The sequence below is a fragment of the Tribolium castaneum genome, chromosome 8 (genome assembly GCF_031307605.1).
Source record: "Tribolium castaneum strain GA2 chromosome 8, icTriCast1.1, whole genome shotgun sequence".
Taxonomy (NCBI): Eukaryota; Metazoa; Arthropoda; class Insecta; order Coleoptera; family Tenebrionidae; genus Tribolium; species Tribolium castaneum.
Window position 1 is genome coordinate 3,221,287 of NC_087401.1, and position 72,089 is coordinate 3,293,375.

At 25.4% G+C, this 72,089-nt stretch overlaps 1 long non-coding RNA gene across 1 annotated transcript; it reads right to left on the reverse strand.

Annotated features, from left to right (window-relative positions):
* Positions 1–33,999: 33,999 nt before the first annotated feature.
* Positions 34,000–36,067, reverse strand: LOC135266947 (uncharacterized). The gene is made up of 4 exons (XR_010335166.1): positions 34,859–36,067; positions 34,746–34,810; positions 34,396–34,677; positions 34,000–34,344 (listed from the first exon to the last, which is right to left on the reverse strand). It is a non-coding gene; the product is annotated as an uncharacterized LOC135266947 (long non-coding RNA).
* Positions 36,068–72,089: the final 36,022 nt, after the last annotated feature.

Sequence of the window (72,089 nt, forward strand, 5' to 3'; positions counted from 1 at the left end):
AGTTTTTTTGTTTTTTGCTTATATCTCGAAAACAGTTACTCCTATCAATTTTTACTTTTTCACCAAAATTAAAGGTGATAAAATTTCCTACAAAATAGTTATTTGCACTTTTCATGTAGAACTAACCATAAGCGAGATATAAGTTTGAAAATAATTAATAATTAAAAAAAAGTGTTTTAACAGAAAATGTCTTGTGATTTAAAATACACTTAATTTATTGGGTTCAATACTTTATTAGATGAAAAAGGAGGTGACATAAAAGTCACTAAAGTCTTCAGAGTCGTTTTTAAATGCTGCATTTTTGTCTTCGTCTCAAACATTGAAAACTGAATTATATTTTTGTTCAGTAACAGTTACAGTTTTCTTATTGGTTTTTTGCTTATATCTCGAAAACAGTTACTCCTATCAAATTTTATCTTTCTTTCAAAATTAAAGCTGATAAAATTTCCAACAAAATATTTATTTACATTTTTCTTGTAGGACCAAGCATAAACGAGTTATAGAGTTGGATATAAATAATATTTAACAAAAATTTGCTTTAAAATAAAATGCTTGAAAAACCGGAATTAAACTAAATTAATTGTGTCTAACACTTTAGTAGAGGAAAAAGGAGAAGACATAAAAGTCACTAAATGTTTCAGAGTCGTCTTTAGTCGTCATATTAATAACAATAACATTAATAATAATAATACTAATAGTACTAAATTTGCTTATATGCAAACGCTTAATTAAGGTAACAGTTTTTTGGTTTCTTGCTTATATCTCGAAAACAGTTACTCCTATCAATTTTTATCTTTTTTTCAAAATTAAAGCTGATAAAATTTCCTACAAAATAGTTATTTGCATTTTTTTGTAGGACCAACCATAAGCGAGTTATAGAGTTGGATATAAATAATCTTTAACAAAAATTTGCTTTAAAATAAAATGTTTGAAAAACCGAAATTAAACTAAATTAATTAAGACTAACACTTTAGTAGAGGAAAAAGGAGAAGACATAAAAGTCACCAAAGTCTTGAGAGTCGTTTTTAGTAGTCATATTAATAACAATAACATTAATAATAATAATAATACTAATATTACTAAATTTGCTTATATGCAAGCGCTTAATTAAGGTAACAGTTTCTTGCTTATATCTCGAAAACAGTTACTCTTATCAATTTTTATCTTTTTACTAAAATTAAAGCTGATAAAATTTCCTACAAAATAGTTATTTGCATTTTTTATGTAGAACTAACCATAAGCGAGATATAAGTTTGAAAATAATTAATATTTAAAAAAAAAGTGCTTTAACAGAAAATGTCTTGTGATTTAAAATACACTTAATTTAATGGGTTCAATACTTTATTAGAAGAAAAAGGAAGTGACATAAAAGTCACCAAAGTCTTCAGAGTTGTTTTTAGTACTAAATTTGCTTATATGCAAGCCCTTAATTAAGGTAACAGTTTTTTGGTTTCTTGCTTATATCTCGAAAACAGTCACTCCTATCAATTTTTATCTTTTCACTAATATTAAAGCTGATAAAATTTCCTACAAAATAGTTATTTGCATTTTTCATGTAGGACTAACCATAAGCGAGATATAAGTTTGAAAATAATTAATATTTAAAAAAAATGTACTTTAACAGAAAATGTCTTGTGATTTAAAATACACTTAATTTATTGGGTCCAATACTTTATTAGAAAAAAAAGGAGGTGACAGAAAGATCACTGAAGTCTTCAGAGTCGATTTTAAATGATGCATTTTCGTCTTTGTCTCAAACATTGAAAACTGAATTACATTTTTGTTCAGTAACAGTTACAGTTTTCTTATCGGTTTTTTGCTTATATCTCGAGAACAGTTACTCCTATCAATTTTTATCTTTCTTTCAAAATTAAAGCTGATAAAATTTTCTACAAAATAGTTATTCGCATTTTTTTTGTAGGACCAACCATAAGCGAGTTATAGAGTTGGATATAAATAATCTTTAACAAAAATTTGCTTTAAAATAAAATGTTTGAAAAACCGAAATTAAACTAAATTAATTGTGTCTAACACTTTAGTAGAGGAAAAAGAAGAAGACATAAAAGTCACCAAAGTCTTCAGAGCTGTTTTTAGTACTAAATTTGCTTATATGCAAGGCCTTAATTAAGGTAACAGTTTTCTGGTTTCTTGCTTATATCTCGAAAACAGTTACTCCTATCAATTTTTATCTTTTTACTAAAATTAAAGCTGATAAAATTTCCTACAAAATAGTTATCTGCATTTTTCATGTAGGAGTAACCATAAGCGAGATATAAGTTTGATAATAATTAATATTTAAAAAGAAAGTGCTTTAACAGAAAATGCCTTGTGATTTAAAATACAATAAAAATATTTACTATCCAAAAGTTATAATCGGTTTTTAATAATAATAATAATAATAATAATAATAATAGTAATAAAAGTAATAATAATAATAATAATAATAATAATAATACTTATAATAATGAATTTCTTTCTAAATTAAAGCTTAGTTTTTCTAAGGAAAAATGAAGCTTATTTTGTGTTATCTGAGCGTTTTCTCATTTCTATGCAAGAGATCATCTGTGATCTGTGTTTTTAGGCAAGAAATTGTCTAAAATTAAAAACTCATTTTAAAACTGGTATAAAAACATTTACTATACAAAAGTTATAGTCGGTTTTTAATAATAATAATATTACTAATAATTTTAATATTAATTTCGGTTTTTCAAACATTTTGTTTTATATCAAATTTTTGTTAAAGATTATTTATATCCATCTCTATAACTCGCTTATGGTTGGTCCTACAAAAAAAATGCAAAAAACTATTTTGTAAAAAATTTTATCAGCTTTAATTTTGAAGGAAAGATAAAAATTGATAGGAGTACTAAACAAAAATGTAATTCAGTATTTAATGTTTGAGACGAAGACGAAAATGCAGCATTTACTGTCACCTCCTTTTTCTTCTAATTAAGTATTGGACCCAATAAATTAAGTGTATTTTAAATCACAAGACATTTTCTGTTAAAGCACATTTTTTTTAATTATTAATCATTTTCAAACTTATATCTTGCTTATGGTTAGTTCTACATGAAAAATGCAAATAACGATTTTGAAGGAAATTTTATCAGCTTTAATTTTGGTAAAAAGGTAAAAATTGATAGGAGTTACTGTATTCGAGATATAAGCAAGAAACTGTTACCTTAATTAAGCGCTTGCATATAAGCAAATTTAGTAATATTAGTATTATTATTATTAATGTTATTGTTATTAATATGACGACTAAAAACGACTCTCAAGACTTTGGTGACTTTTATGTCTTCTCCTTTTTCCTCTACTAAAGTGTTAGTCTTAATTTAGTTTAATTTCGGTTTTTCAAACATTTTGTTTTATATCAAATTTTTGTTAAAGATTATTTATATCCATCTCTATAACTCGCTTATGGTTGGTCCTACAAAAAAAATGCAAAAAACTATTTTGTAAAAAATTTTATCAGCTTTAATTTTGAAGGAAAGATAAAAATTGATAGGAGTACTAAACAAAAATGTAATTCAGTATTTAATGTTTGAGACGAAGACGAAAATGCAGCATTTACTGTCACCTCCTTTTTCTTCTAATTAAGTATTGGACCCAATAAATTAAGTGTATTTTAAATCACAAGACATTTTCTGTTAAAGCACATTTTTTTTAATTATTAATCATTTTCAAACTTATATCTTGCTTATGGTTAGTTCTACATGAAAAATGCAAATAACGATTTTGAAGGAAATTTTATCAGCTTTAATTTTGGTAAAAAGGTAAAAATTGATAGGAGTTACTGTATTCGAGATATAAGCAAGAAACTGTTACCTTAATTAAGCGCTTGCATATAAGCAAATTTAGTAATATTAGTATTATTATTATTAATGTTATTGTTATTAATATGACGACTAAAAACGACTCTCAAGACTTTGGTGACTTTTATGTCTTCTCCTTTTTCCTCTACTAAAGTGTTAGTCTTAATTAATTTAGTTTAATTTCGGTTTTTCAATCATTTTATTTATTTTTATTTTTATAGGAGTAACTGTTTTCGAGATATAAGCAAAAAACCAATAAGAAAACTGTAACTGTTACTGAACTAAAATGTAATTCAGTTTTCAATGTTTGAGACAAAGACGAAAATGCAGCATTTAAAATCGACTCTGAAGACTTCAGTGACTTTTATGCCTCCTCCTTTTTCTTCTAATAAAGTATTGGACCCATTAAATTAAGTGTATTTTAAATCACAAGACATTATCTGTTAAAGCACTTTTTTTTTAAATATTAATTATTTTCAAACTTATATCTCGCTTATGGTTAGTCCTACATGAAAAATGCAAATTACTATTTTGTAGGAAATTTTATCAGCTTTAATTTTAGTAAAAATTTAAAAATTGATAGGAGTAACTGTTTTCGAGATATAAGCAAGAAACCAAAAAACTGTTACCTTAATTAAGCGCTTGCATATAAGCAAATTTAGTAATATTAGTATTATTATTACTAATGTTATTGTTATTAATATGACGACTAAAAACGACTCTCAAGACTTTGGTGACTTTTATGTCTTCTCCTTTTTCCTCTACTAAAGTGTTAGTCTTAATTTAGTTTAATTTCGGTTTTTCAAACATTTTATTTTAAAGCAAATTTTTGTTAAAGATTATTTATATCCAACTCTATAACTCGCTTATGGTTGGTCCTACAAAAAAACGCAAATAACTATTTTGTAGAAAACTTTATCAGCTTTAATTTTGAAAAAAAGATAAAAATTGATAGGAGTAACTGTTTTCGAGATATAAGCAAGAAACCAAAAAACTGTTACCTTAATTAAGCGTTTGCATGTAAGCAAATTTAGTACTATTAGTATTATTATTATTAATGTTATTGTTATTAATATGACGACTAAAGACGACTCTGAAACATTTAGTGACTTTTATGTCTTCTCCCTTTTCCTCTACTAATGTGTTAGACACAATTAATTTAGTTAATTCCGGTTTTTCAAGCATTTTATTTTTAAGCAAATTTTTGTTAAATATTATTTATATCCAACTCTATAACTCGTTTATGCTTGGTCCTACAAGAAAAATGTAAATAACTATTTTGTTGGAAATTTTATCAGCTTTAATTTTGAAAGAAAAATAAAATTTGATAGGAGTAACTGTTTTCGAGATATAAGCAAAAAACCAATAAGAAAACTGTAACTGTTACTGAACAAAAATGTAATTCAGTTTTCAATGTTTGAGACGAAGACAAAAATGCAGCATTTAAAAACGACTCTGAAGACTTCAGTGACTTTTATGTCACCTCCTTTTTCTTCTAATAAAGTATTGAACCCAATAAATAAAGTGTATTTTAAATCACAAGACATTTTCTGTTAAAACACTTTTTTTTAATTATTAATTATTTTCAAACTTATATCTCGCTTATGGTTAGTTCTACATGAAAAATGCAAATAACTATTTTGTAGGAAATTTTATCACTTTTAATTTTTGTGAAAAAGTAAAAATTGATAGGAGTAACTGCTTTCGAGATATAAGCAAAAAACAAAAAAACTGTTACCTTAATTAAGCGCTTGCATATAAGCAAATTTAGTACTACTAGTATTGTTATTATAAATGTTATTGTTATTAATATGACGACTAAAGACAACTCTAAGACTATAGTGACTTTTATGTCTCCTCCTTTTTCCTCTACTAAAGTGTTAGACACAATTAATTTAGTTTAATTTCAGTTTTTCAAAAATTTTATTTTAAAGCAAATTTTTGTTAAATATTAAAAACTATAAAATGGCTTAGATTGTCTTAGATTGTCTCCTCCTTTTTCCTCTACTAAAGTGTTAGACACAATTAATTTAGTTTAATTTCAGTTTTTCAAAAATTTTATTTTAAAGCAAATTTTTGTTAAATATTAAAAACTATAAAATGGCTTAGATTGCCTAAAAACACAGATCACACATGATCTTTTGCATAGAAATGAGAAAACGCTCATGTAACACACAAAATAAGCTTTATTTTTCCTTATTAAAAGTATTATTATTATTATTACTTATGTTACTATTACTATTATTATTATTATTATTATTATTATTATTATTATTATTATTATTATTATTACTATTATTTTTATTATTATTATTACTATTATTATTATTATTATTATTATTATTATTAATAATATTATTATTATTAAAAACCGATTATAACTTTTGTATAGTAAATGTTTTTATACCAGTTTTAAAATGAGTTATTAATTTTAGACAATTTCTTGCCTAAAAACACAGATCACAGATGATCTCTTGCATAGAAATGAGAAAACGCTCAGATAACACAAAATAAGCATCATTTTTGCTTAGAAAAACTAAGCTTTAATTTAGAAAGAAATTCATTATTATAAGTATTATTATCATTATTATTATTATTATTATTATTATTATTATTATTATTATTATTATTATTATTATTATCATTATTATTATTATTATTATTATTAACTTTTGTATTGTAAATGTTTTTATACCAGTTTTAAAATGAGTTATTAATTTTATTCAATTTCTTGCCTAAAAACACAGATCACAGATGATCTCTTGCATAGAAATGAGAAAACGCTCATATAACACACAAAATAAGCTTCATTTTTGCTTAGAAAACTAAGCTTACTTTTATTACTATTATTATTATTATTACTATTATTATTATTATTATTATTATTATTATTATTAACTTTTGTATAGTAAATGTTTTTATACCAGTTTTAAAATGAGTTATTAATTTTAGACAATTCCTTGCCTAAAAACACAGATCACAGATGATTTCTTGCATAGAAATGAGAAAACGCTCATATAACTCACAAAATAAGCTTCATTTTTGCTTAGAAAACTAAGCTTACTTTTATTACTATTATTATTTTCATTATTATTATTATTAATATTATTATTATTATTACTATTATTATTATTATTATTATTATTATTATTATTATTATTATTATTATTATTATTATTATTATTATTATTGTTATTATTATTATTATTAAAAACTTATATTAAACAGACAGAAAACGTCGTATTCCGACACAAAAAAACGAATTACGTTATAGACTTGACGAGAACGGCGTATCTCGGACTCTTATAGGACTCTTATAGGCTCAAAAAGTATCAGTTTGGACTAAAACAAATTATTTTTGTTGAGTCTCAGTCTGAATTGTTTATCAGTTCAAACAAAAACGGCTTATTTTAGACGATCTTTTGCTTTGAACAAGAAAACTTACGTCGAACAGACTAAAAACGTATTAATCTGGCATAAAAGAGCAATTTATGTATCACTTTGAATAAAGGCAGCTAATCCTATTCGTTTCATTGCTTAAAATAGACAAAATTGTTAATAAATCTAACAAAAACGCTGTATTCTAGCACAAAATACTAATTACATTATAGTTTCGACGAGAATAGCTTATTTGGAATGATTCTATGCTTCCAAACGAGTAAATTTTTATTAAACAGATGCCAAACATCATGTTTTGTCCTATAAAGACATTTTATATTGCAGTTTGTATTAAAACAAAATATTTTCGTTGATTCTTTGTTAGAAGCAGCAAACCTAACATTAAAGAATCTGAAAACTTTGTATTCGGACACAAACCACCGAATTTTGTGTCAGTTTAGACAAAAACGGTTGATTTTCGACAATATTTTGCTTTGAACAAGAAAACTTATATCAAACTGACTAAAAACGTCTTATTTTAGCACAAAACAAAAGATTTGCGTTATAGTCTTAACGAGAGCTGTTAATTTCAAACGGTTCTATGCTTTGAAACGAGTAAACTTTTACTGTACAGCGGAAAAACATCTTATTTCGCCTTTTAAAAACGATTCATGCCACAATTTGGATAAAAACCAATTATTTTCGTTAATTCATTGTTACAAACATGAAACCTTACATCAAAGTAACTGAAAACCCCTTATTCAGGCACAGAAATTGGAATTACGTTTCAGTCTGGACAAAAACTGCTTACTTTAGACCATCCTTTGTTTTAAATACAAAAACTTACATTAAAAAGATTAAATACGTCTTATTCTGGCTGAAAACTGCAAATTATATATTACTCTAGATAAAAGCAATTTATCCTGATTACTCCTTTCCTTAGAATAGAGTAAACTTGTATAAAACTTAATGAAAACTTTAAATTTCGTCTTAAAGAAATAATTTACGTTATAGTTTTGACCAGCACTGTTTATTTCAAACGATTTTATGATTCGAAACTAATGAACTTTTATGAGGCAGATGCAAAACCACATATTACCATATAAAGCGTTGTTTTAAAGCAAATTATTACCTTTTGCAACAAGAAATTTCACGTCAAAGAAACTGAAAACATCGTATCCATGCACAAATATCGAATTACGTATCAGTTTAGGCAAATACAGCTTATTTTAAACGATTCCTTGCTATAAACAAGAAAAATTTTATCAAACATATTGAAAATGTCTTATTCTCGAAAATAAGAGCAAATTATGTATCAGTTTTAACAAAAGCGGATTACTCTGTTTGATTCTATGCTTAGAGTAGAGTAAACTACTATAAAACGTAATGAAAACTCTATATTCAAGCTCAAAAGAACAAATTACGTTATAGTTTTGACAAAAAAAAATTATTTCGGACGACTACATACTTCGAAGTAAGCAAACTTTAATTGAACAAGTGCAAAAGCTAATACTTTGCTTTAAAATAACGATTTATGTGGTAATATGGTATTTTGCATCTGTCCTATAAAAGTTTACTCGTTTCGCTCCATTGAATCATTCGAAATAAATTATTTTGACACAACAACGAAAATAATTTTTTTGTTTAAACTGTAACATGTCGTTTTTATAAAACGAACTAAAACGTTTGGCATCTGTTTAGTGAAAGTTTTCTCGTTTGGGGGCATAAAATCGTTTGAAATTAACAGTTCTGGTCAAAACTATAAAGTAAATTATTTCTTTGAGACGAAATTTAAATTTTTCATTAAGTTTTATACAAGTTTGCTCTATTCTAAGCAAAGGAGTAATCAGGATAAACTGCTTTTATCCAAAGTAATACATAATTTGCAGTTTTGAGCCAGAATAAGACGTTTTTAATCTTTTTAATGAAAGTTTTCGTGTTCAAAAGAAAGAATCGTCTAAAATAAGCAATTTGTGTCCAGACTGAAACGTAATTTGATTTTCTGGGCCTGAATAAGAGGTTTTCAGTTTCTTTGATGTAAGGTTTCTTGTTTTTAACAATGAATAAACGAAAATCATTGGTTTTAATCCAAACTGTGACATAAATCGTTTTTTAAAGGCGAAATCAGACGTTTTGCCTCTGTTCAGTGAAAGTATACTGGTTTCAAAGCATAGAATCGTTTGAAATTAACAGTTCTCGTCAAGACTATAACGCAAATCTTTAAAGTGATACAAAGAAATAATTTACGTTATAGTTTTGACCAGAACTGTTAATTTCAAACGATTTTATGCCCCCAAACGAGAAAACTTTCACTAAACAGATGCCAAACGTCTTAGTTCGTTTTATAAAAGCGACTTATGTTACAGTTTAAACAAAAACAAATTATTTGTGTTGTTGTTGTGTCAAAATAATTTATTTCTAATGATTCAATGGAGCGAAATGGGTAAACTTTTATAGGACAGATGCAAAATACCATATTACCACATAAATCATTATTTTAAAGCAAAGTATTAGCTTTTGCACATGTTCAATTAAAGTTTGCTTACTTCGAAGTATGTAATCGTCCGAAATATTTTTTTTTGTCAAAACTATAACGTAATTTGTTCTTTTGAGCTTGAATATAGAGTTTTCATTACGTTTTATAGTAGTTTACTCTACTCTAAGCATAGAATCAAACAGAGTAATCCGCTTTTGTTAAAACTGATACATAATTTGCTCTTATTTTCGAGAATAAGACGTTTTCAATATGCTTGATAAAATTTTTCTTGTTTATAGCAAGGAATCGTTTAAAATAAGCTGTATTTGCCTAAACTGATACGTAATTAGATATTTATGTATGGATACCAAGTTTTCAGTTTCTTTGACATGAAATTTCTTGTTGCAAAAGGTAATACTTTGCTTTAAAACAACGCTTTATATGGTAATATGTGGTTTTGCATCTGCCCCATAAAAGTTCTTTAGTTTCGAATCATAATTTCGTTTGAAATAAACAGAGCTGGTCAAAACTATAACGTAAATTATTTCTTTGAGACGAAATTTAAAGTTTTCATTAAGTTTTATACAAGTTTACTCTATTCTAAGTAAAGGAGTAATCAGGATAAATTGCTTTTATTTAGAGTAATATATAATTTGCAGTTTTCAGCCAGAATAAGACGTTTTTAATCTTTTTAATGTAAGTTTTCGTGTTCAAAACAAAGGATCGTCTAAAATAAGCAGTTTTTGTCCAGACTGAAACGTAATTCGAATTTCTGTGCCTAAATAAGGGGTTTTCAGTTTCTTTGATGTAAGGTTTCTTGTTTGTAACAATGAATTAACAAAAATAATTGGTTTTTATCCAAACTGTGGCATGAATCAGCTTTAAGACTATAACGCAAATCTTTTGTTTTGTGCTAAAATAAGACGTTTTTAGTCAGTTTGATATAAGTTTTCTTGTTCAAAGCAAAATATTGTCGAAAATCAACCGTTTTTGTCTAAACTGAAACAAAATTCGGTGGTTTGTGTCCGAATACAAAGTTTTCAGATTCTTTAATGTTAGGTTAGCTGCTTCTAACAAAGAATCAACGAAAATATTTTGTTTTAATACAAACTGCAATATAAAATGTCTTTATAGGACAAAACATGATGTTTGGCATCTGTTTATTAAAAATTTACTCGTTTGGAAGCATAGAATCATTCCAAATAAGCTATTCTCGTCGAAACTATAATGTAATTAGTATTTTGTGCTAGAATACAGCGTTTTTGTTAGATTTATTAACAATTTTGTCTATTTTAAGCAATGAAACGAATAGAATTAGCTGCCTTTATCCAAAGTGATACATAAATTGCTCTTTTATGCCAGATTAATACGTTTTTAGTCTGTTCGATGTAAGTTTTCTTGTTCAAAGCAAAAGATCGTCTAAAGTAAGCCGTTTTTGTTTGAACTGATGAACAATTCAGACTGAGAGTCAACAAAAATAATTTGTTTTAATCCAAACTGATAATTTTTGACCCTATAAGAGTCCTATAAGAGTCCGAGATACGCCGTTGTCGTCAAGTCTATAACGTAATTCGTTTTTTTGTGTCAGAATACGACGTTTTCTGTCTGTTTAATATAAGTTTTTAATAATAATAATAATAATAACAATAATAATAATAATAATAATAATAATAATAATAATAATAATAATAATAATAATAATAATAAAAATAATAATAGAAATAAAAGTAAGCTTAGTTTTCTAAGCAAAAATGAAGCTTATTTGTGTGTTATATGAGCGGTTTCTCATTTCTATGCTAGAAATTGTCTAAAATTAATAACTCATTTTAAAACTGCTATAAAAACATTTACTATACAAAAGTTAATAATAATAATAATAATAATAATAATAATAATAATAATAATAATAATAATAGTAATAATAATAATAATAATAATAATAATAATAATAACAATAATAATAATAATAATAATAATAATACTTATAATAATAAATTTCTTTCTAAATTAAAGCTTAGTTTTTCTAAGCAAAAATGATGCTTATTTTGTGTTATCTGAGCGTTTTCTCATTTCTATGCAAGAGATCATCTGTGATCTGTGTTTTTAGGCAAGAAATTGAATAAAATTAATAACTCATTTTAAAAATGGTGTAAAAACATTTACTATACAAAAGTTAATAATAATAATAATAATAATAATAATAATAATAATAATAGTAATAAAAGAAACAATAATAATAATAATAATAATAATAATGATAATAACACTTATAATAATAAATTTCTTTCTAAATTAAAGCTTAGTTTTTCTAAGCAAAAATGATGCTTATTTTGTGTTATCTGAGCGTTTTCTCATTTCTATGCAAGAGATCATCTGTGATCTGTGTTTTTAGGAAAGAAATTGTCTAAAATTAATAACTCATTTTATAACTGGTATAAAAACTTTTACTATACAAAAGTTATAATCGGTTTTTAATAATAATAATAATAATAATAATAATAATAATAATAATAATAATAGTAATAATAATAATAATAATAGTAATAATAATAATAATAATAATAATAATAGTAATAGTAACAAAAGTAATAATAATAATAATACTTTTAAAAAGGAAAAATGGAGCTTATTTTGTGTGTTACATGAGCGTTTTCTCATTTTTATGCAAAAGATCATGTGTGATCTGTGTTTTTAGGCAATCTAAGCCATTTTATAGATTTTAATATTTATCAAAAATTTGCTTTAAAATAAAATGTTTGAAAAACCGAAATTAAACTAAATTAATTGTGTCTAACACTTTAGTAGAGGAAAAAGGAGGAGACATAAAAGTCACTAAAGTCTTAAAGTTGTCTTTAGTCGTCATATTAATAACAATAACATTTATAATAACAATACTAGTAGTACTAAATTTGCTTATATGCAAGCGCTTAATTAAGGTAACAGTTTTTTTGTTTATTGCATATATCTCGAAAACAGTTACTCCTATCAATTTTTACTTTTTCACCAAAATTAAAGGTGATAAAATTTCCTACAAAATAGTTATTTGCATTTTTCATGTAGAACTAACCATAAGCGAGATATAAGTTTGAAAATAATTATTAATTAAAAAAAAGTGTTTTAACAGAAAATGTCTTGTGATTTAAAATACACTTAATTTGTTGGGTCCAATACTTTATTAGAAGAAAAAGGAGGTGACATAAAAGTCACTGAAGTCTTCAGAGTCGTTTTTAAATGCTGCATTTTTGTCTTCGTCTCAAACATTGAAAACTGTATTACATTTTTGTTCAGTAACAGTTACAGTTTTCTTATTGGTTTTTTGCTTATATCTCGAAAACAGTTACTCCTATCAAACTTTATCTTTTTTTCAAAATTAAAGCTGATAAAATTTCCAACAAAATAGTTATTTACATTTTTCTTGTAGGACCAAGCATAAACGAGTTATAGAGTTGGATATAAATAATATTTAACAAAAATTTGCTTTAAAATAAAATGCTTGAAAAACCGGAATTAAACTAAATTAATTGTGTCTAACACTTTAGTAGAGGAAAAAGGAGAAGACATAAAAGTCACTAAATGTTTCAGAGTCGTCTTTAGTCGTCATATTAATAACAATAACATTAATAATAATAATACTAATAGTACTAAATTTGCATATATGCAAACGCTTAATTAAGGTAACAGTTTTTTGGTTTCTTGCTTATATCTCGAAAAGAGTAACTCTTTTCAATTTTTATCTTTTTTTCAAAATTAAAGCTGATAAAATTTCCTACAAAATAGTTATTTGCATTTTTTTGTAGGACCAACCATAAGCGAGTTATAGAGTTGGATATAAATAATATTTAACAAAAATTTGCTTTAAAATAAAATGTTTGAAAAACCGAAATTAAACTAAATTAATTGAGTTTAACACTTTAGTATAGGAAAAAGGAAAAGACATAAAAGTCACCAAAGTCTTCAGAGTCGTTTTTAGTCGTCATATTAATAACAATAACATTAATAATAATAATACTAATAGTACTAAATTTGCTTATATGCAAGCGCTTTATTAAGGTAACAGTTTTTTGGTTTCTTGCTTATATCTCGAAAACAGTTACTCCTATCAATTTTTATCTTTTTACTAAAATTAAAGCTGATAAAATTTCCTACAAAATAGTTATTTGCATTTTTCATGTAAGACTAACCATAAGCGAGATATATGATTGAAAATAATTAATATTTAAAAAAAAAGTGCTTTAACAGAAAATGTCTTGTGATTTAAAATACACTTAATTTATTGGGTCTAATACTTTATTAGAAGAAAAAGAAAGTGACATAAAAGTCACTGAAATCTTCAGAGTCGTTTTTAAATGCTGCAGTTTCGTCTTCGTCTCAAACATTGAAAACTGAATTATATTTTTGTTCAGTAACAGTCACAGTTTTCTTATTGGTTTTTTGCTTATATCTCGAAAACAGTTAATCCTATTAATTTTTATCTTTTTTTCAAAATTAAAGCTGATAAAATTTCCTACAAAATAGTTATTTGCATTTTTCTTGTAGGACCAACCATAAGCGAGTTATAGAGTTGGATATAAATAATATTTAACAAAAATTTGCTTTAAAATAAAATGTTTGAAAAACCGAAATTAAACTAAATTAATTGAGTCTAACATTTTAGTATAGGAAAAAGGAGAAGACATAAAAGTCACCAAAGTCTTCAGAGTCGTTTTTAGTCGTCATATTAATAACAATAACATTAATAATAATAATACTAATAGTACTAAATTTGCTTATATGCAAGCGCTTTATTAAGGTAACAGTTTTTTGGTTTCTTGCTTATATCTCGAAAACAGTTACTCCTATCAATTTTAATCTTTTTACTAAAATTAAAGCTGATAAAATTTCCTACAAAATAGTTATTTGCATTTTTCATGTAAGACTAACCATAAGCGAGATATATGATTGAAAATAATTAATATTTAAAAAAAAAGTGCTTTAACAGAAAATGTCTTGTGATTTAAAATACACTTAATTTATTGGGTCTAATACTTTATTAGAAGAAAAAGAAAGTGACATAAAAGTCACTGAAATCTTCAGAGTCGTTTTTAAATGCTGCAGTTTCGTCTTCGTCTCAAACATTGAAAACTGAATTATATATTTGTTCAGTAACAGTCACAGTTTTCTTATTGGTTTTTTGCTTATATCTCGAAAACAGTTAATCCTATCAATTTTTATCTTTTTTTCAAAATAAAGCTGATAAAATTTCCTACAAAATAGTTATTTGCATTTTTCTTGTAGGACCAACCATAAGCGAGTTATAAAGTTGGATATAAATAATATTTAACAAAAACTTGCTTAAAAATTAAATGTTTGAAATACTAAAATTAAACTAAATTAATTGTGTCTCACACTTTAGTAGAGAAAAAATAAAAAGACATAAAAGTCACCAAAGTCTTCAGAATCGTTTTTAATCGTCATATTAATAACAATAACATTAATAATAATAATACTAATAGTACTAAATTTGCTTACATGCAAACGCTTAATTCAGGTAACAATTTTTTGGTTTCTTGCTTATATCTCGAAAACAGTTACTCCTATCAATTTTTATCTTTTTACTAAAATTAAAGCTGATAAAATTTCCTACAAAATAGTTAATTGCATTTTTAATGTAGGACTAACCATAAGCGAGATATAAGTTTGAAAATAATTAAAATTTAAAAAAAAGTGCTTCAACAGAAAATGTCTTGTGATTTAAAATACACTTAATTTATTGGGTCCAATACTTTATTAGAAGAAAAAAGAGGTGACAGAAAGGTCACTGAAGTCTTTAGAGTCGTTTGTAAATGCTGCATTTTCGTCTTCGTCTCAAACATTGAAAACTGAAACATTTTTGTTCAGTAACTGTTACAGTTTTCTTATTGGTTTTGTGCTTATATCTCGAAAACAGTTACTCCTATCAATTTTTATCTTTCTTTTAAAATTAAAGCTGATAAAGCTTCCTACAAAATAGTTATTTGCATTTTTCTTGTAGGACCAACCATATGCGAGTTATAGAGTTGGATATAAATAATATTTAACAAAAATTTGCTTTAAAATAAAATGTTTGAAAAACCGAAATTAAACTAAATTAATTGAGTCTAACACTTTAGTATAGGAAAAAGGAGAAGACATAAAAGTTACCAAAGTCTTCAGAGTCGTTTTTAGTCGTCATATTAGTAACAATAACATTAATAATAATAATACTAATAGTACTAAATTTGCTTATATGCAAGCGCTTTATTAAGGTAACAGTTTTTTGGTTTCTTGCTTATATCTCGAAAACAGTTACTCCTATCAATTTTTAACTTTCTACTTGAATTAATGCTGATAAAATTTCCTACAAAATAGTTATTTGCATTTTTCACGTAAGACTAACCATAAGCGAAATATATGATTGAAAATAATTAATATTTAAAAAAAAATTGCTTTAACAGAAAATGTCTTGTGATTTAAAATACACTTAATTTATTGGGTCTAATACTTTATTAGAAGAAAAAGAAAGTGACATAAAAGTCACTGAAGTCTTCAGAGTCGTTTTTAAATGCTGCAGTTTCGTCTTCGTCTCAAACATTGAAAACTGAATTACATTTTTGTTCAGTAACAGTCACAGTTTTCTTATTGGTTTTTTGCTTATATCTCGAAAACAGTTACTCCTATCAATTTTTATCTTTTTTTCAAAATTAAATCTGATAAAATTTCCTACAAAATAGTTATTTGCATTTTCCTTGTAGGACCAACCATAAGCGAGTTATAGAGTTGGATATAAATAATATTTAACAAAAATTTGCTTTAAAATAAAATGTTTGAAAAACTGAAATTAAACTAATTTAATTGTGTCTAACACTTTAGTAGAGGAAAAAGAAGAAGACATAAAAGTCACTAAAGGTTTCAAAGTTGTCTTTAATCGCCATATTAATAACAATAACATTAATAATAATAATACTAGTAGTACTAAATTTGCTTATATGCAAGCGCTTTATTAAGGTAACAGTTTTTTGGTTTCTTGCTTATATCTCGAAAACAGTTACTCCTATCAATTTTTAACTTTCTACTTGAATTAATGCTGATAAAATTTCCTACAAAATAATTATTTGCATTTTTTATGTAGGACTAACCATAAGCGAGATATAAGATTGAAAATAATTAATATTTAAAAAAGAAGTGCTTTAACAGAAAATGTCTTGTGATTTAAAATACACTTAATTTATTAGGTCCAATACTTTATTAGAAAAAAAGGGGGTGACATATAAGTCACTAAAGTCTTTAGAGTCGATTTTAAATGCTGCATTTTCGTCTTCGTCTCAAACATTGAAAACTGAATTACATTTTTGTTCTGAAACGGTAACAGTTTTTACTTTGGTTTTTTGCTTATATCTCGAAAACAGTTACTCCTATCAATTTTTATCTTTCTTTCAAAATTAAAGCTGATAACATTTCCTACAAAATAGTTATTTGCATTTTTCTTGTAGGACCAACCATAAGCGAGTTATAAAGTTGGATATAAATAATATTTAACAAAAACTTCCTTAAAAATAAAATGTTTGAAATACTGAAATTAAACTAAATTAATTGTGTCTAACAGTTTAGAAGAGAAAAAAGAAAAAGACATAAAAACCACCAAAGTCTTCAAAATCGTTTTTAGTCGTCATATTAATAACAATAACATTAATAATAATAATACTAATAGTACTAAATCTGCTTATATGCAAGCGCTTTATTAAGGTAACAGTTTTTTGGTTTCTTGCTTATATCTCGAAAACAGTTACTCCTATGAATTTTTGTTTTTTTTTCAAAATTAAAGCTGATAAAATTTCCTACAAAATAGTTATTTGCATTTTTCTTGTAGGACCAACCATAAGCGAGTTATAGAGTTGGATATAAATAATATTTAACAAAAATTTGCTTTAAAATAAAATGTTTGAAAAACTGAAATTAAACTAATTTAATTGTGTCTAACACTTTAGTAGAGGAAAAAGGAAAAGACATAAAAGTCACTAAAGGTTTCAGAGTTGTCTTTAGTTGTCATATTAATAACAATAACATTAATAATAATAATACTAATAGTACTAAATTTGCTTATATGCAAACGCTTAATTAAGGTAACAGTGTTTTGGTTTCTTGCTTATATCTCGAAAACAGTTACTCCTATCAATTTTTATCTTTTTACTAAAATTCAAGCTGATAAAATTTCCTACAAAATAGTTATTTGCATTTTTCATGTACGACTAACCATAAGCGAGATATAAGTTTGATAATAATTAATATTTAAAAAAAAAGTGCTTTAACAGAAAATGCCTTGTGATTTAAAATACAATAAAAACATTTACTATACAAAAGTTATAATCGGTTTTTAATAATAATAATAATAATAATAATAATAATAATAATAATAATAATAATAATAATAATAATATTAATAATAATAATAGTAATAATAGTAATAAAAGTAATAATAATAATAATAATAATACTTATAATAATGAATTATTTTCTAAATTAAAGCTTAGTTTTTCTAAGGAAAAATGAAGCTTATTTTGTGTTATCTGAGCGTTTTCTCATTTCTATGCAAGAGATCATCTGTGATCTGTTTTTAGGCAAGAAATTGTCTAAAATTAAAAACTCATTTTAAAACTGGTATAAAAACATTTACTATACAAAAGTTATAGTCGGTTTTTAATAATAATAATATTAATAATTATTTTAACATTAATTTAATTTAATTTCGGTTTTTCAAACATTTTATTTTATATCAAATTTTTGTTAAAGATTATTTATATCCAACTCTCTAACACGCTTATGGTTGGTCCTACAAAAAAAATGCAAAAAAACTATTTTGTAAAAAAATTTATCAGCTTCAATTTTGAAGGAAAGATAAAAATTTATAGGAGTAACTGTTTTCGAGATATAAGCAAAAAACCAAAATGAAAACTGTAACAGTTATTAAACAAAAATGTAATTCAGTTTTCAATGTTTGAGACGAAGACGAAAATGCAGCATTTAAAAACGACTCTGAAAACTTCAGTGACTTTTAAGTCACCTCCTTTTTTTTCTAATAAAGTATTGGACTCAATAAATTAAGTGTATTTTAAATCACAAGACATTTTCTGTTAAAGCACTTTTTTTTAAATATTGATTATTTTCAAACTTACATCTCGCTTACGGTTAGTCCTACATGAAAAATGCAAATAACTATTTTGTTGGAAATTTTATCAGCTTTAATTTTAGTAAAAAGATAAAAATTGATAGGAGTAACTGTTTTCGAGATATAAGCAAGAAACCAAAAAACTGTTAACTTAATTAAGCGTTTGCATATAAGCAAATTTAGTACTATTAGTATTATTATTATTAATGTTATTGTTATTAATATGACGATTAAAGAGGACTCTGAAATTTTTAGTGACTTTTATGTCTTCTTCTTTTTCTTCTACTAAAGTGTTAGACACAATTAATTTAGTTTAATTTCAGTATTTCAAACATTTTATTTTAAAGCAAATTTTTGTTAAATATTATTTAAATCCATCTCTATAACTCGCTTATGCTTGGTCCTACAAGAAAAATGCTAATAACTATTTCGTAGGAAATTTTATCAGCTTTAATTCTAGTAAAAAGATAAGAATTGATAGGAGTAACTGTTTTCGAGATATAAGCAAGAAACCAAAAAACTGTTACCTTAATAAAGCGCTTGCATATAAGCAGATTTAGTACTATTAGTATTATTATTATTAATGTTATTGTTATTAATATGACGACTAAAAACGATTCTGAAGACTTTGGTGACTTTTATGTCTTTTCCTTTTTTCTCTACTAAAGTGTTAGACTCAATTAATTTAGTTTACTTTCAGTTTTTCAAACATTTTATTTAAAGCAAATTTTTGTTAAATATTATTTATATCCAACTTTATAACTCGCTTATGGTTGGTCCTACAAGAAAAATGCAAATAACTATTTTGTAGGAAGCTTTATCAGCTTTAATTTTAAAAGAAAGATAAAAATTGATAGGAGTAACTGTTTTCGAGATATAAGCAAAAAACCAATAAGAAAACTGTAACAATTACTGAACAAAAATGTAATTCAGTTTTCAATGTTTGAGACGAAGACGAAAATGCAGCATTTACAAACGACTCTAAAGACTTCAGTGACCTTTCTGTCACCTCTTTTTTCTTCTAATAAAGTATTGGACCCAATAAATTAAGTGTATTTTAAATCACAAGACATTTTCTGTTGAAGCACTTTTTTTTAAATTTTAATTATTTTCAAACTTATATCTCGCTTATGGTTAGTCCTACATTAAAAATGCAATTAACTATTTTGTAGAAAATTTTATCAGCTTTAATTTTAGTAAAAAGATAAAAATTGATAGGAGTAACTGTTTTCGAGATATAAGCAAGAAACCAAAAAATTGTTACCTGAATTAAGCGTTTGCATGTAAGCAAATTTAGTATTATTAGTATTATTATTATTAATGTTATTGTTATTAATATGACGACTAAAAACGATTCTGAAGACTTTGGTGACTTTTATGTCTTTTTCTTTTTTCTCTGCTAAAGTGTTAGACACAATTAATTTAGTTTAATTTCAGTATTTCAAACATTTAATTTTTAAGCAAGTTTTTGTTAAATATTATTTATATCCAACTTTATAACTCGCTTATGGTTGGTCCTACAAGAAAAATGCAAATAACTATTTTGTAGGAAATTTTATCAGCTTTATTTTGAAAAAAAGATAAAAACTGATAGGAGTAATTGTTTTCGAGATATAAGCAAAAAACCAAAGTGAAAACTGTTACCGTTTCAGAACAAAAATGTAATTCAGTTTTCAATGTTTGAGACGAAGACGAAAATGCAGCATTTACAATCGACTCGGAAGACTTCAGTGACTTATATGTCACCCCCTTTTTCTTCTAATAAAGTATTGGACCTAATAAATTAAGTGTATTTTAAATCACAAGACATTTTCTGTTAAAGCACTTTTTTTTTAAATATTAAATATTTTCAAACTTATATCTCGCTTATGGTTAGTCCTACATGAAAAATGCAAATAACTATTTTGTAGGAAATTTTATCAGCTTGAATTTTAGTAAAAAGATAAAAATTGATAGGAGTAACTGTTTTCGAGATATAAGCAAGAAACCAAAACACTGTTACCTTAATTAAGCGTTTGCATATAAGCAAATTTAGTACTATTAGTATTATTATTATTAATGTTATTGTTATTAATATGACAACTAAAGACAACTCTGAAACCTTTAGTGACTTTTATGTCTTTTCCTTTTTCCTCTACTAAAGTGTTAGACACAGTTAAATTAGTTTAATTTCAGTTTTTCAAACATTTTATTTTAAAGCAAATTTTTGTTAAATATTATTTATATCCAACTCTATAACTCGCTTATCGTTGGTCCTACAAGAAAAATGCAAATAACTATTTTGTAGAATATTTTATCAGCTTTAATTTTGAAAGAAAGACAAAAATTTATAGGAGTAACTGTTTTCGAGATATAAGCAAGAAACCAAAAAACTGTTACCTTAATAAAGCGCTTGCATATAAGCAGATTTAGTACTATTAGTATTATTATTATTAATGTTATTGTTATTAATATGACGACTAAAAACGATTCTGAAGACTTTGGTGACTTTTATGTCTTTTTCTTTTTTCTCTACTAAATTGTTAGACACAATTAATTTAGTTTAATTTCAGTATTTCAAACATTTTATTTTTAAGCAAGTTTTTGTTAAATATTATTTATATCCAACTTTATAACTCGCTTATGGTTGGTCCTACAAGAAAAATGCAAATAACTATTTTGTAGGAAATGTTATCAGCTTTAATTTTGAAAGAAAGATAAAAATTGATAGGAGTAACTGTTTTCGAGATATAAGCAAAAAACCAAAGTAAAAACTGTTACCGTTTCAGAACAAAAATGTAATTCAGTTTTCAATGTTTGAGACGAAGACGAAAATGCAGCATTTAAAATCGACTCTGAAGACTTCAGTGACTTATATGTCACCCCCTTTTTTTTTAATAAAGTATTGGACCTAATAAATTAAGTGTATTTTAAATCACAAGACATTTTCTGTTAAAGCACTTCTTTTTTAAATATTAATTATTTTCAATCTTATATCTCGCTTATGGTTAGTCCTACATAAAAAATGCAAATAACTATTTTGTAGGAAATTTTATCAGCTTGAATTTTAGTAAAAATATAAAAATTGATAGGAGTAACTGTTTTCGAGATATGAGCAAGAAACCAAAACACTGTTACCTTAATTAAGCGTTTGCATATAAGCAAATTTAGTACTATTAGTATTATTATTATTAATGTTATTGTTATTAATATGACGATTAAAGACAACTTTGAAACCTTTAGTGACTTTTATGTCTTCTTCTTTTTCCTCTACTAAAGTGTTAGACACAATTAAATTAGTTTAATTTCAGTTTTTCAAACATTTTATTTTAATGCAAATTTTTGTTAAATATTATTTATATCCAACTCTATAACTCGCTTATGGTTGGTCCTACAAGAAAAATGCAAATAACTATTTTGTAGGAAATTTTATCAGCTTTAATTTTGACAGAAAGATAAAAATTGATAGGAGTAACTGTTTTCGAGATATAAGCAAAAAACCAATAAGAAAACTGTGACTGTTACTGAACAAAAATGTAATTCAGTTTTCAATGTTTGAGACGAAGACGAAACTGCAGCATTTAAAAACGACTCTGAAGACTTCAGTGACTTTTATGTCACTTCCTTTTTCTTCTAATAAAGTATTGGACCAAATAAATTAAGTGTATTTTAAATCACAAGACATTTTCTGTTAAAGCACTTTTTTTTTAAATATTAATTATTTTCAATCATATATCTCGCTTATGGTTAGTCCTACATGAAAAATGCAAATAACTATTTTGTAGGAAATTTTATCAGCTTGAATTTTAGTAAAAAAATAAAAATTGATAGGAGTAACTGTTTTCGAGATATAAGCAAGAAACCAAAACACTGTAACCTTAATTAAGCGTTTGCATATAAGCAAATTTAGTACTATTAGTATTATTATTATTAATGTTATTGTTATTAATATGACAACTAAAGACAACTCTAAAACCTTTAGTGACTTTTATGTCTTCTTCTTTTTCCTCTACTAAAGTGTTAGACACAATTAAATCAGTTTAATTTCAGTTTTTCAAACATTTTATTTTAAAGCAAATTTTTGTTAAATATTATTTATATCCAACTCTATAACTCGCTTATGGTTGGTCCTACAAGAAAAATGCAAAAAACTATTTTGTAGGAAATTTTATCAGCTTTAATTTTGAAATAAAGATAAAAATTGATAGGAGTAACTGTTTTCGAGATATAAGCAAAAAACCAATAAGAAAACTGTGACTGTTACTGAACAAAAATGTAATTCAGTTTTCAATGTTTGAGACGAAGACGAAACTGCAGCATTTAAAAACGACTCTGAAGACTTCAGTGACTATTATGTCACTTTCTTTTTCTTCTAATAAAGTATTAGACCCAATAAATTAAGTGTATTTTAAATCACAAGACATTTTCTGTTAAAACACTTTTTTTTTAAATATTAATTATTTTCAATCATATATCTCGCTTATGGTTAGTCTTACGTGAAAAATGCAAATAACTATTTTGTAGGAAATTTTATCAGCATTAATTCAAGTAGAAAGATAAAAATTGATAGGAGTAACTGTTTTCGAGATATAAGCAAGAAACCAAAAAACTGTTACCTTAATAAAGCGCTTGCATATAAGCAAATTTAGTACTATTAGTATTATTATTATTAATGTTATTGTTACTAATATGACGACTAAAAACGACTCTGAAGACTTTGGTGACTTTTATGTCTTCTCCTTTTTCCTATACTAAAGTGTTAGACTCAATTAATTTAGTTTAATTTCGGTTTTTCAAACATTTTATTTTAAAGCAAATTTTTGTTAAATATTATTTATATCCAACTCTATAACTCGCATATGGTTGGTCCTACAAGAAAAATGCAAATAACTATTTTGTAGGAAGCTTTATCAGCTTTAATTTTAAAAAAAAGATAAAAATTGATAGGAGTAACTGTTTTCGAGATATAAGCAAAAAACCAATAAGAAAACTGTAACAGTTACTGAACAAAAATGTAATTCAGTTTTCAATGTTTGAGACGAAGACGAAAATGCAGCATTTACAAACGACTCTAAAGACTTCAGTGACCTTTTTGTCACCTCTTTTTTCTTCTAATAAAGTATTGGACCCAATAAATTAAGTGTATTTTAAATCACAAGACATTTTCTGTTGAAGCACTTTTTTTTAAATTTTAATTATTTTCAAACTTATATCTCGCTTATGGTTAGTCCTACATTAAAAATGCAATTAACTATTTTGTAGGAAATTTTATCAGCTTTAATTTTAGTAAAAAGATAAAAATTGATAGGAGTAACTGTTTTCGAGATATAAGCAAGAAACCAAAAAATTGTTACCTGAATTAAGCGTTTGCATGTAAGCAAATTTAGTACTATTAGTATTATTATTATTAATGTTATTGTTATTAATATGACGATTAAAAACGATTCTGAAGACTTTGGTGACTTTTAAGTCTTTTTCTTTTTTCTCTACTAAACTGTTAGACACAATTAATTTAGTTTAATTTCAGTATTTCAAACATTTAATTTTTAAGCAAGTTTTTGTTAAATATTATTTATATCCAACTTTATAACTCGCTTATGGTTGGTCCTACAAGAAAAATGCAAATAACTATTTTGTTGGAAATTTTATCAGCTTTAATTTTAGTAAAAAGATAAAAATTGATAGGAGTAACTGTTTTCTAGATATAAGCAAGAAACCAAAAAACTGTTAACTTAATTAAGCGTTTGCATATAAGCAAATTTAGTACTATTAGTATTATTATTATTAATGTTATTGTTATTAATATGACGATTAAAGACGACTCTGAAATCTTTAGTGACTTTTATGTCTTCTTCTTTTTCCTCTACTAAAGTGTTAGACACAATTAATTTAGTTAAATTCCGGTTTTTCAAGCATTTTATTTTAAAGCAAATTTTTGTTAAATATTATTTATATCCAACTCTATAACTCGCTTATGCTTGGTCCTACAAGAAAAATGCAAATACCTATTTTGTAGGAAATTTTATCAGCTTTAATTTTAGTAAAAAGATAAAAATTGATAAGAGTAACTGTTTTCGAGATATAAGCAAGAAACCAAAAAACTGTTACCTTAATAAAGCGCTTGCATATAAGCAGACTTAGTACTATTAGTATTATTATTATTAATGTTATTGTTATTAATATGACGACTAAAAACGATTCTGAAGACTTTGGTGACTTTTAAGTCTTTTTCTTTTTTCTCTACTAAAGTGTTAGACACAATTAATTTAGTTTAATTTCAGTATTTCAAACATATTATTTTTAAGCAAGTTTTTGTTAAATATTATTTATATCCAACTTTATAACTCGCTTATGGTTGGTCCTACAAGAGAAATGCTAAAAACTATTTTGTAGGAAATTTTATCAGCTTTAATTTTGAAGAAAAGATAAAAATTTATAGGAGTAACTGTTTTCGAGATATAAGCAAAAAACCAAAGTGAAAATTGTAACCGTTACTGAACAAAAATGTAATTCAGTTTTCAATGTTTGAGACGAAGACGAAAATGCAGCATTTAAAAACGACTCTGAAAACTTCAGTGACTTTTAAGTCACCTTCTTTTTTTTCTAATAAAGTATTGGACCCAATAAATTAAGTGTATTTTAAATCACAAGACATTTTCTGTTAAAGCACATTTTTTTTAAATATTGATTATTTTCAAACTTACATCTCGCTTATGGTTAGTCCTACATAAAAAATGCAAATAACTATTTTGTTGGAAATTTTATCAGCTTTAATTTTAGTAAAAAGATAAAAATTGATAGGAGTAACTGTTTTCTAGATATAAGCAAGAAACCAAAAAACTGTTAACTTAATTAAGCGTTTGCATATAAGCAAATTTAGTACTATTAGTATTATTATTATTAATGTTATTGTTATTAATATGACGATTAAAGACGACTCTGAAATCTTTAGTGACTTTTATGTCTTCTTCTTTTTCCTCTACTAAAGTGTTAGACACAATTAATTTAGTTTAATTTCAGTATTTCAAACATTTTATTTTAAAGCAAATTTTTGTTAAATATTATTTAAATCCATCTCTATAACTCGCTTATGCTTGGTCCTACAAGAAAAATGCAAATAACTATTTTATAGGAAATTTTATCAGCTTTGATTTTAGTAAAAAGATAAAAATTGATAGGAGTAACTGTTTTCGAGATATAAGCAAGAAACCAAAAAACTGTTACCTTAATAAAGCGCTTGCATATAAGCAGATTTAGTACTATTAGTATTATTATTATTAATGTTATTGTTATTAATATGACGATTAAAGACGACTCTGAAATCTTTAGTGACTTTTATGTCTTCTTCTTTTTCCTCTACTAAAGTGTTAGACACAATTAATTTAGTTTAATTTCAGTATTTCAAACATTTTATTTTAAAGCAAATTTTTGTTAAATATTATTTAAATCCATCTCTATAACTCGCTTATGCTTGGTCCTACAAGAGAAATGCTAAAAACTATTTTGTAGGAAATTTTATCAGCTTTAATTTTGAAGAAAAGATAAAAATTTATAGGAGTAACTGTTTTCGAGATATAAGCAAAAAACCAAAGTGAAAATTGTAACCGTTACTGAACAAAAATGTAATTCAGTTTTTAATGTTTGAGACGAAGACGAAAATGCAGCATTTACAAACGACTCTAAAGACTTTAGTGACCTTTTTGTTACCTCTTTTTTCTTCTAATAAAGTATTGGACCCAATAAATTAAGTGTATTTTAAATCACAAGACATTTTCTGTTGAAGCACTTTTTTTTAAATTTTAATTATTTTCAAACTTATATCTCGCTTATGGTTAGTCCTACATTAAAAATGCAATTAACTATTTTGTAGGAAATTTTATCAGCTTTAATTTTAGTAAAAAGATAAAAATTGATAGGAGTAACTGTTTTCGAGATATAAGCAAGAAACCAAAAAATTGTTACCTGAAGTAAGAGTTTGCATGTAAGCAAATTTTGTACTATTAGTATTATTATTATTAATGTTATTGTTATTAATATGACGATTAAAAACGATTCTGAAGACTTTGGTGACTTTTATTTCTTTTTCTTTTTTCTCTACTAAAGTGTTAGACACAATTAATTTAGTTTAATTTTAGTATTTCAAACATTTAATTTTTAAGCAAGTTTTTGTTAAATATTATTTATATCCAACTTTATAACTCGCTTATGGTTGGTCCTACAAGAAAAATGCAAATAATTATTTTGTTGGAAATTTTATCAGCTTTAATTTTAGTAAAAAGATAAAAATTGATAGGAGTAACTGTTTTCTAGATATAAGCAAGAAACCAAAAAACTGTTAACTTAATTAAGCGTTTGCATATAAGCAAATTTAGTACTATTAGTATTATTATTATTAATGTTATTGTTATTAATATGACGATTAAAGACGACTCTGAAATCTTTAGTGACTTTTATGTCTTCTTCTTTTTCCTCTACTAAAGTGTTAGACACAATTAATTTAGTTAAATTCCGGTTTTTCAAGCATTTTATTTTAAAGCAAATTTTTGTTAAATATTATTTATATCCAACTCTATAACTCGCTTATGCTTGGTCCTACAAGAAAAATGCAAATACCTATTTTGTAGGAAATTTTATCAGCTTTAATTTTAGTAAAAAGATAAAAATTGATAGGAGTAACTGTTTTCGAGATATAAGCAAGAAACCAAAAAACTGTTACCTTAATAAAGCGCTTGCATATAAGCAGACTTAGTACTATTAGTATTATTATTATTAATGTTATTGTTATTAATATGACGACTAAAAACGATTCTGAAGACTTTGGTGACTTTTAAGTCTTTTTCTTTTTTCTCTACTAAAGTGTTAGACACAATTAATTTAGTTTAATTTCAGTATTTCAAACATATTATTTTTAAGCAAGTTTTTGTTAAATATTATTTATATCCAACTTTATAACTCGCTTATGGTTGGTCCTACAAGAGAAATGCTAAAAACTATTTTGTAGGAAATTTTATCAGCTTTAATTTTGAAGAAAAGATAAAAATTTATAGGAGTAACTGTTTTCGAGATATAAGCAAAAAACCAAAGTGAAAATTGTAACCGTTACTGAACAAAAATGTAATTCAGTTTTCAATGTTTGAGACGAAGACGAAAATGCAGCATTTAAAAACGACTCTGAAAACTTCAGTGACTTTTAAGTCACCTTCTTTTTTTTCTAATAAAGTATTGGACCCAATAAATTAAGTGTATTTTAAATCACAAGACATTTTCTGTTAAAGCACTTTTTTTTTAAATATTAATTATTTTCAATCATATATCTCGCTTATGGTTAGTCTTACATGAAAAATGCAAATACCTATTTTGTAGGAAATTTTATCAGTTTTAATTTTAGTAAAAAGATAAAAATTGATAGGAGTAACTGTTTTCGAGATATAAGCAAGAAACCAAAAAACTGTTACCTTAATAAAGCGCTTGCATATAAGCAAATTTAGTACTATTAGTATTATTATTATTAATGTTATTGTTATTAATATGACGACTAAAAACGACTCTGAAGACTTTGGTGACTTTTATGTCTTCTCCTTTTTCCTATACTAAAGTGTTAGACTCAATTAATTTAGTTTAATTTCGGTTTTTCAAACATTTTATTTTAAAGCAAATTTTTGTTAAATATTATTTATATCCAACTCTATAACTCGCTTATGGTTGGTCCTACAAGAAAAATGCAAATAACTATTTTGTAGGAAATTTTATCAGCTTTAATTTTAGTAAAAAGATAAAAATTGATAGAAGTAACTGTTTTCCAGATATAAGCAAAAAACCAATAAGAAAACTGTGACTGTTACTGAACAAAAATATAATTCAGTTTTCAATGTTTGAGACGAAGACGAAACTGCAGCATTTAAAAACGACTCTGAAGATTTCAGTGACTTTTATGTCACTTTCTTTTTCTTCTAATAAAGTATTAGACCCAATAAATTAAGTGTATTTTAAATCACAAGACATTTTCTGTTAAAGCACTTTTTTTTTAAATATTAATTATTTTCAATCATATATCTCGCTTATGGTTAGTCTTACATGAAAAATGCAAATAACTATTTTGTAGGAAATTTTATCAGCTTTAATTTTAGTAAAAAGATAAAAATTGACAGGAGTAACTGTTTTCGAGATATAAGCAAGAAACCAAAAAACTGTTACCTTAATAAAGCGCTTGCATATAAGCAAATTTAGTACTATTAGTATTATTATTATTAATGTTATTGGTATTAATATGACGACTAAAAACGACTCTGAAGACTTTGGTGACTTTTATGTCTTTTCCTTTTTCCTATACTAAAGTGTTAGACTCAATTAATTTAGTTTAATTTCTGTTTTTCAAACATTTTATTTTAAAGCAAATTTTTGTTAAATATTATTTATATCCAACTCTATAACTCGCTTATGGTTGGTCCTACAAAAAAATGCAAATAACTATTTTGTAGGAAATTTTATCAGCTTTAATTTTGAAAAAAAGATAAAAATTGAAAGGAGTAACTGTTTTCGAGATATAAGCAAGAAACCAAAAAACTGTTACCTTAATTAAGCGTTTGCATATAAGCAAATTTAGTACTATTAGTATTATTATTATTAATGTTATTGTTATTAATATGACGACTAAAGAGGACTCTGAAACATTTAGTGACTTTTATGTCTTCTCCTTTTTCCTCTACTAAAGTGTTAGACACAATTAATTTAGTTTAATTCCGGTTTTTCAAGCATTTTATTTTAAAGCAAATTTTTGTTAAATATTATTTATATCCAACTCTATAACTCGTTTATGCTTGGTCCTACAAGAAAAATGTAAATAACTATTTTGTTGGAAATTTTATCAGCTTTAATTTTGAAAGAAAAATAAAATTTGATAGGAGTAACTGTTTTCGAGATATAAGCAAAAAACCAATAAGAAAACTGTAACTGTTACTGAACAAAAATGTAATTCAGTTTTCAATGTTTGAGACGAAGTCAAAAATGCAGCATTTAAAAACGACTCTGAAGACTTCAGTGACTTTTATGTCACCTCCTTTTTCTTCTGATAAAGTATTGGACCCAACAAATTAAGTGTATTTTAAATCACAAGACCTTTTCTGTTAAAACACTTTTTTTAATTAATAATTATTTTCAAACTTATATCTCGCTTATGGTTAGTTCTACATGAAAAATGCAAATAACTATTTTGTAGGAAATTTTATCACCTTTAATTTTGGTGAAAAAGTAAAAATTGATAAGAGTAACTGTTTTCGAGATATAGGCAAAAAACAAAAAAACTGTTACCTTAATTAAGCGCTTGCATATAAGCAAATTTAGTACTACTAGTATTGTTATTATAAATGTTATTGTTATTAATATGACGACTAAAGACAACTTTAAGACTTTAGTGACTTTTATGTCTCCTCCTTTTTCCTCTACTAAAGTGTTAGACACAATTAATTTAGTTTAATTTCGGTTTTTCAAACATTTTATTTTAAAGCAAATTTTTGTTAAATATTAAAATCTATAAAATGGCTTAGATTGCCTAAAAACACAGATCACACATGATCTTTTGCATAAAAATGAAAAAACGCTCATGTAACACACAACATAAGCTCCATTTTTCCTTTTTAAAAGTATTATTATTATTATTACTTTTGTTACTATTACTATTATTATTATTATTATTATTATTATTATTATTATTATTGTTATTATTATTATTATTATTATTATTATTATTATTATTAAAAACTTATATTAAACAGACAGAAAACGTCGTATTCTGACACAACTTAAAACACAGATCACACATGATCTTTTGCATAGAAATGAGAAAACGCTCATATAACACAAAATAAGCTTCATTTTGGCTTAGAAAACTAAGCTTACTTTTACTACTACTATTATTATTATTTTTATTATTATTATTATTATTACTATTATTATTATTATTACTATTATTATTATTATTATTATTATTATTATTATTATTATTATTATTATTATTATTATTATTATTATTATTATTATTATTATTATTATTATTATTATTAATATTATTATTATTATTATTATTATTATTAACTTTTGTATAGTAAATGTTTTTATACCAGTTTTAAAATGAGTTATTAATTTTATTCAATTTCTTGCCTAAAAACACAGATCACAGATGATCTCTTGCATAGAAATGAGAAACCGCTCATATAACACACAAAATAAGCTTCATTTTTGCTTAGAAAACTAAGCTTACTTTTATTTCTATTATTATTTTTATTATTATTATTATTATTATTATTATTATTATTATTATTATTATTATTATTATTATTATTATTATTATTATTATTATTATTATTATTATTATTGTTATTATTATTATTATTAAAAACTTATATTAAACAGACAGAAAACGTCGTATTCTGACACAAAAAAACGAATTACGTTATAGACTTGACGAGAACGGCGTATCTCGGACACTTATAGGACTCTTATAGGGTCAAAAATTATCAGTTTGGATTAAAACAAATTATTTTTGTTGACTCTCAGTCTGAATTGTTCATCAGTTTAAACAAAAACGGCTTACTTTAGACGATCTTTTGCTTTGAACAAGAAAACTTACATCGAACAGACTAAAAACGTATTACTCTGGCATAAAAGAGCAATTTATGTATCACTTTGGATAAAGGCAGCTAATCCTATTCGTTTCATTGCTTAAAATAGACAAAATTGTTAATAAATCTAACAAAAACGCTGTATTCTAGCACAAAATACTAATTACATTATAGTTTCGACCAGAATAGCTTATTTGGAATGATTCTATGCTTCCAAACGAGTAAATTTTTAATAAACGGATGCCAAACATCATGTTTTGTCCTATAAAGACATTTTATATTGCAGTTTGTATTAAAACAAAATATTTTTGTTGATTCTTTGTTAGAAGCAGCAAACCTAACATTAAAGAATCTGAAAACTTTGTATTCGGACACAAACCACCGAATTTTGTTTCAGTTTAGACAAAAACGGTTGATTTTCGACAATATTTTGCTTTGAACAAGAAAGCTTATATCAAACTGACTAAAAACGTCTTATTTTAGCACAAAACAAAAGATTTGCGTTATAGTCTTAAAGCTGATTCATGCCACAGTTTGGATAAAAACCAATTATTTTTGTTAATTCATTGTTACAAACAAGAAACCTTACATCAAAGAAACTGAAAACCCCTTATTTAGGCACAGAAATTCGAATTACGTTTCAGTCTGGACAAAAACTGCTTATTTTAGACGATCCTTTGTTTTGAACACGAAAACTTACATTAAAAAGATTAAAAACGTCTTATTCTGGCTGAAAACTGCAAATTATATATTACTCTAGATAAAAGCAACTTATCCTGATTACTCCTTTACTTAGAATAGAGTAAACTTGTATAAAACTTAATGAAATCTTTAAATTTCGTCTCAAAGAAATAATTTACGTTATAGTTTTGACCAGCACTGTTTATTTCAAACGAAATTATGATTCGAAACTAATGAACTTTTATGGGGCAGATGCAAAACCACATATTACCATATAAAGCGTTGTTTTAAAGCAAAGTATTACCTTTTGCAACAAGAAATTTCACGTCAAAGAAACTGAAAACTTCGTATCCATACATAAATATCTAATTACGTATCAGTTTAGGCAAATCGCCTTTATTTCTCAGTCTCGCTCTCCAAATATCAAACTGTTTTGTAATAGATGCAACGTAACTATCACAGCAATTTCAGAAATTAAAAAACTCGTAAATGACATAAAATCATCATTTGATGAGCGTCTTAGCAAACTCGAATCTCTTATTATTAATAATAATACGTCTCAAGCTATAAACCGCGAAGAAATTATCGCCGAATCTGTGGACAGGTCGGCTCGTGCGTGCAATGTTATTATGTACAATGTTAAACCTGTCGCTAATAAACAAGACGTGGATGTGGTAAATGATGTCCTCGAGGTCATTGATCCATCACTTGTGATTGGTCCGGAAAATGTTTTTCGCGTAGGAAAAGCCGTCGGTGATAAACCTCGCTTATTAAAACTGCAATTTAAAACTCAACAAATGGCACGTCTATGCTTGAAGAAAAAATCGTCTTTGCTGCAGCACCCACAATTTGCTCACATTACTATTAGTGATGATAAAACCCCGGATCAACTAAAGCATTTAAACAATTTGCGTGATGAATTAAAGCGAAGACTTGATGTTGGCGAAAAGGACTTGACAATTAAATACGTTAACCACGTACCAAAAATTATTTCACATCAAAAAAACTAAATATTTACCCTTGTTCAATGGCTCTTCTGTATACGAATATCGCATCTTTATCTTCAAAATTTAATGATTTGTTATTAGAAGTAACTGAATTTAGACCTTCTATTATCGCACTCACGGAGACTTGGCTTAATCCGTCTATCTCTGATGATGCTGTACACATTGAAAATTACTCTATTTACAGAGATGATCGCCTATCTCAAAAAGGTGGCGGTGTGTGTTTTTATGTAGATAAAATTAAAATTTCAAAATTTTTTAAAATTACTCAAATTTGCATATCTGTTAAACCTTATAATTCTCTATGGTTAAAATTTGAAGGAAATGAACAAACCTTTGTTATAGCATGTATTTACAGACCACCAACAGGAGCGTCTTTTAACAATCAAGAAAATGATAAAAATCTATTTAATACCATACAATCAACTATTAATCAGTATCCTAACTTAATTATCATGGGAGATTTCAATTTTCCTTGTATAGACTGGTCTGCTAAAAACACAACAGGTCAAACAATCATCGAAAAACAATTTTCTGAATTGCTCTTGGAGAATAATTTGTCACAAATAGTCACTGAACCTACACGATTTAGATCCCAACAACGTCCTTCATTACTTGATTTGGTAATTTTGTCTGACGTTAACCTTGTATCGTCTTTAAACGTTTCGAATCCTGTAGGTACATCTGATCATTCAAAAATCGAAATTGAGTTACAAATTATGATATATTCAGAGCCAAATGCAAGAATTAAAACAACATCAATTGTTGACTACACTCGCATAGACAAAAGTCTCTTGACTTACGACTGGAATGGTTTAGATTCACTAAATGCGGAAGAACATTGGAAACATTTTAAATCGATTTTACAAATTTGCATTACAACAAATTCCAGACTGTTTACAAACCGACTGAGAAAAGATAAACCGTGGATAAATCAACACATGCTTGACAAAATAAAATACAAAGCTAAATTATGGAAAAAATTTAAAAGGCAGCCTACTGAAGATAATTTTTCTGCTTATAAAAGATTTTCTAACCAACTAAAATCTGATTTACAAATGGCCAGGTGTAATTATGAAAATTCTATATTAAATAAACCAAAACTATTTTATTCCCATGTACGTAAATTTATCTCTAGTCGTGTGTCGGTCCCTTTAGTACGAAATGCTTCAGGTCTACTCTGCTCCGATCATACAGAAACTGCAAACACTTTAGCGGACAGTTTTGCTGCTACCTATAATTTAAACATTAATAATAATATACCGTCATTTATGCCTACAAGTACATTTAGTGGGTTGTCTTATATTAATTTTACTCCGGATATGGTAAAAAGCCAACTCTGTGCCATTAAATTAAATACAGCTCCAGGTCCGGATCAGATACCTCCCAAACTCCTGAGAACTTGTGCTGCTTCGTTGTCGGGCCCACTTGCCAAAATGATGACAAAATCATTCTTACAAGGCACTTTGCCCTACGAGTGGTTGCAAGCAACAATCACGCCTTTGTACAAGTCAGGAGATAAACTTGATCCTGCTAACTATAGACCTGTAAGTCTCACGTCGACATGCTGTAAAATTATGGAAAAAGTTATAGTCAAGGAACTATTAACTTACATGAGAAAAAATAATTTAATACCTGAGCATCAGCACGGCTTTTTACCAGGTAGGTCAGTTGTCACAAATTTGCTATCCTGCACAAATCTATGGACAAAAATGTTAGACACTAACCAACCTGTAGACATAATTTACCTTGATTTTAGTAAAGCCTTTGATAAAGTCCCTCACAATCTCTTGTTAGCAAAACTGGAGTCCTATGGTGTAACAGGAAATTTGCTTGATTGGATCCGAGCGTTTCTATCAAATCGAAACTATTGTGTAAAAGTCTGCGGTAAATTTTCGTACTCTAAACCAGTATTAAGTGGGGTCCCACAGGGATCAGTTCTTGGACCAATTTTATTCTTGTTATATACAGCATATTTATTCTTTTCACTGGACAGCTATTCAGCATATGCGGATGATATTAAGTTATTTGCTAACCCACTTGTCACAGACTTGCAAGACCAACTTAATTTAATCTTCCAATGGAGCGAGAAGTGGCAAATACCACTAAATATTGCAAAATGCTGTGTACTTCAGTGTGGCCACAACAACCCAAAGTACCTTTACCATATAAATGGCACACTCCTGAGTGTAAAAACCTCAACCAAAGATCTAGGGGTCATTGTAAATGATAAGTTAGGATGGTCAGAGCAATGTCTAGCATCAGTGGGTCGAGCGCGTAAAATGTTTTATTTGCTAAAGCATGTTTTCCCAAATACTTCAGTCAGTTTTATTTCAAAGGTGTACATCACTTACATAAGGCCGCATTTGGAATTTGCCATTCCAGTCTGGAGACCTTATTTGTTAAAGGATATTGATTTGCTGGAAAGAACTCAGCACCTGGTAACTAGATGGACACACTGTTTAAGACAAGTTTCATATGAACAACGTCTTGAAATACTCAAAATACCAGATCTACGTGCTCGTCAAAACAGGGCAGATGCAATTCAAATTTTTCGGCTTACTCATGGTTTATTTCCTGGAGTAACACGCAATTTCTTGCAAATTCAATATCATGACAGACTTAGAGGTCATTCTTATAAGCTGAAAAAAGAACCATTTAAGACTACCGTTAGAAAGAATTATTTGACAAATCGTGCATTTGATATATGGAATGGCTTGCCTGATAACGTTGTTGCAGCTGTTACTGTTTCTTCCTTCAAGAATCAATATGACACATTACAATAATTAACATTAACCTTTATTAATGAACTAATTTAACTGTAGATTAAAATTGTATTTCATTTTTCATTATTCAATGGTGTTTTATTTAACACGAAACCGTATTTCTTGATATTTTGCTATAAAGGTGTTAACCTCAGCAAAGAATCTATGTTAATAATAATAATAATAATAATAATAATAAATACAGCTTATTTTAAACGATTCCTTGCTATAAACAAGAAAAATTTTATCAAGCATATTGAAAACGTCTTATTCTCGAAAATAAGAACAAATTATGTATCAGTTTTAACAAAAGCGGATTACTCTGTTTGATTCTATGCTTAGAGTAGAGTAAACTACTATAAAACGTAATGAAAACTCTATATTCAAGCTCAAAAAAACAATTTACGTTATAGTTTTGACAAAAAAAATATTTCGGACGATTACATACTTCGAAGTAAGCAAACTTTAATTGAACATGTGCAAAAGCTAATACTTTGCTTTAAAATAATGATTTATGTGGTAATATGGTATTTTGCATCTGTCCTATAAAAGTCTACCCGTTTCGCTCCATTGAATCATTAGAAATAAATTATTTTGACACAACAACAACACAAATAATTTGTTTTTGTTTAAACTGTAACATAAGTCGCTTTTATAAAACGAACTAAGACGTTTGGCATCTGTTTAGTGAAAGTTTTCTCGTTTGGGGGCATAAAATCGTTTGAAATTAACAGTTCTGGTCAAAACTATAACGTAAATTATTTCTTTGTATCACTTTAAAGATTTGCGTTATAGTCTTGACGAGAACTGTTAATTTCAAACGATTCTATGCTTTGAAACCAGTATACTTTCACTGAACAGAGGCAAAACGTCTGATTTCGCCTTTAAAAAACGATTTATGTCACAGTTTGGATTAAAACCAATGATTTTCGTTTATTCATTGTTACAAACAAGAAACCTTACATCAAAGAAACTGAAAACCTCTTATTCAGGCCCAGAAAATCAAATTACGTTTCAGTCTGGACACAAATTGCTTATTTTAGACGATTCTTTCTTTTCAACACGAAAACTTACATTAAAAAGATTAAAAACGTCTTATTCTGGCTCAAAACTGCAAATTATGTATTACTTTGGATAAAAGCAGTTTATCTTGATTACTCCATTGCTTAGAATAGAGCAAACTTGTATAAAACTTAATGAAAACTTTAAATTTCGTCTCAAAGAAATAATTTACGTTATAGTTTTGACCAGAACTGTTAATTTCAAACGATTTTATGCCCCCAAACGAGAAAACTTTCACTAAACAGATGCCAAACGTCTTAGTTCGTTTTATAAAAACGACTTATGTTACAGTTTAAACAAAAAAAAATTATTTTCGTTGTTGTTGTGTCAAAATAATTTATTTCGAATGATTCAATGGAGCGAAACGAGTAAACTTTTATAGGACAGATGCAAAATACCATATTACCACATAAATCGTTATTTTAAAGCAAAGTATTAGCTTTTGCACTTGTTCAGTTAAAGTTTGCTTACTTCGAAGTATGTAGTCGTCCGAAATAATTTTTTTTTGTCAAAACTATAACGTAATTTGTTCTTTTGAGCTTGAATATAGAGTTTTCATTACGTTTTATAGTAGTTTACTCTACTCTAAGCATAGAATCAAACAGAGTAATCCGCTTTTGTTAAAACTGATACATAATTTGCTCTTATTTTCGAGAATAAGACATTTTCAATATGTTTGATAAAATTTTTCTTGTTTATAGCAAGGAATCGTTTAAAATAAGCTGTATTTGCCTAAACTGATACGTAATTCGATATTTGTGCATGGATACGATGTTTTCAGTTTCTTTGACGTGAAATTTCTTGTTGCAAAAGGTAATAATTTGCTTTAAAACAACGCTTTATATTGTAATATGTGGTTTTGCATCTGCCCCATAAAAGTTCATTAGTTTCGAATCATAAAATCGTTTGAAATAAACAGTGCTGGTCAAAACTATAACGTAAATTATTTCTTTGAGACGAAATTTAAAGTTTTTATTAAGTTTTATACAAGTTTACTCTATTCTAAGTAAAGGAGTAATCAGGATAAATTGCTTTTATCTAGAGTAATATATAATTTGCAGTTTTCAGCCAGAATAAGACGTTTTTAATCTTTTTAATGTAAGTTTTTGTATTCAAAACAAAGGATCGTCTAAAGTAAGCAGTTTTTGTTCAGACTGAAACGTAATTCGAATTTCTGTGCCTGAATAAAGGGTTTTCAGTTACTTTGATGTAAGGTTTCATGTTTGTAACAATGAATTAACGAAAATAATTGGTTTTTATCCAAACTGTGGCATGAATCGTTTTTAAAAGGCGAAATAAGATGTTTTTCCTCTGTACAGTGAAAGTTTACTCGTTTCAAAGCATAGAACCGTTTGAAATTAACAGCTCTCGTTAAGACTATTACGCAAATCATTTGTTTTGTGCTAAAATAAAACGTTTTTAGTCAGTTTGATATAAGTTTTCTTGTTCAAAGCAAAATATTGTCGAAAATCAACCGTTTTTGTCTAAACTGATACAAAATTCGGTGGTTTGTGTCCGAATACAAAGTTTTCAGATTCTTTAATGTTAGGTTTGCTGCTTCTAACAAAGAATCAACGAAAATATTTTGTTTTAATACAAACTGCAATATAAAATGTCTTTATAGGACAAAACATGCCTTTATCCGAAGTGATACATAAATTGCTCTTTTATGCCAGATTAATACGTTTTTAATCTGTTCAATGTAAGTTTTCTTGTTCAAAGCAAAAGATCGTCTAAAATAAGCCGTTTTTGTTTGAACTGATAAACAATTCAGACTGAGACTCAACAAAAATAATTTGTTTTAATCCAAACTGATACTTTTTGACCCTATAAGAGTCCTATAAGAGTCCGAGATACGCCGATCTCGTCAAGTCTATAACGTAATTCGTTTTTTTGTGTCAGAATACGACGTTTTCTGTCTGTTTAATATAAGTTTTTAATAATAATAATAATAACAATAATAATAATAATAATAATAATAATAATAATAATAATAATAATAATAATAATAATAATAATAGTAATAATAATAATAATATTAATAATAATAATAATGAACATAATAATAGTAATAAAAGTAAGCTTAGTTTTCTAAGCAAAAATGAAGCTTATTTTGTGTGTTATATGAGCGTTTTCTCATTTCTATGCAAGAAATCATCTGTGATCTGTGTTTTTAGGCAAGAAATTGTCTAAAATTAATAACTCATTTTAAAACTGGTATAAAAACATTTACTATACAAAAGTTATAATCAGTTTTTAATAATAATAAAATTAATAATAATAATAATAATAATAATAATAATAATAATAATAATAGTAATAATAATAATAAAAATTATAGTAATAATAATAATAATAATAATAATAATAATAATAATAATAGTAATAGTAACATAAGTAATAATAATAATAATACTTTTAATAAGGAAAAATGGAGCTTATTTTGTGTGTTACATGAGCGTTTTCTCATTTCTATGCAAAAGATCATGTGTGATCTGTGTTTTTAGGCAATCTAACCCATTTTATAGTTTTTAATATTTCACAAAAATTTGCTTTAAAATAAAATGTTTGAAAAACTGAAATTAAACTAAATTAATTGTGTCTAACACTTTAGTAGAGGAAAAAGGAGGAGACATAAAAGTCACTAAAGTCTTAGAGTTGTCTTTAGTCGTCATATTGATAACAATAACATTTATAATAACAATACTAGTAGTACTAAATTTGCTTATATGCAAGCGCTTACTTAAGGTAACAGTTTTTTTGTTTTTTGCTTATATCTCGAAAACAGTTACGCCTAACAATTTTTACTTTTTCACCAAAATTAAAGGTGATAAAATTTCCTACAAAATAGTTATCTGCATTTTTAATGTAGAACTAACCATAAGCGAGATATAAGTTTGAAAATAATTAATAATTAAAAAAAAGTGTTTTAACAGAAAATGTCTTGTGATTTAAAATACACTTAATTTATTGGGTCCAATACTTTATTAGAAGAAAAAGGAGGTAACATAAAAGTCACTGAAGTCTTCAGAGTCGTTTTTAAATGCTGCATTTTTGTCTTCGTCTCAAACATTGAAAACTGAATTACATTTTTGTTCAGTAACAGTTACAGTTTTCTTATTGGTTTTTTGCTTATATCTCGAAAACAGTTACTCCTATCAAATTTTATCTTTCTTTCAAAATTAAAGCTGATAAAATTTCCAACAAAATAGTTATTTAAATTTTTCTTGTAGGACCAAGCATAAACGAGTTATAGAGTTGGATATAAATAATATTTAACAAAAATTTGCTTTAAAATAAAATGCTTGAAAAACCGGAATTAAACTAAATTAATTGTGTCTAACACTTTAGTAGAGGAAAAAGGAGAAGACATAAAAGTCACTAAATGTTTCAGAGTCGTCTTTAGTCGTCATATTAATAACAATAACATTAATAATAATAATACTAATAGTACTAAATTTGCTTATATGCAAACGCTTAATTAAGGTAACTGTTTTTTGGTTTCTTGCTTATATCTCGAAAACAGTTACTTCTATCAATTTTTATCTTTTTTTCAAAATTAAAGCTGATAAAATTTCCTACAAAATAGTTATTTGCATTTTTTTGTAGGACAAACCATAAGCGAGTTATAGAGTTGGATATAAATAATCTTTAACAAAAATTTGCTTTAAAATAAAATGTTTGAAAAACCGAAATTAAACTAAACTAAGACTAACACTTTAGTAGAGGTAAAAGGAGAAGACATAAAAGTCACCAAAGTCTTGAGAGTCGTTTTTAGTCGTCATATTAATAACAATAACATTAATAATAATAATACTAATATTACTAAATTTGCTTATATGCAAGCGCTTAATTAAGGTAACAGTTTTTTGTTTTCTTGCTTATATCTCGAAAACAGTTACTCCTATCAATTTTTAAATTTTTACTAAAATTAAAGCAAGCTGATAAAATTTTGTACAAAATAGTAATTTGCATTTTTCATGTAGGACTAACCATAAGCGAGATATAAGTTTGAAAATAATTAATATTTAAAAAAAAAGTGCTTTAACAGAAAATGTCTTGTGATTTAAGATACACTTAATTTAATGGGTCCAATACTTTATTAGAAGAAAAAGGAGGAGGCATAAAAGTCACTGAAGTCTTCAGAGTCGTTTTTAAATGCTGCATTTTCGTCTTCGTCTCAAACATTGAAAACTGAATTACATTTTTGTTAAGTAACTGTAACAGTTTTCACTTTGGTTTTTTGCTTATATCTCAAAAACACCAAAATAGTTATTTACATTTTTCTTGTAGGACCAAGCATAAGCAAGTTATAGAGTTGGATATAAATAATATTAAACAAAAATTTGCTTTAAAATAAAATGTTTGAAAAACCGAAATTAAACTAAATTAATTGTGTCTAACACTTTAGTAGAGGAAAAAGGAAGAGACATAAAAGTCACTAAAGTCTTCAGAATCGTCTTTAGTCGTCATATTAATAACAATAACATTAATAATAACCATACTATTAGTACTAAATTTGCTTATATGCAAGCGCTTAATTAAGGTAACAGTTTTTTTGTTGTTTGCTTATATCTCGAAAACAGTTACTCCTATCAGTTTTTACCTTTTCACCAAAATTAAAGCTGATAAAATTTCCTTCAAAATCGTTATTTGCATTTTTCATGTAGAACTAACCATAAGCAAGATATAAGTTTGAAAATAATTAATAATTAAAAAAAATGTGCTTTAACAGAAAATGTTTTGTGATTTAAAATACACTTAATTTATTGGGTCCAATACTTAATTAGAAGAAAAAGGAGGTGACAGTAAATGCTGCATTTTCGTCTTCGTCTCAAACATTAAATACTGAATTACATTTTTGTTTAGTAACTGTTACAGTTTTCACTTTGGTTTTTTGCTTATATCTCGAAAACAGTTACTCCTATCAATTTTTATCTTTCCTTTAAAATTAAAGCTGATAAAATTTTTTACAAAATAGTTTTTTGCATTTTTTTGTAGGACCAACTATAAGCGAGTTATAGAGTTGGATATAAATAATCTTTAACAAAAATTTGATATAAAATAAAATGTTTTAAAAACCGAAATTAAACTAAATTAATATTAAAATAATTATTAATATTATTATTATTAAAAACCGACTATAACTTTTGTATAGTAAATGTTTTTATACCAGTTTTAAAATGAGTTTTTAATTTTAGACAATTTCTTGCCTAAAAACACAGATCACAGATGATCTCTTGCATCGAAATGAGAAAACGCTCAGATAACACAAAATAAGCTTCATTTTTCCTTAGAAAAACTAAGCTTTAATTTAGAAAGAAATTCAATATTATAAGTATTATTATTATTATTATTATTATTATTATTATTATTATTATTGTTATTATTACTTTTATTACTATTATTATTATTATTATTAAAAACCGATTATAACTTTTGTATGGTAAATGTTTTTTTTTAAATCACAAGGCATTTTCTCTTAAAGCACTTTTTTTTTAAATATTAATTATTTTCAAACTTATATCTCGCTTATGGTTAGTCCTACATGTAAAATGCAATTAACTATTTTGTAGGAAATTTTATCAGCTTTAGTTTTAGTAAAAAGATAAAAATTGATAGGAGTAACTGTTTTCGAGATATAAGCAAGAAACCAAAAAACTGTTACCTTAATTAAGCGCTTGCATATAAGCAAATATAGTACTATTAGTATTATTATTATTAATGTTATTGTTATTAATATGACGACTAAAGGCGACTCTGAAACCTTTAGTGACTTTTATGTCTTTTCCTTTTTCCTCTACTAAAGTGTTAGACACAATTAATTTAGTTTAATTTCAGTTTTTCAAACACTTAATTTTAAAGCAAATTTTTGTTAAAGATTATTTATATCTAACTCTTTAACTCGCTTACGGTAGGTCTTACAAAAGAAATGCATTTAACTATTTTGTAGGAAATTTTATCAGCTTTAATTTTGAAAGAAAGATAAAAATTGATAAGAGTAAACGTTTTCGAGATATAAGCAAAAAACAAAGTGAAAACTGTTACAGTTACTGAACAAAAATGTAATTCAGTTTTCAATGTTTGAGACGAAGACGAAAATGCATCATTTACAAACGACTCAAAAAACTTCAGTGACCTTTCTGTTACCTTAATTAGGCGCTTGCATATAAGCAAATTTAGTACTAAAAACAACTCTGAAGACTTTGGTGACTTTATGTCTTCTCCTTTTTCCTCTACTAAAGTGTTAGACCCAATTAATTTAGTTTAATATCGGTTTTTCAAACATTTTATTTTAAAGCAAATTTTTGTTAAAGATTATTTATATCCAACTCTATGACTCGCTTATGGTTGGTCCTACAAGAAAAATGCAAATAACGATTTTGTTGGAAATTTTATCAGCTTTAATTTTGAAAGAAAGAAATAAATTGATAGGAGTAACAGTTTTCGAGATATAAGCAAAAAACCAATAAGAAAACTGTAACTGTTACTGAACAAAAATGTAATTCAGTTTTCAATGTTTGAGACGAAGACGAAAATGCAGCATTTAAAATCGACTCTGAAGACTTCAGTGACTTTTACGTCACCTCTTTATTCTTCTAATAAAGTATTGGACCCAATAAATTAAGTGTATTTTAAATCACAAGACATTTTCTGTTAAAGCACTTTTTTTTAAATATTAGTTATTTTCAAACTTATATCTCGCTGATGGTTAGTCCTACATGAAAAATGCAAATTACTATTTTGTAGGAAATTTTATCAGCTTTAATTTTAGTAAAAAGATAAAAATTGATAGTAGTAACTGTTTTCGAGATATAAGCAAGAAACCAAAAAACTGTTAACTTAATTAAGCGTTTGCATATAAGCAAATTTAGTACTATTAGTATTATTATTATTAATGTTATTGTTATTAATATGACGATTAAAGACGACTCTGAAACCTTTAGTGACTTTTATGTCTTCTTCTTTTTCCTCTACTAAAGTGTTAGACACAATTAATTTAGTTTAATTTCAGTATTTCAAACATTTTATTTTAAAGCAAATTTTTGTTAAATATTATTTAAATCCATCTCTATAACTCGCTTATGCTTGGTCCTACAAGAAAAATGCAAATAACTATTTTGTTGGAAATTTAATCAGCTTTAATTTTGAAAAAAAGATAAAATTTGATAGGAGTAACTGTTTTCGAGATATAAGCAAAAAACCAATAAGAAAACTGTAACTGTTACTGAACAAAAATGTAATTCAGTTTTCAATGTTTGAGACGAAGACAAAAATGCAGCATTTAAAAACGACTCTAAAGACTTCAGTGACTTTTATGTCACCTCCTTTTTCTTCTAATAAAGTATTAAACCCAATAAATTAAGTGTATTTTAAATCACAAGACATTTTCTGTTAAAACACTTTTTTTTAATTATTAATTATTTTCAAACTTATATCTCGCTTATGGTTAGTTCTACATGAAAAATGCCAATAACTATTTTGTAGGAAATTTTATCACCTTTAATTTTGGTGAAAAAGTAAAAATTGATAGGAGTAACTGTTTTCGAGATATAAGCAAAAAACAAAAAAACTGTTACCTTAATTAAGCGCTTGCATATAAGCAAATTTAGTACTACTAGTATTGTTATTATAAATGTTATTGTTATTAATATGACGACTAAAAACAACTCTAAGACTTTAGTGACTTTTATGTCTCCTCCTTTTTCCTCTACTAAAGTGTTAGACACAATTAATTTAGTTTAATTTCAGTTTTTCAAACATTTTATTTTAAAGCAAATATTTGTTAAATATTAAAAACTATAAAATGGCTTAGATTGCCTAAAAACACAGATCACACATGATCTTTTGCATAGAAATGAGAAAACGCTCATGTAACACACAAAATAAGCTCCATTTTTCCTTATTAAAAGTATTATTATTATTATTACTTATGTTACTATTACTATTATTATTATTATTAATATTACTACTATTATTATTATTATTATTACTATTATTTTTATTATTATTATTACTATTATTATTATTATTATTATTATTATTATTAATATAATTATTATTAAAAACCGATTATAACTTTTGTATAGTAAATGTTTTTATACCAGTTTTAAAATGAGTTATTAATTTTAGACAATTTCTTGTCTAAAAACACAGATCACAGATGATCTCTTGCATAGAAATGAGAAAACGCTCATATAACACACAAAATAAGCTTCATTTTTGCTTAGAAAACTAAGCTTACTTTTATTACTATTATTATTATTATTACTATTATTATTATTATTATTATTATTATTATTATTATTATTATTATTATTATTATTATTATTATTATTATTATTATTATTATTATTATTTTTATTAATATTATTATTATTATTATTATTATTATTATCATTATTATTATTATTATTATTATTATTATTAACTTTTGTATAGTAAATGTTTTTATACCAGTTTTAAAATGAGTTATTAATTTTATTCAATTTCTTGCCTAAAAACACAGATCACAGATTATTTCTTGCACAGAAATGAAAAAACGCTCATATAACACACAAAATAAGCTTCATTTTTGCTTAGAAAACTAAGCTTACTTTTATTACTATTATTATTATTATTACTATTATTATTATTATTATTATTATTATTATTAACTTTTGTATAGTAAATGTTTTTATACCAGTTTTAAAATGAGTTATTAATTTTAGACAATTTCTTGCCTAAAAACACAGATCACAGATGATTTCTTGCATAGAAATGAAAAAACGCTCATATAACACACAAAATAAGCTTCATTTTTGCTTAGAAAACTAAGCTTACTTTTATTATTATTATTATTTTCATTATTATTAATATTATTATTATTATTACTATTATTATTATTATTATTATTATTATTATTATTATTATTATTGTTATTATTATTATTATTAAAAACTTATATTAAACAGACAGAAAACGTCGTATTCTGTCACAAAAAAACGAATTACGTTATAGACTTGGCGAGAACGGCGTATCTCGGACACTTATAGGACTCTTATAAGGTCAAAAAGTATCAGTTTGGATTAAAACAAATTATTTTTGTTGAGTCTCACTCTGAATTGTTTATCAGTTTAAACAAAAACGGCTTATTTTAGACGATCTTTTGCTTTGAACAAGAAAACTTACATCGAACAGACTAAAAACGTATTAATCTGGCCTAAAAGAGCAATTTATGTATCACTTTGGATAAAGGCAGCTAATCCTATTCGTTTCATTGCTTAAAATAGACAAAATTGTTAATAAATCTGACAAAAACGCTGTATTCTAGCACAAAATACTAATTACATTATAGTTTCGACGAGAATAGCTTATTTGGAATGATTCTATGCTTCCAAACGAGTAAATTTTTATTAAACAGATGCCAAACATCATGTTTTGTCCTATAAAGACATTTTATATTGCAGTTTGTATTAAAACAAAATATTTTCGTTGATTCTTTGTTAGAAGCAGCAAACCTAACATTAAAGAATCTGAAAACTTTGTATTCGGACACAAACCACCGAATTTTGTATCAGTTTAGACAAAACGGTTGATTTTCGACAATATTTTGCTTTGAACAAGAAAACTTATATCAAACTGACTAAAAACGTCTTATTTTAGCACAAAACAAAAGATTTGCGTTATAGTCCTAAAGCTGATTTATGCCACAGTTTGGATAAAAACCAATTATTTTTGTTAATTCATTGTTACAAACAAGAAACCTTACATCAAAGAAACTGAAAATTTCTTATTTAGGCACAGAAATTCAAATTACATTTCAGTCTGGACAAAAACTGCTTACTTTAGACGATCCTTTGTTTTGAATACAAAAACTTACATTAAAAAGATTAAAAACGTCTTATTCTGGCTGAAAACTGCAAATTATATATTGCCCTAGATAAAAGCAATTTATCCTGATTACTCCTTTACTTAGAATAGAGTAAACTTGTATAAAACTTAATGAAAACTTTAAATTTCGTCTCAAAGAAATAATTTACGTTATAGTTTTGACCATCACTGTTTATTTCAAACGATTTTATGATTCGAAACTAATGAACTTTTATGGGGCAGATGCAAAACCACATATTACCATATAAAGCGTTGTTTTAAAGCAAATTATTACCTTTTGCAACAAGAAATTTCACGTCAAAGAAACTGAAAACATAGTATCCATGCACAAATATCGAATTACGTATCAGTTTAGGCAAATACAGCTTATTTTAAACGATTCCTTGCTATAAACAAGAAAAATTTTATCAAACATATTGAAAATGTCTTATTCTTGAAAATAAGAGCAAATTATGTATCAGTTTTAACAAAAGCGGATTACTCTGTTTGATTCTATGCTTAGAGTAGAGTAAACTACTATAAAACGTAATAAAAACTTTATATTCAAGCTCAAAAGAACAAATTACGTTATAGTTTTGAGAAAAAAAAATTGAACAAGTGCAAAAGCTAATACTTTGCTTTAAAATAACGATTTATGTGGTAATATGGTATTTTGCATCTGTACTATAAAAGTTTACTCGTTTCGCTCCATTGAATCATTCGAAATAAATTATTTTGACACAACAACGAAAATAATTATTTGTTTATACTGTAACATGTCGTTTATATCAGGTGTTCATTATTAAAAAAACTCGCAGCATGCTCTGACATTTTTACGGATTTCGTAGATCAATTTGTATCATTGTATTGTTGGTTGCCTACTAAACCAGAATTCATAGCCAAAGATTGTTAAATAGTGTTCAGAGACGATGTGTTATGTGTGGTGAACAACAAGGAAGACATTTCCAACTGTTTTTATAAATAATAAATAAATATTTTTATGAAAATCTGTTATCTTTTTAATTGTCAAAAAGTAAGGTTATGAGAGAACGAATTAATCACAGACATGCAAAACAATTGTTTCTTAATTTCAAAGCACTCTAGAGTTTTTTTTTAAATGAACGCTTGTTATAAAACGAACTAAGACGTTTGGCATCTGTTTAGTGAAAGTTTTCTCGTTTGGGGGCATAAAATCGTTTGAAATTAACAGTTCTGGTCAAAACTAAACGTAAATTATATCTTTGAGACGAAATTTAAAGTTTTCATTAAGTTTTATACTACAAGTTTGCTCTATTCTAAGCAAAGGAGTAATCAGGATAAACTGCTTTTATCCAAAGTAATACATAATTTGCAGTTTGTGCCAGAATAAGACGTTTTTAATCTTTTTAATGTAAGTTTTCGTGTTCAAAAGAAAGAATCGTCTAAAATAAGCAATTTGTGTCCAGACTGAAACGTAATTTGATTTTCTGGGCCTGAATAAGAGGTTTTCAGTTTCTTTGATGTAAGGTTTCTTGTTTGTAACAATGAATAAACGAAAATCATTGGTTTTAATCCAAACTGTGAACTCTTAATTTCAAACGATTTTATGCCCCCAAACGAGAAAACTTTCACTAAACAGATGCCAAACGTCTTAGTTCGTTTTATAAAAACGACTTATGTTACAGTTTAAACCAAAACAAATTATTTTCGTTGTTGTTGTGTCAAAATAATTTATTTCGAATGATTCAATGGAGCGAAACGAGTAAACTTTTATAGGACAGATGCAAAATACCATATTACCACATAAATCGTTATTTTAAAGCAAAGTATTAGCTTTTGCACTTGTTCAATTAAAGTTTGCTTACTTCGAAATATGTAGTCGTCCGAAATAATTTTTTTTGTCAAAACTATAACGTAATTTGTTCTTTTGAGCTTGAATATAGAGTTTTCATTACGTTTTATAGTAGTTTACTCTACTCTAAGCATAGAATCAAACAGAGTAATCCGCTTTTGTTAAAACTGATACATAATTTGCTCTTATTTTCGAGAATAAAACATTTTCAATATGTTTGATAAAATTTTTCTTGTTTATAGCAAGGAATCGTTTAAAATAAGCTGTATTTGCCTAAACTGATACGTAATTCGATATTTGTGCATGGATACGATGTTTTCAGTTTCTTTGACGTGAAATTTCTTGTTGCAAAAGGTAATAATTTGCTTTAAAACAACGCTTTATATGGTAATATGTGGTTTTGCATCTGCCCCATAAAAGTTCATTAGTTTCGAATCATAAAATCGTTTGAAATAAACAGTGCTGGTCAAAACTATAACGTAAATTATTTCTTTGAGACGAAATTTAAAGTTTTCATTAAGTTTTATACAAGTTTACTCTATTCTAAGGAAAGGAGTAATCAGGATAAATTGCTTTTATCTAGAGTAATATATAATTTGCAGTTTTCAGCCAGAATAAGACGTATTTAATCTTTTTAATGTAAGTTTTTGTGTCTAAAGTAAGCAGTTTTTGTCCAGACTGAAACGTAATTCGAATTTCTGTGCCTAAATAAGGTGTTTTCAGTTACTTTGATGTAAGGTTTCATGTTTGTAACAATGAATTAACGAAAATAATTGGTTTTTATCCAAATTGTGGCATGAATCGTTTTTAAAAGGCGAAATAAGATGTTTTTCCGCTGTACAGTGAAAGTTTACTCGTTTCAAAGCATAGAACCGTTTGAAATTAACAGCTCTCGTTAAGACTATAACGCAAATCTTTTGTTTTGTGCTAAAATAAGACGTTTTTAGTCAGTTTGATATAAGTTTTCTTGTTCAAAGCAAAATATTGTCGAAAATCAACCGTTTTTGTCTAAACTGATACAAAATTCGGTGGTTTGTGTCCGAATACAAAGTTTTCAGATTCTTTAATGTTAGGTTTGCTGCTTCTAACAAAGAATCAACGAAAATATTTTGTTTTAAAACAAACTGCAATATAAAATGTCTTTATAGGACAAAACATGATGTTTGGCATCTGTTTAATAAAAATTTACTCGTTTGGAAGCATAGAATCATTCCAAATAAGCTATTCTCGTCGAAACTATAATGTAATTAGTATTTTGTGCTAGAATACAGCGTTTTTGTTAGATTTATTAACAATTTTGTCTATTTTAAGCAATGAAACGAATAGGATTAGCTGCCTTTATTCAAAGTGATACATAAATTGCTCTTTTATGCCAGATTAATACCTTTTTAGTCTGTTCGACGTAAGTTTTTTTGTTCAAAGCAAAAGATCGTCTAAAATAAGCCGTTTTTGTTTGAACTGATAAACAATTCAGACTGAGACTCAACAAAAATAATTTGTTTTAATCCACACTGATACTTTTTGACCCTATAAGAGTCCTATAAGAGTCCGAGATACGCCGTTCTCCTCAAGTCTATAACGTAATTCGTTTTTTTGTCAGAATACGACGTTTTCTGTCTGTTTAATATAAGTTTTTAATAATAATAATAACAATAATAATAATAATAATAATAATAATAATAATAATAATAATAATAATAATAATAATAATAATAATAATAATAGTAGTAATAATAATAATATTAATAATAATAATAATGAAAATAATAATAGTAATAAAAGTAAGCTTAGTTTTCTAAGCAAAAATGAAGCTTATTTTGTGTGTTATATGAGCGTTTTCTCATTTCTATGCATGAAATCATCTGTGATCTGTGTTTTTAGGCAAGAAATTGTCTAAAATTAATAACTCATTTTGAAACTGGTATAAAAACATTTACTATACAAAAGTTAATAATAATAATAATAATAATAATAATAATAATAATAATAATAATAATAATAATAATAATAATAATAATAGTAATAATAATAATAATAGTAATGAAAGTAAGCTTAGTTTTCTAAGCAAAAATGAAGCTTATTTTGTGTGTTATATGAGCGTTTTCTCATTTCTATGCAAGAGATCATCTGTGATCTGTGTTTTTAGGCAAGAAATTGTCTAAAATTAATAACTCATTTTAAAACTGGTATAAAAACATTTACTATACAAAAGTTATAATCGGTTTTTAATAATAATAATATTAATAATAATAATAATAATAATAATAGTAATAATAATAATAAAAATAATAGTAATAATAATAATAATAATAATAATAATAATAATAATAGTAATAGTAACATAAGTAATAATAATAATAATACTTTGAATAAGGAAAAATGAAGCTTATTTTGTGTGTTACATGAGCGTTTTCTCATTTCTATGCAAAAGATCATGTGTGATCTTTGTTTTTAGGCAATCTAAGCCATTTTATAGTTTTTAATATTTAACAAAAATTTGCTTTAAAATAAAATATTTGAAAAACTGAAATTAAACTAAATTAATTGTGTCTAACACTTTAGTAGAGGAAAAAGGAGGAGACATAAAAGTCACTAAAGTCTTAGAGTTGTCTTTAGTCGTCATATTAATAACAATAACATTTATAATAACAATACTAGTAGTACTAAATTTGCTTATATGCAAGCGCTTACTTAAGGTAACAGTTTTTTTGTTTTTTGCTTATATCTCGAAAACAGTTACTCCTATCAATTTTTACTTTTTTACCAAAATTAAAGGTGATAAAATTTCCTACAAAATAGTTATTTGCATTTTTCATGTAGAACTAACCATAAGCGAGATATAAGTTTGAAAATAATTAATAATTAAAAAAAAGTGTTTTAACAGAAAATGTCTTGTGATTTAAAATACACTTAATTTATTGGGTCCAATACTTTATTAGAAGAAAAAGGAGGTGACATAAAAGTCACTGAAGTCTTTAGAGTCGTTTTTAAATGCTGCATTTTTGTCTTCGTCTCAAACATTGAAAACTGAATTACATTTTTGTTCAGTAACAGTTACAGATTTCTTATTGGTTTTTTGCTTATATCTCAAAAACAGTTACTCCTATCAAATTTTATCTTTCTTTCAAAATTAAAGCTGATAAAATTTCTAACAAAATAGTTATTTACAATTTTCTTGTAGGACCAAGCATAAACGAGTTATAGAGTTGGATATAAATAATATTTAACAAAAATTTGCTTTAAAATAAAATGCTTGAAAAACCGGAATTAAACTAAATTAATTGTGTCTAACACTTTAGTAGAGGAAAAAGGAGAAGACATAAAAGTCACTAAATGTTTCAGAGTCGTCTTTAGTCGTCATATTAATAACAATAACATTAATAATAATAATACTAATAGTACTAAATTTGCTTATATGCAAACGCTTAATTAAGGTAACAGTTTTTTGGTTTCTTGCTTATATCTCGAAAACAGTTACTCCTATCAATTTTTATCTTTTTTTCAAAATTAAAGCTGATAAAATTTCCTACAAAATAGTTATTTGCATTTTTTTGTAGGACCAACCATAAGCGAGTTATAGAGTTGGATATAAATAATCTTTAACAAAAATTTGCTTTAAAATAAAATGTTTGAAAAACCGAAATTAAACTAAATTAAGACTAACACTTTAGTAGAGGAAAAAGGAGAAGACATAAAAGTCACCAAAGTCTTGAGAGTCGTTTTTAGTCGTCATATTAATAACAATAACATTAATAATAATAATACTAATATTACTAAATTTGCTTATATGCAAGCGCTTAATTAAGGTAACAGTTTTTTGGTTTCTTGCTTATATCTCGAAAACAGTTACTCCTATCAATTTTTAAATTTTTACTAAAATTAAAGCAGATAAAATTTCCTACAAAATAGTAATTTGCATTTTTCATGTAGGACTAACCATAAGCGAGATATAAGTTTGAAAATAATTAATATTTAAAAAAAAAGTGCTTTAACAGAAAATGTCTTGTGATTTAAAATACACTTAATTTAATGGGTCCAATACTTTATTAGAAGAAAAAAGAGGAGGCATAAAAGTCACTGAAGTCTTCAGAGTCGATTTTAAATGCTGCATTTTCGTCTTTGTCTCAAACATTGAAAACTGAATTACATTTTTGTTCAGTAACAGTTACAGTTTTCTTATTGGTTTTTTGCTTATATCTCGAAAACTGTTACTCCTATAAAAATAAAAATAAATAAAATGTTTGAAAAACCGAAATTAAACTAAATTAATTAAGACTAACACTTTAGTCGAGGAAAAAGGAGAAGACATAAAAGTCACCAAAGTCTTGAGAGTCGTTTTTAGTCGTCATATTAATAACAATAACATTAATAATAATAATACTAATATTACTAAATTTGCTTATATGCAAGCGCTTAATTAAGGTAACAGTTTTTTGGTTTCTTGCTTATATCTCGAAAACAGTTACTCCTATCAATTTTTATCTTTTTACTAAAATTAAAGCTGATAAAATTTCCTACAAAATATTTATTTGCATTTTTTATGTAGGACTAACCATAAGCGAGATATAAGTTTAAAAATAATTAATATTTAAAAAAAAAGTGCTTTAACAGAAAATGTCTTGTGATTTAAAATACACTTAATTTACTGGGTCCAATACTTTATTAGAAGAAAAAGGAGATGACATAAAAATCACTGAAGTCTTCAGAGTCGTTTTTAAATGCTGCATATTCGTCTTCGTCTCAAACATTGAAAACTGAATTACATTTTTGTTCAGTAACTGTAACAGTTTTCACTTTGGTTTTTTGCTTATATCTCAAAAACACCAAAATAGTTATTTACATTTTTCTTGTAGGACCAAGCATAAGCAAGTTATAGAGTTGGATATAAATAATATTAAACAAAAATTTACTTTAAAATAAAATGTTTGAAAAACCGAAATTAAACTAAATTAATTGTGTCTAACACTTTAGTAGAGGAAAAAGGAGGAGACATAAAAGTCTCTAAAGTCTTCAGAATCGTCTTTAGTCGTCATATTAATAACAATAACATTAATAATAACAATACTATTAGTACTAAATTTGCTTATATGCAAGCGCTTAATTAAGGTAACAGTTACTCCTATCAATTTTTACCTTTTCACCAAAATTAAAGCAGATAAAATTTCCTTCAAAATCGTTATTTGCATTTTTCATGTAGAACTAACCATAAGCAAGATATAAGTTTGAAAATAATTAATAATTAAAAAAAATGTGCTTTATCAGAAAATGTCTTGTGATTTAAAATACACTTAATTTATTGGGTCCAATACTTAATTAGAAAAAAAAGGAGGTGACAGTAAATGCTGCATTTTCGTCTTCGTCTCAAACACTAAATACTGAATTACATTTTTGTTTAGTAACTGTTACAGTTTTCACTTTGGTTTTTTGCTTATATCTCGAAAACAGTTACGCCTATCAATTTTTATCTTTCCTTCAAAATTAAAGCTGATAAAATTTTTTACAAAATAGTTTTTTGCATTTTTTTTGTAGGACCAACCTTAAGCGAGTTATAGAGTTGGATATAAATAATCTTTAACAAACATTTGATATAAAATAAAATGTTTGAAAAACCGAAATTAAACTAAATTAATATTAAAACAATTATTAATATTATTATTATTAAAAACCAACTATAACTTTTGTATAGTAAATGTTTTTATACCAGTTTTAAAATGAGTTTTTAATTTTAGACAATTTCTTGCCTAAAAACACAGATCACAGATGATCTCTTGCATAGAAATGAGTAAACGCTAAGATAACACAAAATAAGCTTGATTGTTTCTTAGAAAAACTAAGCTTTAATTAAGAAAGAAATTCATTATTATACGTATTATTATTATTATTATTATTATTATTACTTTTATTGCTATTATTATTATTATTATTATTATTTTTATTATTATTATTAAAAACCGATTATAACTTTTGTATAGTAAATGTTTTTATTGTATTTTAAATCACAAGGCATTTTCTGTTAAAGCACTTTTTTTTTAAATATTAATTATTAACAAACTTATATCTCGCTTAAGGTTAGTCCTACATGAAAAATGCAAATAACTATTTTGTAGGAAATTTTATCAGCTTTAATTTTAGTAAAAAGATAAAAATTGATAGGAGTAACTGTTTTCGAGATATAGGCAAGAAACCAAAAAACTGTTACCTTAATTAAGCGCTTGCATATAAGCAAATATAGTACTATTAGTATTATTATTATTAATGTTATTGTTATTAATATGACGACTAAAGACGACTCTGAAACCTTTAGTGACTTTTATGGTTTTTCCTTTTTCCTCTACTAAAGTGTTAGACACAATTAATTTAGTTTAATTTCAGTTTTTCAAACATTTAATTTTAAAGCAAATTTTTGTTAAAGATTATTTATATCTAACTCTTTAACTCGCTTACGGTAGGTCCCACAAAAGAAATGCATTTAACTATTTTGTAGGAAATTTTATCAGCTTTAATTTTGAAAGAAAGATAAAAATTGATAAGAGTAAATGTTTTCGAGATATAAGCAAAAAACCAAAGTGAAAACTGTTACAGTTACTGAACAAAAATGTAATTCAGTTTTCAATGTTTGAGACGAAGACAAAAATGCATCATTTACAAACGACTCTAAAAACTTCAGTGACCTTTCTGTCACCTCCTTTTTCTTCTAATAAAGTACTGGACCCAATAAATTAAGTGTATTTTAAATCACAAGACATTTTCTGTTAAAACACTTTTTTTTTTAAATATTAATTATTTTCAAACTTATATCTCGCTTATGGTTAGTCCTACATGAAAAATGCAAATAACTATTTTGTAGGAAATTTTATCAGCTTTAATTTTAGTGAAAAGATAAAAATTGATAGGAGTAACTGTTTTCGAGATATAAGCAAGAAACCAAAAAACTGTTACCTTAATTAAGGGCTTGCATATAAGCAAATTTAGTACTAAAAACAACTTTGAAGACTTTGGTGACTTTTATGTCTTCTTCTTTTTCCTCTACTAAAGTGTTAGACACAATTAATTTAGTTTAATTTCGGTTTTTCAAACATTTTATTTTAAAGCAAATTTTTGTTAAAGATTATTTATATCCAACTCTATAACTCGCTTATGGTTGGTCCTACAAAAAAAATGCGAATAACTATTTTGTAGAAAATTTTATTAGCTTTAATTTTGAAAAAAAGATAAAAATTGATAGGAGTAACTGTTTTCAAGATATAAGCAAAAAACCAATAAGAAAACTGTAACTGTTACTGAACAAAAATGTAATTCAGTTTTCAATGTTTGAGACGAAGACGAAAATGCAGCATTTAAAAACGACTCTGAAGACTTCAGTGACTTTTATGTCACCTCCATTTTCTTCTAATAAAGTATTCGACCCAATAAATTAAGTGTATTTTAAATCACAAGACATTTTCTGTTAAAGCACTTTTTCTTTAAATATTAATTATTTTCAAACTTATATCTCGCTTATGGTTAGTCCTACATGAAAAATGCAAATAACTATTTTGTAGAAAATTTTATCAGCTTTAATTTTAGTAAAAAGATAAAAATTGATAGGAGTAACTGTTTTCGAGATATAAGCAAGAAACCAAAAAACTGTTACCTTAATTAAGCGTTTGCATATAAGCAAATTTAGTACTACTAGTATTATTATTATTAATGTTATTGTTATTAATATGACGATTAAAGACAATTTTGAAACCTTTAGTGACTTTTATGTCTTCTCCTTTTTCCTCTACTAAAGTGTTAGACACAATTAATTTAGTTTAATTTCAGTATTTCAAACATTTTATTTTAAAGCAAATTTTTGTTAAATGTTATTTATATCTATCTCTATAACTCGCTTATGCTTGGTCCTACAAGAAAAATGCAAATAACTATTTTGTAGAAAATTTTATCAGCTTTAGTTTTAGTAAAAAGATAAAAATTGATAGGAGTAACTGTTTTCGAGATATAAGCAAGAAACCAAAAAACTGTTACCTTAATAAAGCGCTTGCATATAAGCAAATTTAGTGCTATTAGTATTATTATTATTAATGTTATTGTTATTAATATGGCGACTAAAAACGACTTTGAAGACTTTGGTGACTTTAATGTCTTCTCCTTTTTCTTATACTAAAGTGTTAGACTCAATTAATTTAGTTTAATTTCGGTTTTTCAAACATTTTATTTTAAAGCAAATTTTTGTTAAAGATTATTTATATCCAACTCTATAACTCGCTTATGGTTGGTCTTACAAAAGAAATGCAAATAACTATTTTGTAGGAAATTTTATCAGCTTTAATTTTAAAAGAACGATAAAAATTGATAGGAGTAATTGTTTTCGAGATATAAGCAAAAAACCTAAGTGAAAACTGTTACAGTTACTGAACAAAAATGTAATTCAGTTTTCAATGTCTGAGACGAAGACGAAAATGCAGCATTTAAAAACGACTCTGAAGACTTCAGTGACTTTTATGTCACCTCCTTTTTCTTCTAATAAAGTATTGGACCCAATAAATTAAGTGTATTTTGAATCACGAGACATTTTCTGTTATAGCACTTTTTTTTTAAATATTAATTATTTTCAAACTTATATCTCGCTTATGGTTAGTCCTACATAAAAAATGCAAATAACTATTTTGTAGGAAATTTTATCAGCTTTAATTTCAGTTAAAAGATAAAAATTGATAGGAGTAACTGTTTTCGAGATATAAGCAAGAAACTGTTACCTTAATTAAGCGCTTGCATAAAAGCAAATTTAGTAATATTAGTATTATTATTATTAATGTTATTGTTATTAATATGACGACTAAAAACGACTCTCAAGACTTTGGTGACTTTTATGTCTTCTCCTTTTTCCTCTACTAAAGTGTTAGTCTTAATTAATTTAGTTTAATTTCGGGTTTTCAAACATTTTATTTTAAAGCAAATTTTTGTTAAAGATTAGTTATATCCAACTCTATAACTCGCTTATGGTTGGTCCTACAAGAAAAATGCAAATAACTTTTTTGTAGGAAATTTTATCAGCTTTAATTTTGAAAGAAAGATAAAAATTGATAGGAGTAACTGTTTTCGAGATATAAGCAAAAAACCAATAAGAAAACTGTAACTGTTACTGAACAAAAATATAATTCAGTTTTCAATGTTTGAGACAAAGACGAAAATGCAGCATTTAAAATCGACTCTGAAGACTTCAGTGACTTTTGTGTCACCTCCTTTTTCTTCTAATAAAGTATTGGACCCATTAAATTAAGTGTATTTTAAATCACAAGACATTTTCTGTTAAAGCACTTATTTTTTAAATATTAATTATTTTCAAATTTACATCTCGCTTATGGTTAGTCCTACATGAAAAATTCAAATAACTATTTTGTAGGAAATTTTATCAGCTTTAATTTTAGTGAAAAGATAAAAATTGATAGGAGTAACTGTTTTCCAGATATAAGCAAGAAACCAATAAGAAAACTGTAACTGTTACTGAACAAAAATGTAATTCAGTTTTCAATGTTTGAGACGAAGACAAAAATGCAGCATTTAAAAACGACTCTAAAGACTTCAGTGACTTTTATGTCACCTCCTTTTTCTTCTAATAAAGTATTGAACCCAATAAATTAAGTGTATTTTAAATCACAAGACATTTTCTGTTAAAACACTTTTTTTTAATTATTAATTATTTTCAAACTTATATCTCGCTTATGGTTAGTTCTTCATGAAAAATGCAAATAACTATTTTGTAGGAAATTTTATCACCTTTAATTTTGGTGAAAAAGTAAAAATTGATAAGAGTAACTGCTTTCGAGATATAAGCAAAAAACAAAAAAACTGTTACCTTAATTAAGCGCTTGCATATAAGCAAATTTAGTACTACTAGTATTGTTATTATAAATGTTATTGTTATTAATATGACGACCAAAGACAACTCTAAGACTATAGTGACTTTTATGTCTCCTCCTTTTTCCTCTACTAAAGTGTTAGACACAATTAATTTAGTTTAATTTCAGTTTTTCAAACATTTTATTTTAAAGCAAATTTTTGTTAAATATTAAAAACTAGAAAATGGCTTAGATTGCCTAAAAACACAGATCACACATGATCTTTTGCATAGAAATGAGAAAACGCTCATGTAACACACAAAATAAGCTCCATTTTTCCTTATTAAAAGTATTATTATAATTATTACTTATGTTACTATTACTATTATTATTATTATTATTACTATTATTATTATTATTATTATTATTATTATTATTATTATTATTATTATTATTATTATTACTATTATTATTATTATTATTAATATTATTATTATTAAAAACCGATTATAACTTTTGTATAGTAAATGTTTTTATACCAGTTTTAAAATGAGTTATTAATTTTAGACAATTTCTTGCCTAAAAACACAGATCACAGATGATCTCTTGCATAGAAATGAGAAAACGCTCAGATAACACAAAATAAGCATCATTTTTGCTTAGAAAAACTAAGCTTTAATTTAGAAAGAAATTCATTATTATAAGTATTATTATCATTATTATTATTATTATTATTATTATTATTATTATTATTATTATTATTATTATTATTATTATTATTATTATTATTATTATTATCATTATTATTATTATTATTATTATTAACTTTTGTATAGTAAATGTTTTTATACCAGTTTTAAAATGAGTTATTAATTTTATTCAATTTCTTGCCTCAAAACACAGATCACAGATGATCTCTTGCATATAAATGAGAAAACGCTCATATAACACACAAAATAAGCTTCATTTTTGCTTAGAAAACTAAGCTTACTTTTATTACTATTATTATTATTATTACTATTATTATTATTATTATTATTATTATTATTATTATTATTATTATTATTATTATTAATACTATTAACTTTTGTATAGTAAATGTTTTTATACCAGTTTTAAAATGTGTTATTAATTTTAGACAATTTCTTGCCTAAAAACACAGATCACAGATGATTTCTTGCATAGAAATGAGAAAACGCTCATATAACACACAAAATAAGCTTCATTTTTGCTTAGAAAACTAAGCTTCCTTTTATTACTATTATTATTTTCATTATTATTATTATTAATATTATTATTATTATTACTATTTTTATTATTATTATTATTATTATTATTATTATTATTATTATTATTATTATTATTATTATTATTATTATTATTATTATTATTATTATTATTATTGTTATTATTATTATTATTAAAAACATATTAAATAGACAGAAAACGTCGTATTCTGACACAAAAAAACGAATTACGTTATAGACTTGACGAGAACGGCGTATCTCAGACACTTATAGGACTCTTATAGGGTTAAAAAGTATAAGTGTGGATTAAAACAAATTATTTTTGTTGAGTCTCAGTCTGAATTGTTTATCAGTTCAAACAAAAACGGCTTATTTTAGACGATCTTTTGCTTTGAACAAGAAAACTTACGTCGAACAGACTAAAAAGGTATTAATCTGGCATAAAAGAGCAATTTATGTATCACTTTGAATAAAGGCAGCTAATCCTATTCGTTTCATTGCTTAAAATAGACAAAATTGTTAATAAATCTAACAAAAACGCTGTATTCTAGCACAAAATACTAATTACATTATAGTTTCGACGAGAATAGCTTATTTGAAATGATTCTATGCTTCCAAACGAGTAAATTTTTATTAAACAGAAGCCAAACATCATGTTTTGTCCTATAAAGACATTTTATATTGCAGTTTGTATTAAAACAAAATATTTTCGTTGATTCTTTGTTAGAAGCAGCAAACCTAACATTAAAGAATCTGAAAACTTTGTATTCGGACACAAACCACCGAATTTTGTATCAGTTTAGACAAAAACGGTTGATTTTCGACAATATTTTGCTTTGAACAAGAAAACTTATATCAAACTGACTAAAAACGTCTTATTTTAGCACAAAACAAAAGATTTGCGTTATAGTCTTAACGAGAGCTGTTAATTTCAAACGGTTCTATGCTTTGAAACGAGTAAACTTTCACTGTACAGCAAAAAAACATCTTATTTCGCCTTTTAAAAACGATTCATGCCACAATTTGGATAAAAACCAATTATTTTCGTTAATTCATTGTTACAAACATGAAACCTTACATCAAAGTAACTGAAAACCCCTTATTCAGGCACAGAAATTCGAATTACGTTTCAGTCTGGACAAAAACTGCTTACTTTAGACGATCTTTTGTTTTAAATACAAAAACTTACATTAAAAAGATTAAATACGTCTTATTCTGGCTGAAAACTGCAAATTATATATATTACTCTAGATAAAAGCAATTTATCCTGATTACTCCTTTCCTTAGAATAGAGTAAACTTGTATAAAACTTAATGAAAACTTTAAATTTCGTCTCAAAGAAATAATTTACGTTATAGTTTTGACCAGCACTGTTTATTTCAAACGATTTTATGATTCGAAACTAATGAACTTTTATGGGGCAGATGCAAAACCACATATTACCATATAAAGCGTTGTTTTAAAGCAAATTATTACCTTTTGCAACAAGAAATTTCACGTCAAAGAAACTGAAAACATCGTATTTATGCCCCAAACGAGAAAACTTTTACTAAACAGATGCCAAACGTCTTAGTTCGTTTTATATAAACGACATGTTACAGTTTAAACAAATAATTATTTTCGTTGTTGTGTCAAAATAATTTATTTCTAATGATTCAATGGAGCGAAACGAGTAAACTTTTATAGTACAGATGCAAAATACCATATTACCACATAAATCGTTATTTTAAAGCAAAGTATTAGCTTTTGCACTTGTTCAATTTTTTTTTCTCAAAACTATAACGTAATTTGTTCTTTTGAGCTTGAATATAAAGTTTTCATTACGTTTTATAGTAGTTTACTCTACTCTAAGCATAGAATCAAACAGAGTAATCCGCTTTTGTTAAAACTGATACATAATTTGCTCTTATTTTCAAGAATAAGACATTTTCAATATGTTTGATAAAATTTTTCTTGTTTATAGCAAGGAATCGTTTAAAATAAGCTGTATTTGCCTAAACTGATACGTAATTCGATATTTGTGCATGGATACGATGTTTTCAGTTTCTTTGACGTGAAATTTCTTGTTGCAAAAGGTAATAATTTGCTTTAAAACAACGCTTTATATGGTAATATGTGGTTTTGCATCTGCCCCATAAAAGTTCATTAGTTTCGAATCATAAAATCGTTTGAAATAAACAGTGCTGGTCAAAACTATAACGTAAATTATTTCTTTGAGACGAAATTTAAAGTTTTCATTAAGTTTTATACAAGTTTACTCTATTCTAAGTAAAGGAGTAATCAGGATAAATTGCATTTATCTAGAGTAATATATAATTTGCAGTTTTCAGCCAGAATAAGACGTTTTTAATCTTTTTAATGTAAGTTGTTGTATTCAAAACAAAGGATCGTCTAAAGTAAGCAGTTTTTGTCCAGACTGAAACGTAATTCGAATTTCTGTGCCTAAATAAGGGGTTTTCAGTTTCTTTGATGTAAGGTTTCTTGTTTGTAACAATGAATTAACGAAAATAATTGGTTTTTATCCAAACTGTGGCATGAATCGTTTTTAAAAGGCGAAATAAGATGTTTTTCCTCTGTACAGTGAAAGTTTACTCGTTTCAAAGCATAGAACTGTTTGAAATTAACAGCTCTCGTTAAGACTATTACGCAAATCTTTTGTTTTGTGCTAAAATAAGACGTTTTTAGTCAGTTTGATATAAGTTTTCTTGTTCAAAGCAAAATATTGTCGAAAATCAACAGTTTTTGTCTAAACTGATATAAAATTCGGTGGTTTGTGTCCGAATACAAAGTTTTCAGATTCTTTAATGTTAGGTTTGCTGCTTCTAACAAAGAATCAACGAAAATATTTTGTTTTAATACAAACTGCAATATAAAATGTCTTTATAGGACAAAACATGATGTTTGGCATCTGTTTAATAAAAATTTACTCGTTTGGAAGCATAGAATCATTCCAAATAAGCTATTCTCGTCGAAACTATAATGTAATTAGTATTTTGTGCTAGAATACAGCGTTTTTGTTAGATTTATTAACAATTTTGTCTATTTTAAGCAATAAAACGAATAGGATTAGCTGCCTTTATCCGAAGTGATACATAAATTGCTCTTTTATGCCAGATTAATACGTTTTTAATCTGTTCGATGTAAGTTTTCTTGTTCAAAGCAAAAGATCGTCTAAAATAAGCCGTTTTTGTTTGAACTGATAAACAATTCAGACTGAGACTCAACAAAAATAATTTGTTTTAATCCAAACTGATACTTTTTGACCCTATAAGAGTCCTATAAGAGTCCGAGATACGCCGATCTCGTCAAGTCTATAACGTAATTCGTTTTTTTGTGTCAGAATACGACGTTTTCTGTCTGTTTAATATAAGTTTTTAATAATAATAATAATAATAATAATAATTATAATAATAGTAATAATAATAATAATATTAATAATAATAATAATGAAAATAATAATAATAATAGTAATAAAAGTAAGCTTAGTTTTCTAAGCAAAAATGAAGCTTATTTTGTGTGTTATATGAGCGTTTTCTCATTTCTATGCAAGAAATCATCTGTGATCTGTGTTTTTAGGCAAGAAATTGTCTAAAATTAATAACTCATTTTAAAACTGGTATAAAAACATTTACTATACAAAAGTTATAATCAGTTTTTAATAATAATAAAATTAATAATAATAATAATAATAATAATAATAATAATAATAGTAATAATAATAATAAAAATTATAGTAATAATAATAATAATAATAATAATAATAATAATAATAATAGTAATAGTAACATAAGTAATAATAATAATAATACTTTTAATAAGGAAAAATGGAGCTTATTTTGTGTGTTACATGAGCGTTTTCTCATTTCTATGCAAGAAATCATCTGTGATCTGTGTTTTTAGGCAAGAAATTGTCTAAAATTAATAACTCATTTTGAAACTGGTATAAAAACATTTACTATACAAAAGTTAATAATAATAATAATAATAATAATAATAATAATAATAATAATAATAATAATAATAATAATAATAGTAATAATAATAATAATAGGAATAAAAGTAAGCTTAGTTTTCTAAGCAAAAATGAAGCTTATTTTGTGTGTTATATGAGCGTTTTCTCATTTCTATGCAAGAGATCATCTGTGATCTGTGTTTTTAGGCAAGAAATTGAATAAAATTAATAACTCATTTTAAAACTGGTATAAAAACATTTACTATACAAAAGTTAATAATAATAATAATAATAATAATAATAATAATAATAATAATAATAATAATAATAGTAATAATAATAATAATAGGAATAAAAGTAAGCTTAGTTTTCTAAGCAAAAATGAAGCTTATTTTGTGTGTTATATGAGCGTTTTCTCATTTCTATGCAAGAAATCATCTGTGATCTGTGTTTTTAGGCAAGAAATTGTCTAAAATTAGTAACTCATTTTGAAACTGGTATAAAAACATTTACTATACAAAAGTTAATAATAATAATAATAATAATAATAATAATAATAATAATAATAATAATAATAATAATAATAATAATAAATATAGTAATAATAATAATAATAGGAATAAAAGTAAGCTTAGTTTTTTAAGCAAAAATGAAGCTTATTTTTTGTGTTATATGAGCGTTTTCTCATTTCTATGCAAGAGATCATCTGTGATCTGTGTTTTTAGGCAAGAAATTGAATAAAATTAATAACTCATTTTAAAACTGGTATAAAAACATTTACTATACAAAAGTTAATAATAATAATAATAATAATAATAATGATAATAATAATAATAATAATAATAATAATAATAATAATAACAATAATAATAATAATAATGATAATAATACTTATAATAATGAATTTCTTTCTAAATTAAAGCTTAGTTTTTCTAAGCAAAAATGATGCTTATTTTGTGTTATCTGAGCGTTTTCTCATTTCTATGCAAAAGATCATCTGTGATCTGTGTTTTTAGGCAAGAAATTGTCTAAAATTAATAACTCATTTTAAAACTGGTATAAAAACATTTACTATACAAAAGTTATAATCGGTTTTTAATAATAATAATATTAATAATAATAATAATAATAATAATAATAGTAATAGTAACATAAGTAATAATAATAATAATACTTTTAATAAGGAAAAATGGAGCTTATTTTGTGTGTTACATGAGCGTTTTCTCATTTCTATGCAAAAGATCATGTGTGATCTGTGTTTTTAGGCAATCTAAGCCATTTTATAGTTTTTAATATTTAACAAAAATTTGCTTTAAAATAAAATGTTTGAAAAACTGAAATTAAACTAAATTAATTGTGTCTAACACTTTAGTAGAGGAAAAAGGAGGAAACTTAAAAGTCACTAAATGTTTCAGAGTCGTTTTTAGTCGTCAAATTAATAACAATAACATTAATAATAATAATACTAATAGTACTAAATTTGCTTATATGCAAACGCTTAATTGAGGTAACAGTTTTTTGGTTTCTTGCTTATATCTCGAAAACAGTTACTCCTATCAATTTTTATCTTTTTTTCAAAATTAAAGCTGATAAAGTTTCCTACAAAATAGTTATTTGCGTTTTTTTGTAGGACCAACCATAAGCGAGTTATAGAGTTGGATATAAATAATCTTTAACAAAAATTTGCTTTAAAATAAAATGTTTGAAAAACCGAAATTAAACTAAATTAAGACTAACACTTTAGTAGAGGAAAAAGGAGAAGACATAAAAGTCACCAAAGTCTTAAGAGTCGTTTTTAGTCGTCATATTAATAACAATAACATTAGTAATAATAATACTAATATTACTAAATTTGCTTATATGCAAGCGCTTAATTAAGGTAACAGTTTTTTGGTTTCTTGCGTATATCTCGAAAACAGTTAATCCTATCAATTTTTAAATTTTTACTAAATTTAAAGCTGATAAAATTTCCTACAAAATAGTAATTTGCATTTTTCATGTAGGACTAACCATAAGCGAGATATAAGTTTGAAAATAATTAATATTTAAAAAAAAAGTGCTTTAACAGAAAATGTCTTGTGATTTAAAATACACTTAATTTAATGGGTCCAATACTTTATTAGAAGAAAAAGGAGGAGGCACAAAAGTCACTGAAGTCTTCAGAGTCGATTTTAAATGCTGCATTTTCGTCTTTGTCTCAAACATTGAAAACTGAATTACATTTTTGTTCAGTAACAGTTACAGTTTTCTTATTGGTTTTTTGCTTATATCTCGAAAACAGTTACTCCTATAAAAATAAAAATAAATAAAATGTTTGAAAAACCGAAATTAAACTAAATTAATTAAGACTAACACTTTAGTAGAGGAAAAAGGAGAAGACATAAAAGTCACCAAAGTCTTGAGAGTCGTTTTTAGTCGTCATATTAATAACAATAACATTAATAATAATAATACTAATATTACTAAATTTGCTTATATGCAAGCGCTTAATTAAGGTAACAGTTTCTTGCTTATATCTCGAAAACAGTTACTCCTATCAATTTTTACCTTTTTACCAAAATTAAAGCTGATAAAATTTCCTTCAAAATCGTTATTTGCATTTTTCATGTAGAACTAACCATAAGCAAGATATAAGTTTGAAAATGATTAATAATTAAAAAAAATGTGCTTTAACAGAAAATGTCTTGTGATTTAAAATACACTTAATTTATTGGGTCCAATACTTAATTAGAAGAAAAAGGAGGTGACAGTAAATGCTGCATTTTCGTCTTCGTCTCAAACATTAAATACTGAATTACATTTTTGTTCAGTAACAGTTACAGTTTTCTTATTGGTTTTTTGCTTATATCTCGAAACCAGTTACTCCTATCAATTTTTATCTTTTTTTCAAAATTAAAGCTGATAAAATTTTTTACAAAATAGTTTTTTGCATTTTTTTTGTAGGACCAACCATAAGCGAGTTATAGAGTTGGATATATATAATCTTTAACAAAAATTTGATATAAAACAAAATGTTTGAAAAACCGAAATTAAACTAAATTAATATTAAAATAATTAGTAATATTATTATTATTAAAAACCGACTATAACTTTTGTATAGTAAATGTTTTTATACCAGTTTTAAAATGAGTTTTTAATTTTAGACAATTTCTTGCCTAAAAACACAGATCACAGATGATCTCTTGCATAGAAATGAGAAAACGCTCAGATAACACAAAATAAGCACAAAAATAAGTATTATTATTATTATTATTATTATAATTATTATTATTATTATTATTATTACTTTTATTACTATTATTATTATTATTATTATTATTAAAAACCGATTATAACTTTTGTATAGTAAATGTTTTTATTGTATTTTAAATCACAAGGCATTTTCTGTTAAAGCACTTTCTTTTTAAATATTAATTATTATCAAACTTATATCTCGCTTATGGTTAGTCCTACATGAAAAATGCAAATAACTATTTTGTAGGAAATTTTATCAGCTTTAATTTTAGTAAAAAGATAAAAATTTATAGGAGTAACTGTTTTCGAGATATAAGCAAGAAACCAGAAAACTGTTACCGTAATTAAGGCCTTGCATATAAGCAAATTTAGTACTAAAAACAACTCTGAAGACTTTGGTGACTTTTATGTCTTCTTTTTTTTCCTCTACTAAAGTGTTAGTCTTAATTAATTTAGTTTAATTTCGGTTTTTCAAAAATTTTATTTTAAAGCAAATTTTTGTTAAAGATTATTTATATCCAACTCTATAACTCGCTTATGGTTGGTCCTACAAAAAAAAATGCGAATAACTATTTTGTAGGAAATTTTATCAGCTTTAATTTTGAAAAAAAGATAAAAATTAATAAGAGTAACTGTTTTCGAGATATAAGCAAGAAACTGTTACCTTAATTAAGCGCTTGCATATAAGCAAATTTAGTAATATTAGTATTATTTTTATTATTAATGTTATTGTTATTAATATGACTACTAAAAACGACTCTCAAGACTTTGGTGACTTTTATGTCTTCTCCTTTTTCCTCCACTAAAGTGTTAGTCTTAATTAATTTAGTTTAATTTCGGTTTTTCAAACATTTTATTTTAAAGCAAATTTTTGTTAAAGATTATTTATATCCAACTCTATAACTCGCTTATGGTTGGTCCTACAAAAAAAAAATGCGAATAACTATTTTGTAGAAAATTTTATCAGCTTTAATTTTGAAAGAAAGATAAAAAGTGATAGGAGTAACTGTTTTCGAGATATAAGCAAAAAACCAATAAGAAAACTGTAACTGTTACTGAACAAAAATGTAATTCAGTTTTCAATGTTTGAGACAAAGACGAAAATGGAGCATTTAAAATCGACTCTGAAGACTTCAGTGACTTTTATGTCTCCTCCTTTTTCTTCTAATAAAGTATTGGACCCATTAAATTAAGTGTATTTTAAATCACAAGACATTTTCTGTTAAAGCACTTTTTTTTTAAATATTAATTATTTTTAAACTTATATCTCGCTTATGGTTAGTCCTACATGAAAAATGCAAATTACTATTTTGTAGGAAATTTTATCAGCTTTAATTTTAGTAAAAAGATAAAAATTGCTAGGAGTAACTGTTTTCGAGATATAAGCAAGAAACCAAAAAACTGTTACCTTAATTAAGCGCTTGCATATAAGCAAATTTAGTACTATTAGTATTATTATTATTAATGTTATTGTTATTAATATGACGACTAAAGACGACTCTGAAACATTTAGTGACTTTTATGTCTTCTCCTTTTTCCTCTACTAAAGTGTTAGACACAATTAATTTTGTTTAATTCAAGTTTTTCAAGCATTTTATTTTAAAGCAAATTTTTGTTAAATATTATTTATATCCAACTCTATAACTCGTTTATGCTTGGTCCTACAAGAAAAATGTAAATAACTATTTTGTTGGAAATTTTATCAGCTTTAATTTTGAAAGAAAGATAAAATTTGATAGGAGTAACTGTTTTCGAGATATAAGCAAAAAACCAATAAGAAAACTGTAACTGTTACTGAACAAAAATGTAATTCAGTTTTCAATGTTTGAGACGAAAACAAAAATGCAGCATTTAAAAACGACTCTGAAGACTTCAGTGACTTTTATGTCACCTCCTTTTTCTTCTAATACAGTATTGGACCCAATAAATTAAGTGTATTTTATAAATCACAAGACATTTTCTGTTAAACACATTTTTTTAATTATTAATTATTTTCAAACTTATATCTCGCTTATGGTTAGTTCTACATGAAAAATGCAAATAACTATTTTGTAGGAAATTTTATCACCTTAATTTTGGTGAAAAAGTAAAAATTGATAGGAGTAACTGTTTTCGAGATATAAGCAAAAAACAAAAAAACTGTTACCTTAATTAAGCGCTTGCATATAAGCAAATTTAGTACTACTAGTATTGTTATTATAAATGTTATTGTTATTAATATGACGACTAAAGACAACTCTAAGACTTTAGTGACTTTTATGTCTCCTCCTTTTTTCTCTACTAAAGTGTTAGACACACTTAATTTAGTTTAATTTCAGTTTTTCAAACATTTTATTTTAATGCAAATTTTTGTTAAATATTAAAAACTATTAAATGGCTTAGATTGCCTAAAAACACAGATCACACATGATCTTTTGTATAGAAATGAGAAAACGCTCATGTAACACACAAAATAAGCTCCATTTTTCCTTATTAAAAGTATTATTATTTTTATTACTTTTGTTACTATTACTATTATTATTATTATTATTATTATTGTTATTATTATTATTATTAGTATTATTATTATTATTATTATTATTATTATTATTATTATTATTATTATTATTAACTTTTGTATAGTAAATGTTTTTATACCAGTTTTAAAATGAGTTATTAATTTTAGCCAATTTCTTGCCTAAAAACTATCAAATGGCTTAGATTGCCTAAAAACACAGATCACACATGATCTTTTGCATAGAAATGAGAAAAGCTCATATAACACAAAATAAGCTTCATTTTTGCTTAGAAAACTAAGCTTACTTTTATTACTACTATTATTATTATTTTTATTATTATTATTATTATTACTATTATTTTTATTATTATTATTACTATTATTATTATTATTATTATTATTATTAATATTATTATTAAAAACCGATTATAACTTTTGTATAGTAAATGTTTTTATACCAGTTTTAAAATGAGTTATTAATTTTAGACAATTTCTTGCCTAAAAAAACAGATCACAGATGATCTCTTGCATAGAAATGAGAAAACGCTCAGATAACACAAAATAAGCTTCATTTTTCCTTAGAAAAACTAAGCTTTAATTTAGAAAGAAATTCATTATTATAAGTATTATTATTATTATTATTATTATTATTATTATTATTATTATTATTATTATTATTACTTTTATTACTATTATTATTATTATTATTATTATTATTAAAAACCGATTATAACTTTTGTATAGTAAATGTTTTTATTGTATTTTAAATCACAAGGCATTTTCTGTTAAAGCACTTTCTTTTTAAATATTAATTATTATCAAACTTATATCTCGCTTATGGTTAGTTAATGTTTGAAAAACTGAAATTAAACTAATTTAATTGTGTCTAACACTTTAGTAGAGGAAAAAGGAAAAGACACAAAAGTCACTAAAGGTTTCAGAGTTGTCTTTAGTTGTCATATTAATAACAATAACATTAATAATAATAATACTAATAGTACTAAATTTGCTTATATGCAAACGCTTAATTAAGGTAACAGTGTTTTGGTTTCTTGCTTATATCTCGAAAACAGTTACTCCTATCAATTTTTATCTTTTTACTAAAATTCAAGCTGATAAAATTTCCTACAAAATAGTTATTTGCATTTTTCATGTAGGACTAACCATAAGCGAGATATATGATTGAAAATAATTAATATTTAAAAAAAAAAGTGCTTTAACAAAAAATGTCTTGTGATTTAAAATACACTTAATTTATTGGGTCCAATACTTTATTAGAAGAAAAAGGAAGTGACATAAAAGTCACTGAAGTCTTCAGAGTCGTTTTTAAATGCTGCAGTTTCGTCTTCGTCTCAAACATTGAAAACTGAATTACATTTTTGTTCAGTAACAGTCACAGTTTTCTTATTGGTTTTTTGCTTATATCTCGAAAACAGTTACTCCTATCAATTTTTATCTTTCTATCAAAATTAAAGCTGATAAAATTTCCTACAAAATAGTTTTTTGCATTTTTCTTGTAGGACCAACCATAAGCGAGTTATAGAGTTGGATATAAATAATATTTAACAAAAATTTGCTTTAAAATAAAATGTTTGAAAAACTGAAATTAAACTAATTTAATTGTGTCTAACACTTTAGTAGAGGAAAAAGAAGAAGACATAAAAGTCACTAAAGGTTTCAAAGTTGTCTTTAATCGTCATATTAATAACAATAACATTAATAATAATAATACTAATAGTACTAAATTTGCTTATATGCAAACGCTTAATTAAGGTAACAGTGTTTTGGTTTCTTGCTCATATCTCGAAAACAGTTACTCCTATCAATTTTTATCTTTTTACTAAAATTCAAGCTGATAAAATTTTCTACAAAATAGTTATTTGCATTTTTTATGTAGGACTAACCACAAGCGAGATATAAGATTGAAAATAATTAATATTTAAAAAAGAAGTACTTTAACAGAAAATGTCTTGTGATTTAAAATACACTTAATTTATTAGGTCCAATACTTTATTAAAAAAAAAGGGGGTGACATATAAGTCACTGAAGTCTTCAGAGTCGATTTTAAATGCTGCATTTTCGTCTTCGTCTCAAACATTGAAAACTGAATTACATTTTTGTTCTGAAACGGTAACAGTTTTTACTTTGGTTTTTTGCTTATATCTCGAAAACAGTTACTCCTATCAATTTTTATCTTTTTTCCAAATTAAAGCTGATAACATTTCCTACAAAATAGTTATTTGCATTTTTCTTGTAGGACCAACCATAAGCGAGTTATAAAGTTGGATATAAATAATATTTAACAAAAACTTGCTTAAAAATAAAATGTTTGAAATACTGAAATTAAACTAAATTAATTGTGTCTAACACTTTAGTAGAGAAAAAAGAAAAAGACATAAAAGTCACCAAAGTCTTCAGAATCGTTTTTAGTCGTCATATTAATAACAATAACATTAATAATAATAATACTAATAGTACTAAATCTGCTTATATGCAAGCGCTTTATTAAGGTAACAGTTTTTTGGTTTCTTGCTTATATCTCCAAAACAGTTACTCCTATGAATTTTTGTCTTTCTTTCAAAATTAAAGCTGATAAAATATTCTACAAAATAGTTATTTGCATTTTTCTTGTAGGACCAAGCATAAGCGAGTTATAGAGTTGGATATAAACAATATTTAACAAAAATTTGCTTTAAAATAAAATGTTTGAAAAAC